Source organism: Phacochoerus africanus, chromosome 3 (genome assembly GCF_016906955.1).
Source record: "Phacochoerus africanus isolate WHEZ1 chromosome 3, ROS_Pafr_v1, whole genome shotgun sequence".
NCBI classification, from domain to species: Eukaryota; Metazoa; Chordata; class Mammalia; order Artiodactyla; family Suidae; genus Phacochoerus; species Phacochoerus africanus.
In genome coordinates this window covers 103,188,017-103,259,688 of record NC_062546.1, presented here as the reverse complement: position 1 = coordinate 103,259,688, position 71,672 = coordinate 103,188,017, and the positions used below count along the sequence as shown (strand labels likewise).

General features: G+C 42.0%; 3 protein-coding genes and 1 long non-coding RNA gene across 4 annotated transcripts; 1 reads left to right on the top strand and 3 right to left on the bottom strand.

Annotated features, from left to right (window-relative positions):
* Window positions 1-12,481: 12,481 nt before the first annotated feature.
* Window positions 12,482-13,960, bottom strand: LOC125122170 (beta-defensin 103A). Its single transcript, XM_047770408.1, has 2 exons — window positions 13,798-13,960; window positions 12,482-12,872 (listed from the first exon to the last, which is right to left on the bottom strand). The coding sequence occupies exons 1-2, from the start codon at window positions 13,853-13,855 to the stop codon at window positions 12,727-12,729; spliced, it is 204 nt and encodes a 67-aa protein (XP_047626364.1). The 5' UTR covers window positions 13,856-13,960; the 3' UTR covers window positions 12,482-12,726.
* Window positions 13,961-40,077: 26,117 nt separating this feature from the next.
* Window positions 40,078-41,871, bottom strand: LOC125122168 (sperm-associated antigen 11A-like). The gene is made up of 2 exons (XM_047770407.1): window positions 41,817-41,871; window positions 40,078-40,278 (listed from the first exon to the last, which is right to left on the bottom strand). Exons 1-2 carry the CDS (start codon window positions 41,869-41,871, stop codon window positions 40,121-40,123), a joined length of 213 nt encoding a protein of 70 aa, XP_047626363.1. The 3' UTR covers window positions 40,078-40,120.
* An 8,655-nt stretch (window positions 41,872-50,526) lies between these two features.
* LOC125122169 (uncharacterized) lies at window positions 50,527-55,138 on the top strand. Its single transcript, XR_007133718.1, has 3 exons — window positions 50,527-50,554; window positions 54,598-54,692; window positions 54,910-55,138. It is a non-coding gene; the product is annotated as an uncharacterized LOC125122169 (long non-coding RNA).
* A 1,629-nt stretch (window positions 55,139-56,767) lies between these two features.
* Window positions 56,768-64,432, bottom strand: LOC125122167 (sperm-associated antigen 11B-like). The gene is made up of 3 exons (XM_047770406.1): window positions 64,293-64,432; window positions 63,234-63,383; window positions 56,768-57,193 (listed from the first exon to the last, which is right to left on the bottom strand). Exons 1-3 carry the CDS (start codon window positions 64,345-64,347, stop codon window positions 57,060-57,062), a joined length of 339 nt encoding a protein of 112 aa, XP_047626362.1. The 5' UTR covers window positions 64,348-64,432; the 3' UTR covers window positions 56,768-57,059.
* Between the last annotated feature and the right edge of the window lie 7,240 nt (window positions 64,433-71,672).

The window sequence follows — 71,672 nt, the reverse complement described above, 5'->3', positions numbered from 1 at the left end:
ACTCAATCTCACCATTCCATTGATGATGATTTATGCAGCAATGTCTCCCCTCAGTGGGCAGCACATAAGTGAATAGGACAAAGCCCCTACTCATGAGGATCTTAGAGCCCAACAGAGAATCAGAAGCTTTTCCACATATGCACGAGGCACGAGTGAGTAAGAAGCATAAACGGAAAGGAAGTGAGGACTTGGGGGGACAGAGGAGGATCAGTGGTGGTACCTGAGGAAGGTAGTGGTCCAGTGGGACTGGACCAATGGGGTGGGGGTGTTTGGGGAGTAATGGGGGCAGGTAAGGACTTGCTGAGCAGGAAGCAAGTAGAATAAACATAAGTTATAGGACAGCACAGGGAAGAACTGGGGACCAGAAAGCAGGAAGAACAGGGGTGTCCCCTAGTGGGGTCCCTGCTGGCTAGTATGGGAACCTAAAAAAAGCACCTTTGAGGATCAGACACCACACAATGACCAAATTACCAGAGGGCAAGTGTCTTTGCCTTGAACAAAGATTTAATCTAGTTTAAATTTTATATGCTTTTCCAAGGGAGCAGCTTCTGAGCTATATCTGTGGGGTTGTTTCTTCACTTTCTTTTTACTTCCTTTTGCAGCATTTGACTTGGGGCATGCCACAGATGCCGATCTGTTTCATCTTTGGAGCACACTTGCCCGGCATACACACGCCTTTATTCCTTAAGCAGCTAACAGAATTTCCTATGTTTTTTAGTAGACCTAAAAAGAAAATGAAGAAGGCAACAGAGTGTCAGAAATAAAACACCATCTCAGAAAGGCAAACTGTGTTCCCTTTAAGTGGATCCCAGGGGGCTTCTCTCCCAAGCCTGTGGTTATGCCATCACGATGAAACACAAGTCTGGGATGACCAGGGTCCAGCTTTCAGACAGAGACTGGCTTTGCCAAGGTGTCCCTGGATCCTCATGTTGCTAGAACCAAAAGATTGAAGGTGTGTGGCTGAGGGACTGGGGTGTGATGAAGGTTCTGTGTATGGTCAGCTCCACTAGGACAGCAGAGACCCCCTCAAAACAATGCTGCACCAATTTTCACAACATGCCAGCAGTCTCAGAATCAGACATAGTCAGCAGATGTCTGTTTTTAGCATTATATTTTCCAACTCATTTTATGGATCAAGTCTTTGAGCTGAGATGGAGGGAAAAGATGCAGCTGAAAGTATAAAAATTGCTTAAAAAGAATTTAATATCAAAGTAACTTATAATAAAAAATAATAATGGTTAAGAAAAAAAGACTTTTGTAGTATTGTCTTGAATATCTCAGAATTCTCTCAGCTCTGGTCTGGATGTCAGAGCCCCTCTCCCTTCCTGATTTCCTTCTTACGTTCCTTACACTCCTGTCTTCCTGAATCATTTTCCTCCCCATCCCTCCCTGCTTCTGTTCTAAGTATTGGATTATAGCCATTAAAACATTGATGAAGAAAGGGCTTTTTAATACAAAGTCTAACATCTAATCAGTTATCTCAGGTCTCAGCCTCCCATTCCCTCTCTCCCTCCCTCTCTCCTTCCTTCCTCCTTTTATCCTATTTCCATAAAGACCAAGGATAAAATGAAAACAAGGCATCCAATATTTTTTTCTTTTTAGGATTTCACCTAAAAAGTTCCCAGGCTAGGGGTCAAATCTAGAGCTGCAGCTTCCAGCCTACACCACAGCCACAGCAACGCAGGATCCAAGCCTCGTCTGCGACCTATACCACAGCTCACAACACCAGATCCTTAACCCACTGAACGAGGCCACAGCCTCATGGATACAAGTCGGATACTAGTCAGTTACATGGATACTTCATAACCCACTAAGCCACAACAGGAGCTCCAAGGCGTCCAATTTTGAAGACTGCTTTGGAACAGCTGCCTCCCAGCTGTGGAGCTGAAGGACTTGTAACACAATGTTCTGCACTTCTGTCCTTGGACAAAATCAAATTTCTCGTCTTTATTAAGAAGAAGAGTGGCCTAACAGAGGCTTCCTCTGTTCTACCTCAGCCTCCACATGAGAAACAGTGAGGAGACATGCTGTCGGCCCCATCTGAGGGGCTGAGGAAGGGCTATGGATTGTGCAGTAAAGTTCTTAGACTCTTTCCAGGCTTAGGGTGCACTGCTGGGTTCTCAGAAGCAATTCACACAGTTTATTTCATTTGATTGCATGCAGACAAGAGAAGGGGGACAGACAAAGGGAGAGATAGGAGAGAGAGGCTGTCCTACCCTTTTCACCTGTTTGACCTCCTGCTTCCAGGGATGGACTTACCTGGCACAGGTAACAGGACCATGAGGAGGAATACAAGGAGGAGGCTGTGGAGTCTCATGCTGGTGGCTGGCAAGATTTACCACAGTGGAGACTGGAGAGGACTTTATAAAGTTTCCATGTCCCTGGGAGAACTCAGTACTGGCTGCAGCTTTGGGAATTACAGAGCCACTGACTGAGCCTCTTCCCTCCCTGTGTGTCATGGAAACGGTCTTTCAAACACAAAGCATGCTTAGTCACCCCTGTGCTAATCAGAGCGTGGAAAACCCCAGAAAATCTCTCCTCCTGCCCTTGGTGCCAGAAACTTCTTCCTGTCACTCAGCTCAGCTGATGGGGCAGGGGTGGGGTGAGGGGCAGGACCTGTCTCCACGGGGACAGCCTTTTTTGTGCTCCTTTGCCTGCCCCTGGAACTGGAATCTTCCCAATGTTGATTTTCCCTGAGAGTTTGGGATTGTCTCAGGCCACACTCCGGACCAATCCATCCTGAGAAATTCATCCCTGAGTGTGAAACAGGGCTTGCAGAAACCCAGCATCTCTAGAGACAGTCACTTTCTCCCCGGTCCGGGGGGCTTTAGAGCACTGAGGGGAGAGAGAAAGGGTGGGCCCGACCCCCCCATCTAAGTTGTCACAGGATAGAACACTCAGGTGAAAGTCTCCTCAGGTTACATTGTCTCAATGGGCAGATGCTGAGGCAGACAGGTGCTCCATGTCCTTTCATCCGACAAAGAATGGGAGGGTGATGAGACTGGACGCATGTCCTCAGTCTTGTATTGACCCCGCCCAACTCAGGTTGGCACTTGAGCCCACGGGCTGGGACTCTAACACAGACAAATCCCAGATTGGGCCTTGGACCCATTGTCTTTTAATTAGAGTCACACCTGGTTTCAGGACTTAACTGAAGTTCAGTGTCGTTATGTCTCAGAGCAGAGGGAATTCAGCAAACAGCAAAGTGATAGTTAAGAAGTAGATTTATTGAGAGAGACAGAGTGTGGGCCATCTCAGGAGAGAGAGAAAGAGGGCGGGGGGGGGGTGGGCTGGAAGATACACATTACATGGATAGAATGCCATCCATCTGAAAAGGCAAGACAGTGGCCCAGAAACATGGGATTGTGAGTTTTTATGAGCTGGGCAATTTCATAGGCTAATGAATGGGAGGATTATTTTAACTATATCAGGTAAGGGATGGAGATTTCCAGAAATTGGGCCACTGCCCACTTTTTGGCCTTTTACAGTCAGCCTTGGTGTGTCATGGCCCCTGTGGGCATGTCACTTAGATGCTGATTTATCATAATGAGGCTCTAGTTCCCCTGGAAGTAGCACCTTTCACCACCTTGGGCCTAATGGATTTTAACCAATTTTTATCACATCCTCAAGGGCCATGTCATTTTTTAAAGGTTTTCCCTCCTGTTTCAGTGTCACAAAGCAAGGGCAGTGTATAGTATCACTTTGACCGAGTTATCCAGACCCCTCACTAAGTTACTTGGATGTTTGAGAGCTAGTGCCCTGTCCCTTTCCAGAAATGCCAAATTCAGCATTGAACTTGCCACTTGGATATTGTATTGAAGCTCTGGATGGAACTCCAAGTCCTCTATGCTCTTGGTGACCCAGTCAAGGGACCCATGGAGCTTAAGGCTCATTCAAGGACCCCACTTTGTCCCAGAGCTTCAGCAAGGCTGGCAGGGCCACTGGCAGTGGACAACGCCCATGTCCGGCACCCAGGGTGGGGTTTTTCTACGGGAAAATAAGTTTCATTAACCATGATTCCTCCCTCTTTAGCTCTAAATGCTGTTTGAGAGAACTGGACATCTACTTACATATAATTATCTAAAAATAATATATTATCGATTTATAGACTTTGGAGACAAAATCTATAACATGGGGTCAATTTTGATAAGGGCTATGATACAACACTGCAGAAAGAAGTAAAATTTAATGATGGTCTATGGCCTCTCTTCATTGAAAATGCCACGTTTGAAAGATTCATGGCTTGCAGCGCAACAGAGATTTTTTTTTAAGGAAGCTGGTGGCGCTGTTTTGTGGGAAAGATGAAGCATGGTTTTCCACAGCAGGAAGTTTCTGATGGGATGTGAAAAAGAGGGCTTGGCAGGATTATGTAGGGAGTTCTAAAGGAGTCCCTGTCCAAGGCTCCATTGTAGTCACCAGCAAGTCACAGCCCTTGTCAGGAATTCTTCCAATAGCAGCTGCTTCTTTTGCCTTGGCAAGGTCTCAGGTTGACTCCTTTGCAGCTATGTTTATCCTGGAGATAAAGCCTTCAGGCACCTGTGTCCATCAAAGGTGGGGCCATTTTTCTTTAGCAAGGAGATCACACCCAGTGAAACTATGAGGCTCCTCACCAGAAACCAGAGATGTGGTTATTATAGGATTTGGGGAAGGGTTGATGGGTAAAACCTAAATGAACTATTAGTGTTCACAGGCTCAAAGCAAAACAAGCTGTGTGGGAAATGGTTATTCTCATGCCTGGGCTGGCAGGTAGACACATAGTCCCATGCTTTAAATGGACAATAAAAGCTGTGTCCCCAAATCTTTCACTTGTAACTGAGTAGGCAAATGATGCAGGGTCTTTCTGGCAAAGTGACTTTGTCTGCCAAGCAAGAAGGGGTGTTCCAATCATACAGGTATGCTTTTGAACAGCAAGGTCATTCAATTTTACAAACACAAGTCTCCTCAGCACAGAGCCCTTTATGTTAATTAACAAAAGCAATGTTCTGTGGCTCCCATTGCTTGTGGCCAGGGCTGGCTTTATGGCTTGTGACAGGCAGGCAGAGACCTGTCCTCAGAAAGCGACCCATGCTGGGTTTGATACCCCACTGCACCACTGACATTCTTAATAGGTTTTTCTTTGAACTTGTCCTACTGAGCCTTTCTTAGTAGCCAGCCCTCATTAGGGCCATATGTATTCAAGTTTTTTCATTTAATTCTCATAAACAAATCATCCAGGTGGGTATTACCCAATTTTATATAAGATTGTCTTGAGGCCTAGAAAGACACGTCCAAGGCCACAGGCTACTAAGCCAATTAAAAGCCAGTGAAAATTGGCTACAAAGCCAATTAAAAGACATGTCCAAGGCCACCAACTATCAAGTGAAAGAGATGCAACCTGGAGCAAAATCAACTTCTCTTCAAAGCCCATGTCCCTAACTACCCCATAGAGTTACCACAGGGTTCTGAGAACCTTGACAAGACATTCTCCTTCAACCCCAAAGCTAGAATAATGCTCTGTCAAGTGCCAGCCTTCTGTGGTGCTCCTGTCATCATCTCCAGCCTTGGAGATCACTGGAAGGGTAAAAGAGAATGGTCCTTGCAATATGTTCATATTTTCCTTTGCTGCACAGAGGCTTTTCATTTGGATGTGTCCCACTGTTTATCTTTGCTTCTGTTGCTCATGCTTTTGGAATCAAACCCAAAATAATCCTTGTCAAGACCCATGTCCAAGAGCTTTTCTCCTATGTTTTCTTTTTTGGGTTTTGTGGTTTCAGGCCTTATGTTTAAGTCTTTAACCCATTTTGGGTTGATTTTTGTGTCTGATGTAAGAAAAGGATCCAATTTCATTCTTTTGTAGGTGGCCATTCTGTTTTCTCAACACCCTTTATTGAAGAGACTATCCTTTTCCCATTTGTGTTTTCTTGTCAAGGGTCATTTGACAATATATGCATTTTATTTCTTTTCATAAAGCCATATAAGGTTTACTTCTGGGCTTTCAATACTGTTCCATTATCTATGTGTCTGTTTTTATGCCAATACCTTATTGTTCTCATTACTGTAGCTTTGTAATATAATATGAAAGGAGGAAGTGTGATACCTCCAGCCTTGTTCTTCTGGCTCAAGATTGCTTTGGCTATCTTTCAAGATTCCACACAGAAAATAGAATTTATTTTTCTATGTCTGAGAAAAACAACACTAGATTTTTGAGACAATTATTTTAAGTTTAATTCATGTTTTTCATATGAAAAGAAATAATAACTTTATTGGAGCCAACTAAATTCCTTATTAACATTCACTTGATAAAGTTGAACCTAAAAATGTACATTAAATTGATCATAAAAGCACTCCTTAAAGCTTCAGAAGATACTTTTCAGTAAGCTTGGAAATGTGCATTTACTAACACTGCTTCATAGTGCTTAATTTATTCTTTTAATATTTTTAAATAAAAATTATAGATATTTAAGGCATGATGATAATTTTTTATCATTTAATGGAAATTTATTTAACAATCATTATCCAGATATCAAATATTATAAATATAAGGTTCTAAGTTTTTGATGAACTATGTTTATAGTACATAAGATGATATCATTTAGTTGACTATTGCATACAGGTATTCGATGAAATCTAAATTTTCTCAACTTTAAAAAAATTATTATAGTTGATTTATATTGTTCTGTCAGCTTCTGCTGTACAGCAAAGTAACTCAGTTATACATGTATACACACTTTCTTTCTCACATTATCTTTCATCATATTCCATCACAGGTGATTGGATATAGTTCCCTGTGCTATACAACAGGAACTCATTGCTTATCCATTCTTTTTTTTTGAATTAAACTTTTTTTATTCAATGAATTTATCACATCTGTAGTTGTATAATGATCATGACAATCCAATTTCACAGGATTTCCATCCCATAACCCAAGCACATCCCTCCACCCCCCCAAACTGTCTCCTCCGGAAACCATAAGTTTTTCAATGTCTGTGAGCCAGCATCTGTTCTGCAAAGAAGTTCAGTCTGTCCTTTTCTCAGATTCCACATGTCAGTGAAAGCATTTGATGCTGGTGTCTCATTGTATGGCTGACTTCACTTAGCATGATAATTTCGAGGTCCATCCATGTTGCTAAAAATGCCGGTATTTCATTCCTTTTAATCGCTGAGTAATATTCCATTGTGTATATGTTCCACATCTTCTTGAACCACTCCTCTGTCGATGGACATTTAGGTTGTTTCCATGTCTTGGCTATTGCAAATAGTGCTGCAATGAACATCAGAGTACATGTGTCTTTGGGAGTCGTGGTTTTCTCTGGATAGATGCCCAGGAGTGGGATTTCTGGATCAAATGGGAGTTCTATTTTGAGTTTTCTCAGGCATCTCCATCCTGCTTTCCACAGTGGTTGCACCAACTTCCAATCCCACCAACAGTGTACAAGGGTTCCTTTTTCTCCACACCCTCTCCAGCACTTCTTGTTTGTAGACTTTTGGATGATGGCCATTCTGGCTGGTGTAAGGTGGTACCTCATTGTGGTTTTGATTTGCATTTCTCTAACAGTGAGTGATGTTGAACATCTTTTCATGTGTTTTTTGGCCATCTGTGTGTCTTCTTTGGAGAACTGTCTGTTTAGATCTTCTGCCCATTTTTGGATGGGGTTGTTTGTGTTTTTGGCATGGAGCTGCAGAAGGTGTTTATAAACTTTGGAGATTAATCCCTTGTCAGTCGATTCACTTGCAAAGATTTTTCTCTCTTTCTGTGGGTTGTCTTTTCATGTTGTTTAGGGTTGTCTTTGCTGTGCAGAAACCTTGAAGTTTGATTAGGTCCCATGTGTTTATTTTTGTTTTTATTGTCAATACTCTTAAGAGGTGGATCTGAGAAGATGTTGCTGTCGTTTATGTCTGAGAGTGTTTGGCCTATGGTTTCCTCTGAGAGTTTGATAGTGTCTGGTCTTCTATCTAGGTCTTGAATCCATTTGGAGTTTATGTTTGTGTATGGTGTTAGGGAGTGTTCTAATTTCATTCTTTTCCATGTGGCTGTCCAGTTTTTCCCAGCACCACTTATTGAACAAGCTGTCCTTTCTCCATTGTATATTTTTGCCTCCTTTGTCATAGATGAGTTGGCTGTAGGTGTGTGGGTTGAATTCTGGGCTTTCTGTCCTGTTCCACTGATCTATATTTCTGTCTTTGTGCTAGTACCATGTGGTTTTGATGATTGTTGCTTTGTAGTATAGTCTGAAGTCTGGGAGCCTGATTCCTCCAACTCCATTTTTCTTTTTCAGCCAAATGTCTTTGGCTATTCTGGGTCTTTTGTGCTTCCAAACCAACTTTAAAATATTTTGTTCAAGTTCTGTGAAAAATGTCCTTGGCAATTTGACAGGGATTGCATTGAATTTATAGATTGCCTTAGGTAGTATAGTCATTTTGATAATATTAACTCTTCCAATCAAAGAGCATGGTAAGGCATGATGATAATTGAATATACATAGGCACAGTGAGATTACTGCAGCTGAGCTAATTAATATATCTTCTCACATATGAACATTTTGTTTGTGTGTGTATGTGTCTGTCTGTGTGTGTGTGTGTGTGTGTGTGTGTAATGAGAGCACCTGAAATCTACTCTCTTAGCAAAATATCAGTGTTCAACACAGTATTATTAGCTGTAGTCATCATGCTATACATCAGGTCTCTATACTTATTCATCTTTCTTAACTGCAACTTTGTTCCCTTTGACCAATATCTCCCTGTTTACCCCAACTCCCAGCCCCTGGTAACCACCATTCCACTCTCTGATTCCATGTATTCAAGTTTTTAAGATTCTTCACATAAGTGAGAGAATGTCTTTTTTTTTCTTTTATGTCAGACTTATTTTATGTCCTCCAGGTTCATCCATGTTGTCACAAACCATACACACATACATTTTATAATATATATATATATATATATATATATAGGAATATATGTGTTTATATATCTCATTTTCCTTATCAATTCATCTATTAATGGGCATTTACATTGTTTCCGTATTTTGGATGTTGTGAATAATACTGTAGTGAAGATAAGGGCACGAATACCTTTTGAAGATCCTGATTTTTTTTTTGTCTTTTTGCCATTTCTTGGGCCACTCCCAAGCTAGGGGAGCAGCATATGGAGGTTTCCAGGCTAGGAGTCTAATCGGAGCTGTAGCTGCCAGCCTACACCAGAGCCACAGCAACAAGGGATCTGAGCCACGTCTGCAACCTACACCATAGCTCACGGCAACGCCAGATCCTTAACCCACTGAGCAAGGGCAGGGACCGAACCCGCAACCTCATGGTTCCTAGTCAGAGTCGTTAACCACTGTGCCACGATAGGAACTCCTGAAGATCCTGATTTTATTTCCTTTGGGTATATACTGAGAAGAGGGATTTTGCTGGATTATATATTCACTATGACCCTATGATATACAAATGACCATATTCAATTCATTATGACCAACACTTTCTATAAAAGAATAATACTTGATTTGATCAAATTGTATTGTTTCTACAATCTATACTTTAGGTTATAAAATGACTTGTGGACATTAAACTGCCAGCTTGTACCTAAAAAAAAATATGACCATGTGATATATGAATATATCATATATTGTATATTTAGTTTTTTAGGGAAACTCCATACAATTTTCCATAATGGCTTTATCAATTTACATTCCCCTTCAACAGTGTACAAGTGTTCCCTTTTCTCCACATCCTTGCCAATATCATTTTTTTTGATAGCAGCCAAACTTACAGATGTGAGGTGATATTGTGGGTTGTTTTTGTTTGTTTGTTCACTTTTTTTCCTGCACTCGTGGCAGGCAGAAGTTCTCCAGCCAGTGATCAAACCATAGCAACCCAAGCCACTACAGTGACAACACTGGATCCTTAACCCACTGTGCCACAAGGGAACTCCTATTGTGGTTTTGTCTTGCCTTTTCCTGATGATTAGCAACATTGAGCATCTTCTCATATACCTGTTGGCTATGCACAGCAAGGGAAACAATCACTAAAATTAAAAACCTACCTGTAGAATGAGAGAAAGTACTTGCAAATCATATATCTTACAAGAGGTTGGTATACAAAATATATAAGGAACTCATACAGCTCAATAGCCAAATGACAACCTGATTTAAAAAGTGGGCAAAGGAACTAAATAGACATATTTCTAAAGAAACAACAAATGATCATTGGACTTTTGATAGAGATTCCATTGTATGGTGATGCAGCTTTAAAAAAAAAAAAAAAAGAGCTTGACATTGTAGGAGATGATGAATGAGGGTGTAAATTACTGCCACCTGTGCAGCTGTGGCACTTCTTGTTTATGTCATGTAAGATGCTGAAATGTTCTCATTTTCCTACTTACCTGAGGGTGGGCATATACCTGAGGCATCTTGTAATTTCCTTTTTTATTCTCTATGAACCTAGCGAGAGCTCTAACACTTGTGTTGATCCTCCATAAGAGTCATATTTTTTAAAAAAGTTTCTAGTGTTGTTCAGGTCTTCTATATCTGATATTTTGTCTGCTCTTTGTTTTCATGACAAGCAGAAAAGTGCTACAATATACAATTGTAATAGTTAATTTGTCTGTTTCTTCTTGCTTTCTTAAGTTTTTCTTTAAGAATTTTAAAATTCTGTTGCTAGGTTCATACTGTTCATGATGAATTAAACACTTTTCTCATTAGGAAAAATATCCTTTCTTTATCTCTGGTCATATTTGTTGCCCTAAAAGCTATTTGACTTATATTCAATTAATCAATATAGCCTACTCTGTTTTCTTTAACGTTTCTGTAGCCTATCTATTTCTATCCTTTCATTTTTAACCTATCTTTGCCTTTAGATTTGATAGCTCAAGTGGGTTTTTTACATAGAGCATGTGTCTGGGTCTTACTTTACTGAAATGACCATCTCTCCTCTTAACATAGAGTGTCTAGAATCTTAACATCACACTTGATTCCATCAATGGAAAGTCAAATTTCCACCTGGCATCATTCACCTTCTGCCTGAATAGTTTTTCTTTGGAGGCGGGGGCACACCATTGGAACATGGAAGTTCCCAGGCTAGGAGTCAAATCAGAGCTGCAGCTGCTGGCCTACACCACAGCCACAGCAATGCCCAATCTGAGCTATGCCTGCAACCTATACCACAGTCCTGTAGCTTGCAGCAATGCCAGATCCTTAACTCACTGAGTGAGGTCAGGGATCAAACCTTCATCCTCATGGGTACTAGTCAGGTTCTTAACCTACTGAGCCACAACAGGAACTCCTGAATAATTTTTTTCTAATATAGCACAAGTTTGCTGTTGAGGAATTTTCTTAGCATTTTGTTGTTTTTCTTTTTAAAGTTTTTACCTTATTTTTTACAAAATAGACTTTACTTTTTAGAGCAGTTTGGGAATTGAATGAACAGTACATAGATTTCCCATATCCTCCCAGGAGTTCCACCCCCATCCCAGTGTCCCCTTCTGGTTTTCTGTCCTGAAAATGGGGATGTCTTGTGCTGTCTGAACTTTGACCCCAGCCTCTTCGACTCAGAAGGATGTGCCTGGAATTGGTCTCCAGTAGAGGCATCATAAGTCTCATCTTACTTGTTTTCATCTCTCCTCAATCATGGTCCTGCACTGCCCATGCCTGACATCTGAAATGGCTATTTCACACCTTTTATCTGGTTCCTTAGTTGGATACTGTAGGAGGGCAGTTCCTAGAGCAATTAAAAATTTTTTTTTTCTGATGAGTCGTGGGGTCCAGGCTCTTGCCTTTGGGTGTCTGATCCCCTCTTTCTGAGAGCCCTGTGCCTTGATTGGAGGTTGGAGAGTTAGGGATGATGGGTCTGCCACTCCACTTGCTAGTATTGGTCCACATCAACCTCGAGAGACCACTAAATAAACTGTAACAACTGCAGTCCTCCACATCATTGGCATGGACTTCAATAAACACAGCTTTTGTGTCCAGGCACTTAAGCCAGAAGTGATTAAGACAAGTGCCTTGTCCTTCAAAATACCGCCACCAAATATGGAGACTGGAAATATGCCAATGTGTACAATGCAAAAATCAACCAACACTCATGGATGGCGCACTCAAATCTGGCCCCGTGATGAATCAAAGGAAAGATTTTATTTGTTTGGGGTATCAGCTGTGTTTCCAAGAAGGAGGTCGAATTTGAGATGGCCCCTGAGAGATGGTGGGTTGGAGCTTGGAGGCAAAGCTGGAGGAGGCAAAAGGTCAGCCAGAGCAGAGGCAAGGGTGAGAGGGAAGCCAGGAACAGCTGATGCTTGTTCCATTTCCCTTTCTTCAGAAGGACTTGGGAGGACCCCTGGGGGATGCATCAAAGTTCCAGAGATGGAATTGATGGGGAGATGCTGCAGCCGATAGAGGAACTGGAAAGCTCAAGATAATGGGTGATAAGAAAGCAAAGGAAGTATTTCAGGAAGAAATACCAGTGTCACTGATGCAAATTTCACAAAGGAGGAATAAAACCTGACAACTGTTGGAACATCGGTTTAGAACCTCTTGTGGATTCCTCTAGAGATTATGCTTTATTTGAATTACAGGCGAGTCATTAACACTTTCTAAGTTGTCTGTTTGGTAACAAATAGCACCATAAACAGAATTTTGAAAAATAATAATAATAACCAAGCTTTTAATTTTTCAAAAAAAAATTAATCTGATTTGGCTTCTGTAGACTTCAAGGAGACATTTTCACAAGTTGAAGCTTTCTCATCGTGTTTCTGGATTTTTCATTTCCTCTTTCGGCAGCATTTTCGGCCACTCAGAGAACAGCTACCTATCTGTTCCTCTTTTGGAAGGCAGCCAAGCACAGCACAGCGGCCGCGTCTTATTTTGCAATAATACCTTTGTAATGTATTTATGATTCTTCCATTACCTGAAATGAAGAAACAGAACACACAGGGAGATTTTAGGAAGGCTGAAGTCCAAAGTCTTTCAGAATTTCTCAAATAGGGAATTCCCGTCACGGCGCAGCAGAAACATAACTGACTAGGAACCTTGAGGTTGTGGATTCGATCCCTGGCCTCGCTCAGTGGGTTAAGGATCTGGCGTTGCTGTGAGCTGTCATGTAGGTCACAGACGCAGCTCAGATCTGGCATTGCTATGGCTCTGACATAGACTGGCAGCTGTAGCTTCAACTAGACCCCTAGCCTGGAAACCTCCATGTGCCACAAGTGCGGACCTAAAAAGCAAAAATAAAATAAAATAAAATAAATCTCAAATAACTAATCTGTTGCCTTTCTTCCATTCTTTTATTTTTTTTTTCCCTTCTTCTATACCATCAGGAGTAAAGTAGAAGGGAGGACCAAGGACACATTAACGAAGTGTCTGAGGGCTCAGCTCAGGCGTAAACGACCATGACGCTGAGGAAGTTTTGTGACCATTGGCAGCTCCCTCCCGAGGTGACCCCTGGGCCTCTCAAGCCACCCCAAAGATGCTCCCTCCAGCCAGTAAAAGGTAACCAAATGAGAGTTTCTGCTTCTGTTCTCAGCTTATATCATTTTTCCCGTCAGCATTAAAGTTTGACATCACTTTCTTCATGTCTCCTTAACAGGTCTAACAGTCTTCCCACAAAGAGGTGGTGTTTTTTACCTAGTTAGTCTCTTAAGAGTGAATCAGAAGAGACTGGGAAACCTGCTTTAAAGGTCTTGATGATCCTTGTCAGAAAAAAGGAAATTGGTGATGTCTGGTTTCTGGACAACATAGGTAGCTCTTTGGTCTAAAACTCCCTGAAGAGTGGAGAGGGCTGACTCTGAGTTTATATTCTCAGTTCTTCAAGCCTAACTTCTAGCCCATCTTACCTGGAAGAGGCATCAGGAACAAGAAGAGCAAGGCAAAGAGAAGGTAGTGGATCCTCATGGCTGGTGGCTTCGCAGCACACTGAGACTGGATAGGAAGGCGTGCTTGGTCACTTTATAAAGGTTCCAGGTCCACAGCCACAGGAAGATGTACTCAACAGCTTCCATTCCTGTAATATCACAGTGATGACCATATGCCATATTCCCGGTGCCTCATGCCAACAGCTCTTACGAAACAGACCACGCCCACTCACCCAGGGGCTTAATTACAAACCTCAAGGGGAAGCAGAGCTTGATGTGAGCACTGGGCATCCCAAGGCCTCTAGGCTCTGGGTGTTTCTGTGGATCTGCTCAGGTCTGGCTGTAGGCACAGGTGGGAAACATCCACCTGCTGGTAGAAAAAAAGTCCTAGGGTGGGTAGCTGGGAGGTTTTGCCTTCTTCCTAAATCCTGAGGAAGTCTGAGGGCCACCGGAACCACATCAGTCACGTCCAAGGCTGGTGTGTTCAGAAGCTAGATGTAAACTGGGGCTGGCCAACCCGAGAGCCTGCGTGGATATGCCTAAAGTTGCAGTGAAATGGGGTCATCTTTTAAGTTGTGTGGGAAGGTAGGAAAATTGGACTATGTTTCAGGGACTCTGCCCTTAAGTCTCTTGGCCTGGACAGGGTGCTGCATTGGGGTGAAAAACAGCTTGTACTTAATCATCTGAAAACTACCAAATTCATGAGTCAGGAAGATATCTCATTTTCCTCCATCAGAGAAAGACAATGTTGGCATGATATATTTGATGGACTGGCATCTCCACACTGTTGGTGACACTCCTGATACAAATGAAGGCCCTGGGAAGATACATTCAAGGTCTCTGGTTACTCTGGGCTCATGAGCATTCAAGGAAGTGCAGGGGCTAGGGATGGCCACTGGGTATAGATTCAGTGCTTCTTAAAAAATAATTAAGCTTACATGTTAAGGAATCCAATCAGTGTTTTATACTTGATAGATTATGTTCTTGGGAGCTGGAAGCATCGTGATGTTAGTTGGCTGTTGCACCATGTGAACGCAATTGCAAAAGGCCCACCAGGATTTGGGGGTATGTTAGATCTAAGACTGTGTTCAGGATCCTGGTGCACTGATCAGATTCTGTGAGCAAACTCCCAACACCTACTCTAGCTGGAGAGAAGTACCATGTGCTTGGGGGAGGGGAGGGGAGGGGATGGAAAAGGTGAGATGCAAAGAGGGGCAGTTCAGCTTCTTCTCTTGGGGAATGCCCATGTTGGGCATACAGTCAAATAAACTGCAAAGAGTGGATTTTAATAAGTGTCATAATAAGGGCATACAGTCAAATAAACTGCAAAGAGTGGATTTTAATAAGTGTCATAATAAGGGCTGTGGAAATGTAGAAGAAAGGTAATTCACACTGGAAGGCAAGCTTAAATAGCAGATTTAAGAAGAATTTGGAGTTGTAGACTCTTCATTTAAAAAAAAATCTCACTTTCCTTATCAGTTCAGGGTTTGAGAGAAAAAGCAGACATTTTTACTTTATTTATTTATTGAAGCATATATGTTTCGGGTCTACAATATATTGGTTCACACTTTTTACAGGTTATACTCCAGTTATAGTCAATATAAAATATAGTCTGTATTTCTATTCCCAGTATCGTACAATGCATCCTTGTATCTTACTTTATACCTAATAGTTTGTACCTCTTAGGTAAGTTTGTACTTACTCCCCCACCCTAATATTGCCCCTTCCCCTTCCCTGTCCCCACAGGTAACCACTAGTTTTGTTCTCTATATCTGTGAGTCTGCTTCTTTTTTGATATGTTCACTAGTTAGCTGTATTTTTTTTTGATTCCACATATCAGTGATAACATATATTTGTCTTTGACCTTTTCCATTTAGCTTAATGGCCTCAAAGTCCATCCATGTTGCTGCAAAGGCAAAATTTGTTCTTCTCTATGGTCGAGTAGTAGCCCATCTTACCTGGAAGAGGCATCAGGAACAAGATGTGTCATGTACCGCATCTTACTTTTCCATTCATCTGCTGATGGACGCTTGCTTCTATATCTTGACAATTGTAAATAAAGCTGCTATGAACATTGGGGTGCCTGTATCTTTTCAAATTAGTGGTTTTGTTTTTAAATATATACCCAGGAGTGGAATTTCTGGGTCATAAGGTAGTTCTGTGTTTAGTATTTTAAGGAACTTCCATAGAGCTTTCTACAGTCCTGCACCAATTTGCCTTCCCCAAAGCAATCATGTTTAAATGGGGAAGGAGGTGAATGTGGGTGAGGAGGCCAGGGCTGACTGTAGAGTCTCTCTCAGTGGCACAGGGGATAAAGGAGAGGGTGGGCAAGGTGTCCTAGAGAGTTAGACTTGGCTCCCAGCCCAGGCGCAGGGCTGGAGTCATCAGAGCTCTGGTGGCTGGGGATTACTGACTTTTCCACTTGGAGATCAGACCTCCTCAGTGAACCCTGGCCTAACATGTTCCTTCAAAGACCAGGAGGCAGTTCTCAGGCAGCTCCACCACTGGGAAGCTCTTGGGAGTGAAAGCGAGTTTGTCTTGTCAGCTAATTTGGACGCTGGGGACTGGGGAGTGGGCTATGGAAGTGGTATCTTCCCACCCACAAAAGGAGTTTTGAGGAGCATTTCTGCATTTTAAGATGTTTATAAAAGTTATACTTGCTGGGATTTCTCTGGTGGCACAGATTTGATCCCTAGCCTGGGAACTTCTGCATGCTGCAGGTATAGCCAAAAAAAAAAAAAAAAAAAAACTTATACTTGTAAAAATTCAAACAATAAAAGAGTGAGACTCTTCTTCACTTCTTCTCTACCCTGGGGAATCATCTGTAATTCTGGTTTGCCTGCTTTTTGACTTATGCTTTTTTTGTTATGTCACAAATACTTTTGGCTTCCCAGGTAAGAGCAGTGACACGTTTACTATCGAATAATGAACATGTGCCTTGGAGTCTGACAGCACTGACAAGAGCTGGGGCCACTCCCCAGGCTGAGGGCCTTGAGTCACAGGCTTCCGTAAGGCAGGCCCTGCCAACAATTGTGCCAGACAGGCTGGGTTCTCTCCCAAAACTGAGTCAGCAATTTTTTTTTTTTTAGGTTGGGAGAAGAGAGATGAGTTACTCAACTATTCTTGCTCATGTTGATCTTTGTTCTAATCTCCTCTAATCCTTTCTTTAAAAATTCCGTTTTTAAAATATGGAGCAAAGACTTGGTTGAACAAAGTTTTCAGTATGGGGCAGCACTATGTGGAAGGCAGAACAGCAGGCTGGAGTGAGATGTTACCATTTAACTCTTGCTCTATCATTTATCATTTGGGTTTACTTGAATCAATCCCTTAAGCTCTTTGAGCGTCTGTATCTCAGCAATAAAGCACAGAGAGTAGTAAATGTTCAGTTCCGAGTGAAAGCCCTATGAGTCAATGATGCAAAATTGATTCATAAACTGCAAATTACCATGTGATCCATGGGTCACCCACATGATCCATGGGTCACCCATGTGACCCTGGGAAAGATAACCAATGAGGGCTGGTTAGCAATATCAAGATAGCTTAGAGATTATGGCCTGGGCTCCCTGCCAGGAAACCCAGGATTTCCACTCTTCTTTATCTTCACATAGTCTAAGGGTGGCTCAGCTGTTCTCCTTTGCAGCCATTTACATCTTGTCAGGACCACTATTATTTAAGCTAAATAGGCAAAGATAGACCTTATCTCAGTGCTACAGATCAGAGTGACTTTCTGAGAGGTTGAGTGACTTTCCCTGGGCTGCCAAGCTAGTAAATGGCAGTGCCCTGTAGGGAACCATATGCATTTCCCAGGCGGCCCTGCCCCCCAGGCACCATGTAGATTTGACAAAAGGTAGAAGATGAGAGAGCAGGGATTGGTAGAAGCCAAGATATTTATCTTCCTGTACTTCAGAAGGCATATTCTCTGTGCCTCCAATTTCAACCAGGAAGCTACTTCATCCATGGGCCTGGCTTCCACCAGGCAGGTCCACCATGGCCTGACTTATGTTGGGTGGTCCATACCCTAGGCTTTAGGAACGTTACCTTCTGCCTCCCTCTGCCCCTGTAGCTCTAGGAATAGTGGTGTCTTTTTGCTGTTGCAAATTCTGAGATGACTCACCATACATTTGCTTTCTCTTCTCTTTTATCACCGCTATAACCAATTGTCTATATTAACAACACCCCCCCCCCATTTGAGAAGCTTAAATTTACTTCAGTTTCCTTTGTTGGATTTCGACTGACTTCCAAGTCCATGCTCTAAGTCATCACAATATTAATGTTCCGTTAATTCTTCCCCTTGTGGTGACAATATATTGTTACCAGCTAGAGTAATACTTTGCCACACACAGCCCTCGAGTCTATTCTATCAACATCTTACAATTTAGCATAACACAAGAACTTTGAGATGATGGTCTCGAGCTGCCAGCTGCTACCAACTTGTTTTGGCCCTTGTTACACATTCTCACAATTATGTGCTTCCCCTTGTAGGTATCTATGTGAGGCAGTTTCTAGAATCCAAATTTATTACTATTATTTAAGCTTAATTATTTTTCTCTGAGTGATTGTAAGCAAGAAAGTGGAAGAAATAGGAGTTCCCATTGTGGCTCAGTGTGAATGAACCTAATTAGTATCCATGAAGATGAAGGTTTGATCCCTGGCCTCACTCAGTGGGTTAAGGATCTGGTGTTGCCATGAGCTGTGGTGTAGGTCACAGATGTGGCCTGGATCCTGCATTGCTGTGGCTGTGGCGTAGGCCAGCAGCTGTGGCTCCAATTTGACCTCTAGCCTGGGAACTTCCATATGCCACAGGTGCAGACTTATAAAGAAAAAAAAAAAAGGAGTTGGTTCAGGAGAAAAAAAAACCTTGCCTTCAGTATGTAGCCATAGACTATTTTTCTCTGGAAGGGTAGAAAACTGCACCCTTCCTTTAGTCTGAAACCATCTATAGAGGTATTTTGTTTTGTCAGTGTATTAGGCCTTGATGGTGGTTTAAAAACCACCTTAGCACTTAGTCTTATTTCCCCTGCTTAATGCATTTATATATTTATATATAAATTATTATTTATATATTTGCATATCTCCTGAAGGCATCTGAGCTGCTACTCCTGCCTTAAAAGGTATTGTCTTCTAACCCAAGTCAGAGAGCTACATCTCAACATGAGGAAGTGGACCGGGAAGCACACAGCCTTCATTTCGCACAAGGTGACTGAGCTGTCTTCTTCACCAAACCCCCTGGGTGTGGGCTAATGCTTTCTATTATCTTAGGAGAAAGGATTCTTGCCATTTTTGCATCTTCCAGACATAGAGAAACATTGTGGACCCACTTGCTTCTTGAAAATATTCTTAAATGTGAACATTTTATTGGATATTTTGCTCCATCCTGTGTACAAATGAATAGAAGAAATGTCAATAGAAAGGTGAAGGGAGGCAACATGAGGAAGAGACAAGAGTGGACGTAAGCATGGCTGGCTCACTGTGAGTCACAGGACTCCTGATCTGGTTGATCTAGGTGGCACAGAGTCAGAGACACAACTGTTCTCCATGGCAGCCAGAGTACAAAGGTGGCCAAACCCAGAGCACATCCGGGAACAGTGAATAGTCTGGCCAAAGCCCAGCAGACAAGCATGGGGACAAGCTTGCATTAATTTTGTAGGCAAATGGGGCCATAACAAGAATTCATGAAAAATTAGACCTAAGATTTAAATTATCTAAAATGCTGACACCACCAACACTCTTTTTTTTTAGGGACGCACTCACGCCATGTGGAGGTTACCAGGCTAGAAGTCTAATAGGAGCCATAGCTGCCGGCCTGCACCACAGCCACAGCAATGCCACATCCAAGCCTTGTCTGCGACCTACACCACAGCTCATGGCAACGCCAGATCCTTAACCCACTGAGTGAGACAAGGAATTGAACTGGCAACCTCATGGTTCCTAGTCGGATTCATTTCTGCTGAGCCACGACGGGAACTCCTACCAACACGCTTTCAATAAGGCTGAGGAGGAAGGCTGAGAAAGCTGTGCTTACAACATGGGCAATGAATCTGGTGATAACACTTTCAAAAACGGTTTTAGGAGTTCCTGTCATGGCTCAGTGGTTAATGAATCCGACTAGTATCCATGAGGATGCAGGTTCCATCCCCTGGGTTAAGAATCTGGCGTTGCTGTGAGCTGTGGTGTAGGTCACAGATGCAAATCGGATTCTGAGTTGCTGTGGCTGTGGCTGTGGCCAGCAGCTGCAGCTCCAGTTGGATCTCTAGCCTGAGAACCTCCATATGCTGCAAATACAGCCCTAAAAAAGGTTTTTTTAATAAATAAATGAATAAAATAATAAAATAAAAAGGCAAAACAAAGCAAAAAATGGTTTTAAAGATCATTTTTATAATCTGCCTCCAAGTGATGTCTATCAGTGACTCCAGGAGCTTGGCCAGTGGGAGACAAACCATGATGCCAGACACACTGCCCAACACTTCTACACCTCAGCAGCAACGTGGCCCTGAGAACAACTAGACATAGCTGCCAGCCTGAACCACAGCCACAGCAACGCCAGATCCGAACCACGTCTGCAACCTATGCTGCAGCTCACAGTATTGCCAGATCCTTAACCCACTGAGCGAGGCCAGGGATCAAACCCACATCCTCTTGGATCTCGTTGGCTTCATAATGAGCTGAGCCACAATGGCAACTCTGACATTGTCATTTCTACTCCTCATTTCTTTCTGTGAAAAATCAATTAATTTGACGAGATGGTGCCCAAGGTCCTCTTTGGCTAAATTGCAAATGCTTTGCACCCACCATGTCCTACCTGCCTACAGTCACTCCCCACTCCTCTGAAAGTGGACAACTCCAATCCAGCGAGACTCACTGATTCCCCACCACTGCCACTGAGGACAGACTTCATGGAGCTCACAGATACAGAGATACTTCTAAGCTTTGGGAAAGGAAGAATAAACTGGCAAAGTGATTCCCTGCCCCTATTTTGCAACAACTCTGCAGAGAGCCTCTTAGGTGATGCTTTGGTCACAAGTCCAGATCCTCTCAAACTACCCTCTTTGACTTTGCTTCAAGTGAGGACCATACTTCCTTGATGTTGCCTAAGAATATTACACAAAGAACAAGAAAAAATGAGAGCCATTGCACAGGGAACAGAACCTCTCAGGAGAGAAGAGTCAGAAGATTTTGCTTCCTCCAGTGGTGAACCCTTGGGCAGTGCCTACTCTGTGTTCGCTGGAAGGGAATTACACAAAAGACCTTGGCTTCATTGAATGAACATTCATATTATACCCTCACTGGGGCTTAAAGGGTGGATATACTTACACTGGGGCTTTATTAAAGGGTGGATTCTTCCACTTGTGGACACACCCAGTTTGACTTTTGCCAGGGGAAAAAATAATGTCTCCTTCATTAATACAGCTTTAAAAAATTTTTGACTATTCCCTATTTTTCTCTTTGTAGCTTAGACACCTTAATGATCTTTCTTTTTCTTTTTTTCTCTTTCTTTCTTTCTTTCTTCCTTTCTTCCTTCCTTCCTGTCTTCCTTCCTTCCTTTCTTCCTTTCTTCCTTTCCTCTTTTCGTCCTTTCTTTCCTTCCTTCCTTCCTTCTTTCTTTCTGCTACACCCCAAGGCATGCAGAGGTACCTGGGCCAGGGACTGAACCCAAGCCACAGCAGTGACCCAAGCTGCTGCAGTGACAGTACCAGATTCTTAACCCACTACAACACAAGGGAATTCTGATGATATCTTTTTTTTAATAAGAAGATACCCTAATGGTTTAGAATGTGCTTTTTTTTTTCTTTTTCAGCCACGTCCATGGCATATGGAAATTCCCAGGTTGGTCAGGGATTAAATCGGAGCCACGGTTGTGACCTATGCCATAACTATGGCAACGCCAGATCCTTAACCCGCTGTGCTACCTTGGGACTCCTAGAATGCACAAATTTAAACAAAGATATAAGAGACATATAGGGCACCAAAAATTAATTCTTTCTCTTACCAAGTATTTTTAACTTTTGTGAATAGACGGCACAGGAACCAACTCTCCCCAGTGAATCTCCACATTCCAGACTCTCCCTCAAATTTGTACGTTTTTACCTATTCTTGCTTCTTCCCTTCTCTTCTTTTTTTCTTTTTATGGCCACACCTATGGCATAGGGAAGGTCCCAGGCTAAGGGTTAAATCAGAGCTGTAGCTGCAAGCCTATACCACAGCCACAGCAATGCAAGATCTGAGCTGCATCTGTAACCTGAGCTGCAGCTTGCAGCAACACCAGATCCTTAACCCACTGAGGGAGGCCAGGGATCAAACATACATCCTCATAGATACCAATTGGGTTCTTAACCCAGTGAGCAACAATGGGAACTTCCCCTTCTTGTTTTAGAGGAAGCTTTTCTCTTTTCCTAGGCTCTTCTCTCTATACCTAGAATCAGTCTCTTTTTACCACATACCATTCCTTATCCTCTTTCTCTATCATACCACTTTCTTACCTTCTCTTTCTCCACTAGTTCTTTGGTTCTGGCCCACAACTGCACTTAATTCTATACTTAAAAAACAATCTCTCCTTGACTCCTTTCTTCCCCTCAAACCATTACATCACTCTCTTTACTCATTCATTATCAAATTTCTCAAGAGTGGTCTATACTACCATATATTCCTTCAACCCAGTGCTCCTAAATTTGCTTCCCAATATCTGTCTTAAGAAATACATAAAAGGAGTTCCCGTCATGGCTCAGTGGTTAACGAATCTGACTAGGAACCATGAGGTTGCAGGTTCAATCCCTGGCCTTGCTCAGTGGGTTAAGGATCTGGCATTGCCATGAGCTGTGGTGTGGGTCGCAGACATGGCTTGGATCCCACATTTCTGTGTCTTTGGCATGGGCTGGCAGCTACAGCTCTGATTAGACCCTAGCCTAGGAACCTCCATATGCCGCAGGAGCGGCCCTAGAAAAGGCAAAAAGACAAAAAGACAAAAAAAAAGAAAAAAGAAATACATAAAAGGTACTCTCTTGTAGCTCAAAAATGACTTTTACCTCTCCAATCCAATGGCTGCTTTGTCCACAATCATCTGATTTGGTCTCTTTGTGACATCAGACTAGTGGGCTAATTTCAATCTTGAAATGTGTCTCTCTGCTTGAATTCCATGTCCAGAAGACTCTGTGGTCAGCTACTCTATATTAGGGCTTTGGGATCTGATGCTTTACTTTTTAATTTTTTATCTTCTTAGGGTCACACTCACGGCATATGGAAGTTCTCAGGCTAGGGGTCCAATTGGAGTTGCAGCTGCCAGCCCATACCACAGCCACAGCAACTCGGCATCTGAGCTGTGTCTACACCCTGCACCACAGCTCACGCAATGCCAAATCCTTGACCCACTGAGAGAGGCTAGGAATCAAACCACATCCTCATGGCTAGTCGGTTTCATTACCTCTGTGCCACAATGAGAACTCTGGGGACCCGATCTTTAAAAGATACAAAAATAAACAATATTTGGTCTCTGGGCTCTGTGCCCTTCACTATTTCTCTGTATAATGGTGGAAAGACATAATATAAAAATCATATGCTTTCCAATTTCCTCCTCTGATTTGACTGTTGTCTTTGATTCACAATGGAATTTTTCTTCCTTCTGTTCCCTAAGCTGATATTTGTTGAGCACATACTCCATGCCGGACACTGCACAGGGCAATGTATCTGCATTTATTTCATTTGAATCATGAAATAATTCAATAAGGTTGATACAATTATCTACATTTCACAGATGAAGAAGCCAAGACCTAGAGAGGTAGATAAGGTACCCTATGGTCTTTATCTATTCAATTCTTACCCCTGACCCTCTCATGGCCCCACATAATCCTTGGGATATGGGTTATCTATGCCTCTATCAGATGAATTTCATCTTTATTATAGGTCTGGGTCCCTTTCCCAAATTTCCTGACTGATCTTTACATCCATTTGGAGAGAATTACCATCTAGCGTCTTACCCTCACCTCAGCATGTAATCTTCCATCACCTTCACCTTCCAATTTCTTGGTAACAGAAGGTAGAAATTAAATTCTTTCTGATTCTTGTCTTTTCCTAATGACTCAAATGCAGTCACTCACTGTATCCAGTCAATTCATGCCACACAATTGTGTCGCACAATCTGCAGAGCCCAGCCCAAATACCAACTCCTTCTGCTCCTGATGACTCTGGTTGAAAGTGACTGCTCCCTACTCTGCATTTATGCAGGGCCTGTTTTGTGCAACACTTGGAATTATTGCCAAACTCCATAGTAAATACCATATACTATCAACATTTGTGGACAATTCTTATCACCTTTAATAGATGGTGTCTTCTTATTTGTGTCCTTGTGTCAATGAGAAAAGAGATACTCATGTCCCACATTACTTTCATCCTTTGAATAACAGATGGTATATACAAGTAAGAAACATGGAAGAAATATCATATGGGAGAAATAATATCAGAACATCAGCAGGCAATGCAAAGTCAACAAAGGATTTTACAAAGGACAACAGTTTGAACAAATTTATGTTTTAGAAAAAGTTTACAGCAAATATATGTAGGATGGGTTAGAGGATTATGAAGCTAAAGGCCAAGAGACTAAGAGCTGAACTAAGGGCTGTTTAGTCCCAACAACAATGGGATAAAGAGACAGACTTGAGAGCTGGAGCCACCTAAACAGTAGAATCAAAAAGCGATAATCTTGAGCATGAGAGTGAGAGGAAGCAGGCTAAAAAGACTGCCAGTGTTCTGATCAGGGGACAGGTCAATGGCGGTATCATTAATGGGGAGAGACCAAGGTGGTGTCATCCAGCAGGCAGGAAGGGAGACATGCTCTGGAGAGAGCCAGGCTGGATATATGGCACCTTTCAACAGGCTCAAACTCATCCAGGAATTTGAAGCCTTAGCAGTGATGTGATGCTGTATGCCTTTCCCCAGAGTCTAAAATCACACCCAACAAGGTTGGGCTTCTCTCCTACCACCTGAGGGCAAAATCAAGGATAGTACATCAAAAATATGTGTAAGGCTACCCTAAAGACGGCCTCCTACTCATCTGACAGAGACGTTTTCATTCCAAGTAAAACAAAGTGCGCATGATGCCTTACTTTCTGTTTACACTCTAATATTTGACTACATTTCATGCACAGCCCACTGAAAATTCACCAGACAGCAACTCTTAATACTAGCCTACCTGGTCTGCTGTCTGCTTCCTTGAGGAGGAATCTTAGGGTATAGGTGGCTCTTAGAAAGCAATCATTAGGGTATAGGTGGCTCTTAGAAAGCAATCATGAATTAAACTCATCAGAGGGCTAAGGGCTTGGGTGGAAGAAGTGATGTATTCAAAGGCAAGAGGTGGGACCACAGGGAAAATTTTTGAAAGCATCATGTTTTTGTCATTACTACATAATCAGAAATAATACCTGACACGAACCTATTGGCCGTTGCTGAATGAGAAATAGGAAACCATCAAATGTTTTACACGTAATGACTGACATCTACTGAGCTATTACGTACCTAGTATTGTAATTGATGCTATAATCACTTTTCCGACAAAAACGTGTGAAATCCAGTATTATAATCTGAATTTTTAAATGATTATTATTACTATTTTTTATTTTTTATTATGGTTGATTTACAAAGTTCTGTCAATTTCTGCTGTAGAGCATAGTGACCCTGTCACACACATATATACATTTTCTTTCTTATATTATCTTCTGTCATGTTCTATCCCAAATGACTGGATATAGTTCCCTGTGCTGTACAGTAGGACCTCATTGCTTGTCCATTCTAAATGTAATAGCTTGCATCTACTAACCCCAAACTCCCCATCAATCCTACTCCTTCCCCTTCCCCCTTGGGAACTACAAGTCTGCTCTCTATGTCCCTAAGTTTGTTTCTGTTCTGAAGATAGGTTCGTTTGTGCCATATTTTAGATTCCACATATAAGTGATATCATATGGTATTTGTCTTTCTCTTTCTGACTTACTTCACTTAGTATGAGAATCTCCAATTCTGTCCATGTGGCTGCAAATGGCATTATTTTGTTCTTTTTTTTGGCTGAGTAGTATTCCATTGTGTATATATACATCTTCTTAATCCATTCATCTGTTGATGGACATTTAGGTTGTTTCCATGTCTTGGCTATTGTGAATAGCGCTGCAATGAACATACAGGTGCACATATCTTTTTCAATGAAAGTTTTGTCTGGATATATGCCCAAGAGTGGGATTTTTGGATCATATGGTAGTTCTATACTTAGCTTTCTGAGATATCTCCATAGTGTTTTCCATAGTGGTTGTACCAATTTATATTCTCACCAACAGCATAAGAGGGTTCCCTTTTCTCCACACCCTCTCCAGCATTTGTTATTTGTAGACTTATTAATGATGGCCATTCTGACAGGTGTGAGGTGGTACTTCACTGTAGTTTGATTTGCATTTCTCTAATAATTAGTGATGTTTGGATTTTAAGGATAAGGAAATTGAAGCTAAAAAAATGAAATAAGTTGGTAAAATTCAAGTTAGAGTCAAGGTTCATCAGGCTCACAGATAATGCTAAATATCCACTCTATGACTTGAGATCATTATAATTATGTCTTATATACATATATTCATCAAAAATTTCAAGAGTGGGGTTTCCCAATGGAAAGACAAATGACCACATATTGTGAAGAATGAGCAGAAGAAAATTTAGGGAATTGGGAGATCCCATCGTGGCTCAGAGGAAATGAATCTGACTAGCATCCATGCAACGCAGATTCCATCCCTGGCATCGCTCAGTGGGTTAAGGATCTGGGGTTGCTGTGAGCTGCAGTGTAGGGTTCCGAATTGCTGTGGCTGTGGTGTAGGCTGGTGGCTATAGCTCCAATTCAAACTCTGACCTGGGAACTTCTATAAGATGTGGGTGTGACCCTAAAAAGATGAAAAAAAGAAAAAGAGACAGAAAGAAAAAGAAAAGAAAATTCAGGGAATTGAAGCTATACCTCACTCACTCCACCCAGCCCATAGAACTGTTTTGAGATTTCCCAGGTAATTATCTTATGGAAGTACCACTATGGCCTTCACACTGCCAGAGCACCAAGAGGTACTCAATCAGATGATGAATCTGGTATCTCCATCTCAATCCTCCATATTAAAAAAAAAAAGTTGTGTTTACACACATCAGAAACCAGAAAACCTTTACTGAAATAAAACTAGATAATACAATAATATATGGCTTTGCTGGCCATAGGCTTTCTGTTGCAATTATTCAACTCGCAGTGGTAGTGCAAAAGCAGTCATTAGCATAGGCATGACTTTGTTCCAATAAAACTTTATTTACAAAAACAAGTGACAACTGGATTTAGCCAGTGGACCATGGCTTGCTGGCCCTGGCATTTATGTGTAAGATAATGAGTATGTAGGCAGCCTCTAAGATGGCTTCAGACCTACCTACTTGGATTCAAGCTCTTGTGTAACCCCTCCTTTTGCTTGTGGGCTGGCCTCACTGACTCTTTTCTTTCTTATTTTTGTATCTTTTAATCTTTTTTTTTTTGTCTTTTGTCTTTGTTGTTGTTGTTGTTGTTGCTATTTCTTGGGCCGCTCCCATGGCATATGGAGGTTCCCAGGCTAGGGGTTGAATCGGAGCTGTAGCCACCGGCCTACGCCAGAGCCACAGCAACGCAGGATCCGAGCCGCGTCTGCAACCTACACCACAGCCCAAGGCAACGCCGGATCGTTAACCCACTGAGCAAGGGCAGGGACCGAACCCGCAACCTCATGGTTCCTAGTCGGATTCGTTAACCACTGCGCCACGACGGGAACTCCTGTATCTTTTAATCTTTATATTTTCAACAGTGACTAGGAAAGTGCTTTTTTCCTAAAGGATTTTGAGTAAATATTTTTTGACTCTATGAATAAAAACATTTAATAATGATGTTTCTCTTGAATTGTAAGACCAAAGCTTCCGTAAAAAGTCTTTTTAATGAAAAAAAAGAAGAATGTACATATATGTATGATTGGGTCACTTTGCTGTACAACAAATTGAAAGAACACTGTAAATCAACTTTAATAAAAACAAAACAAAAAAACAGGTACAAGTAAAGATCTTATCACTGACTTTTTTCTAATAAATAGAATGTAGCAGAAGTGATGGATGCCATTTCTGAGACCAGGCTATAAATAGAGTATGGGCTCAATTTGGGGTGCTTGCTTCCTCTCTTACTGGCTGACTCTGGGGGAAGCCAGGTACCATGTTTTGAGCTGAACTATGGAAAGGCCCATGTGGCAAGGAGCTGAGGAAAACCTTTGGCCAATGGCCAGGGAGGAAGTCAGACCCTTAATCTAATTATCTCCAGGGCACCATCTCCTGCCAGCAACCACCTGAGTGAGCTTAGAGAAGTGAATCCTTCCCCCTGAGGTTCCTGGTGGAATCACTGCCCTGGCAATGGGCTGGCTACAACTTCATGAGAGCCTTGGGCCAGAAGCACTCAACTAAGCCATGATGGTTTTTACAATGCATAAAAATTGTGAGATCATCAATGATTATTTCAGCCATTACATTTTGGGGTAATTTGTTACATAGTAATGAGTAGCTACTGTTGTGAGGTATGGTACAAACAATGCACTACACAAGATTTGGAAACAAAGATTTTCAGTCTCCGAGTTTCTGACAAATTCACTGTGAGTTGACGTTGCTGCTGACCTAGTCTGGGCCTTCCACTTCCTGTCTGTCTGCCAAAGGAACAGTAATAATGCATTTCTGACATGGTTACAGTTCTAAATCTTCCTATTTCATTTAATCAAGTCAAACTGATCCTGCCTCTGAACCAGAGTTGTGAATTGGCATTCTGTGGCTGAAAGATCACCCACCAAATTATTTTGATATCATTGCCAACATTGAAAGGACTAAAGGTTCTGCAGAAAAATCCAGAATTCTGGCATCTTCAGAAAAATGTGATGATTTAATCCACATTCTCACATTGTAACATCAAGGTGCATCCAAAGACCTCTTGACCCCTTACACAGAATGCAAGCCCCATGCCTTATCCATTTCTCAAGGCCTGGCTCTGAATGGATAAATGCCTTATCCATTTCTTAATGCCTGGCTTGAAATCACACTCCATCTTGCTTAGAGGTTCCCTAAAACAGATCAAATGTGTTTTCTTATCTACCAATTATGCCTTGAGTCCAGGACATTGACCATTTTATGGCTCAACTGCCCTTTGTGAAATTCAGCTGTCATAAAATCTGCGACCACCTGTTCTCCTATGCCGCCCCAGGGAGGCCCCTGCTGGGAACCTGGGCAGGGTGTACATGTGGTCCAGGGCAGTTCCTGTGCGTTTCCCTCTCTCTGGATAGATCAAGAAGATCTCTCATCCCTCCCACGACCTTTCCATGGAAACACATACTCGCGCTACACTGCACTCACATGCAAAGAGACACATGTATGCATGTACACGCACACACTAACACAGACGCATGTACACATGCATGCGTGTGCACAGAATTACAGCACTCGCTCTAGCTCCCATGGGACCTATGTTTGTCTCATATTCCCTCTGCTCCTGATCCAGAAGAGCCTGAAAAAACTTCCCTTTGTCCCACCTCTTGCAGGTCCTCACTGTCCCTCTTACATGATGCCATTTATCCTTTAACAGTCTTTGAATCTTCTCTTTCTTTTTCCCATTCTTTCTCCTTCCACTTCTTTGCTCTGCACCACCCCCCACTTTACAGTATTATACATTTTTCTATTTACCTATGTTGTTTGCATTTGTATTCTCATTCTTTTGAGTGCTAGGCATTGGCTCATAAAAAATATGGACTATATATATTTATCTGTACCTACGTATTTAAATTACTGTGACTTAAAATTTGTTTTGTTTTGAGGATATTTTTGTGTTTTGTTATAAGCATTTCACAAGACATGTAAGTTTCAGGAAACACCCTGGCCCAGGGCCAAGTCTCAGTTTTAGCACATACTAAAAACAGCTTACACCTGTCTGGACTTGCACACTCAGCTAAGGAACTTGTCTACTGACAACAAGCTACAAAAACAGGGGGAAAATTCATAAAATATCTAGATGTTTTCAGGCATTGTACACATTTTCAAAAAGTAACTGGTAATGGCCTGGACTTTATTCTCCCCAAGGTTGGTATTTTGAGTCACCAGGCTGTCATGTATTGTTGTGAATGCCATGGTTCACTGAGCAAGAGATGCATGGGGTGGCGAGGGGCGCGGACACACAGCTTTCCAGATTTACCTCTTTGTAGCTGGTTCTCTGTAGCCTCTTCAGAGCTGGATTTTATTCCAGAAGATGGTGCTCAGTGTCACAGGCTGCCTTTGCTCGGTTGACGGATGTTTCTATTTAAATCTTACTTCAGGAACCCTTTTGATGTGTGCTTCTTACTGGGGAGACATGGAAGCTTTAGGTGTGAGCCTGCAGACCCCCTGAACAGCTACACCAATTTACTCAAAAAAAGGTGAACATAATGTGTACCAAATTTTTTCTTCATTTCTGTCTCCCTTGAGTGATCTGTCTTCTTCTATGACTACTCCTTAATACCTGTGTCTTTTCCCAATCTTTTACCCCATTTTTATGGAATAAAGCCACCCCTTCTCTCTGTCTTGCTCTTGCTTTCTATCTGCCTCTCTTCTTCTGTCTCTGTTCTTATGTCTGTCATTGTCTCCTAACTCCCCCTCTGTTTCTGTCACTCTATGTGTGTGCTTCCACTGGTGGTCTCTCTACCTCTGCTTTTGAAGGGAATGCCATGGCCTCTAGGTCGCTTCACATCAGAAGTCTCCTCCAGACAGGCCACAGTGTGTCTAGTTCTTAGGACCACCTTCTCCAGCCAGCTGAGGGAATTTCCTGTTTGGGAATCCTTCCTCCCCGGGCCATGCAGATGCCTCTGGGTTATTCTGGGAAAGCATGACCAGAACACATAGTCTTGCTTCTGTCAACAAAGCTCAGTGATGACACATATCGTGAGTTCACAGGGAATGAGGTAACAGAGATATGAATCAATCCTCATTTTCTGTGGGGAGAACAGCTCCAGGAGGGTTTCATGTCTCATCTAGAATCAACCATTCTCAAATCCCAGTGAGGCAGGCATAGGGCAGGTAGGAAATACGACCAAGCTGAACTGGTCAAAGCCATGCTCTCTAGGCAACTTTATTCATTTAAAAAAAAATTTTTTTCTAGCTCTGTTCTTTAAAAAAAAAAAAAAAAATTACTGGATTAGAGTTGACTTACAATGTTGTGTAAGTTTCAGGTATACAGGAAAGTAACTCAGTTATACATATATCTGTATCCATTCTTTTTCAGATTCTTTTCCCATATAGGTTATTACAGAGGATTAAGTAGCTATCCCTGTGCTTATATAATAGATCCTTGTCAGTTACATTTATTGCTGTTGTTGTTGTTTGTCTTTTTAGGACCAAACCCTCAGCATATGGAAGTTCCCAGGCTAGGGGTTGAATCAGAGCTGCAGATGCCAGTTTACACCACGGCCACAGCAATACCAGATCCAATCTGCATCTGAGACCTACCCCACAGCTTGCGGCAATGCCAGATCCTTAACCCACTGAGTGAGGCCAGGGATTGAACCTGCAAACGCACAGATAATAGGTTCTTAACCTGGTGAGCCACAATGGGAATTCCTAGTTATTTATTTTATATATAGTAGTGTGTATATGTTAATCCCAACCTCCTAATTTATCCCTCACCCCACATTTCCCCTCTGGTAAACATAAGTTTGATTTTGAACTCAGCCATTAAAAAAGAACAAAATAATGTCATTTGCAGCAGCATAGATGGACCTAGAGATGATCATACTAAGTGAAGGCAGAAGAGAAAGATAAATACCATATGATATAACTTACATGTGGAAAAAAATTTTTAAATGATACAAAAGAACCTATTTACAAAAGAGAAACAGACTCAAAGATTTCTAGCTCTGTTCTTAACAGCAACAAAATTTCAAGGTTTGAAAGGATGGTCAAGGTCATGTAATAAAATGTTTTATGTGATGTTGAATCCTACCTCTTTTTGAACACTTCCAATGTTGGCGAACTCACTGTTTCCAAAAGGATCCCATTATCTTTTCAGTTGCTATGACTAGTATTTTACTTTCTCCTTATTGAGGCAAAATATGCTCCCCTAAAATTTGTCTCATTGTTCCTGTTTGGTTCCTGGTTCTCAAAAACCTCTCTCTTCCTTTGTTTTTTCCTTTCTTTTTAAAAATAGATTATGTCCTTTTCATTATATTTGACTTTTTGATTTTTAAATTTGAATATAAACTACAAATAAAATTATAAGATATTTGAAGTGTACATCATGATTCAGAATACTTGTACATTTTGAAAGGATTCTCCCTTATGTAGTTAATTAAAACATTCATCTCACACCTTTCTCTTTTTTTTCTGCCTCCTCTTCTTCTCCTTCTTCCTCTTTTTTTTTTTTTTTTTCTGTCATCTTAGGGCTGCACCCACAGCATACAGAGGTTCCCAGGCTAGGGGTCAAATTGGAGCTGTAGCCGTCAGCCTACACCACAGTTCACAGCAACGCTGGATCCTTTACCCACTGAGCAAGGCCAGGGATGGAACCTGGATCCTCATGAATACTAGCCGTGTTTGTTAACGACTGAGCCACAAAAGAAACTCTTCTTCTTCCTTTTCTTCTTCTTCTTCAGTGATAACCTTCTTCCTTTTTTTTTCTCTCTAACCTTAAACACAAATTTCAAACTTGACTAGAGTGGAAGTTACCCAGGACCAGCTGCTCAGACACATGGTGATTCTGGGAAGAAGTGAGATTGGGCTGTGCTTCTTTCTTTCCCCAAGAATTTTCACCTCCAGCGCAACAGCTCTTTTGCATCCAGATTAAAGATGTCTACTGTTTTCCTGAAAGCTTCTTGAGGAGACTGTAGTCTCGAGTGAGTAATTAGAGTTTATGGAGGTCCTAAGAAGTCTACAGGAAGCAGATTCCAAATTTCAGGCACGCAGAAACTGCTAACATTTAGTCAATATCCACCTATTAGCAGGGGACTGAGTATTGGGAGGAGGTGGCAGGAGAGTTTCTTGGGAGATAATCCTAAACTGGGGTTTTCCACTATCCCTGTTTTCACTCTCCTTGCCTCCACTCAGGCCATCAAATGTAAAATGCATTATTTTAATGCATTAATAAAAAATGTTAAACTATGAACTGTGTGTATCTTTTCACATGGAATTTTAATTTTACATTTATTGAATGAGCTCTTTGAAACATATTTAGACATGATTACTTATTTCATTTATGCTTTTGCATAAATGGAAAAAAATAATTTCCCATATTAAGAACATTATTAATGAAGCAATTCTTACAAGAGTGTTTGACTTGGACTCTTTTTCCAAGTCTGACACCAATTATGCAAATTTTGATGATTTTTTTTTTAGTTTTAAAGAAGGTATCAACAGAAAGTTTCCAGTCAAAAACCAGAGCTTATGTTCTTTTCTCAAATGACACTTACATAGTTGGTTGGATAGAGAACTGAAGAGCTGCTCCTGAGGTAGGGGTTGAGGAGGCTTGGAGGGAAGCATCAGTTGTATGGCCCGGTAGGGTCAGAAAAGTGAAGGGAGGACCAATTACCAAAGAGACCCACACCCTCCAGGGGTGGTCAGAGTGGGCATTAGCACCTGAGAGGGAACTTGCTGAAGCGGCAGAAATTCTAGAACGAGCCTTCCGGCCATCACTGTGTTTCTCATTCTTCTTCCTTTAATGCAGAGCTGTCTCTCTAAAATACCTTTCCCAAGACTCAGGGTGTCCTCCCTCCATGTGAAGAGAGCACTGTGGATGCCAGAAAGGCTGAGAGAAAAGAGGAAGAACAGCTCAGACAGCAGCAGTGCAGATTCACATGGTGAGCCAGAGCAGGGCTCCATCCTTTCCCAGCAGACTCACGCCTGGAATGAGCCAGCCGAGGGCTCCCTGGAATTCACATCCGCCTGACCAGCTGATAGCAAGAGTCATGGTGACTCAGGAACAGGATGTTCAGGTGTGATGTATGATGCTAGGTGTGGGGCAAGGCCAGGTGAGTACCACAAACTGGAAAAGCTGCACATTTCACTTTATTGTTGCCACTGTGCTGCTACAGAGAGGATCATGGGGGAGCAAAAACAGGACCAGCTACCAGTCAAGGGTATATGTTTAAGCCAGGTCAGTGTCCTCACCCTTAAGAAATCATCTCCTTTAGCCCTGTGGTTCTCAATGCCACTTTGGCAGTAGTTAAGAATTACATATTGTGGAAGTTCCCATTGTGGCTCAGTAAGTTAAGAGCCCAGCAGAGTCTCCATGAGGATGCAGGTTCAATCCCTGGCCTCACTCAGTTGGTTAAGGATCAGACATTGCTGCAAGCCAAGGTATAGGTCATAGATGTGGCTCAGGTCCACAGTTGCTATGACTGTGGCATAGGCCTGCAGCTGCAGATCTGATTTGACCCCTAACCTGGGAACTTCCATATACCAAAGGTGTGGCTATAAAAAGAAAAAAAAATTATATATTGTGCCCAATGAACCACATAGGGACCTGATTGTCTAGGATGGGTCTTTAAGCTGTTTTTGTAAAGACACTTGAGCAAAACTACTATGCACCCAGAGTTGAGACCCATTGCCGCAGGTGGCAGCTCATGGTGTTTCAGTGGTCTCCAGAGGTTCCACGACCTTTCCCCAGCACCACAGGTATGCAGCAGCTCTCAGTCTTCAGCCACAGTCACATCCACTCACAACAGTATGAGGTTCTCCAGAGAACCTCAGAGAAGGGAACCTTGAGAAGACATCATTTCACCACACAATCCTCAGACACATTAAAAACTAGAAGGAAGCCTTGCCCTCCTACTCGGAAAGAGAAGCGCCACTCAGTGAAGAAACATCAAATGATGGTCTCCACTCCAACAGAGATGCAGCGTCTGTGAAAAGTCTCACATTACTGGCTCTCATTAATAGGCAGAGAGACAGAGCTCAAAGAGAAGACGTGCCAGATGGGCAGCTCTCATATCCAGATAAAGACACCATCCTCTGAGGAGAAATGGCGGAAGTTTGGCCTTGACCTGAGAGAGACAGACAGTGTCCTTTAAAGAGAATGCCTATGACCTGCCTTCTTTTGCAAAGACACAGATCACACTGAAAGAAACACCAAGAGCTGCAGCCTTTCTTTCAAAAAGAAAGATCTCTGAAAGGAGCAATGCCCGATGGCAGCCCTTTGTCACACACAGGGATACAGGGCCCTCTGAAGAGAAAGGCCAAGGTGAGAAACCTTCCCTTTAGTCAGAGATAGCACCCTCTGAGGAGACCTCAGGATGACCAGTTCCCTTCCTCAGATGCAGAGACAGAGCTCAAAGACGAGAAAGGTCCCATGGCCATTCTCCACTTCAGCCAGAGAAATGGCTCTTTGTGAGAAGAAATCATGAGTGACTGGCCTTCTTTTTCAGACAGAGAAAGTGCTCTGAGAGAGAAAGACAGCAGCCATCCAGCTCTTTTTTTCAGACAGGGAGACAGCTCTCTTTAAGGTGAGATAATAGAGGGTCAGCCCTCCTCCTTCGACAGAGAGATAGCTCAACTAGGAGAAATGTTGCTGGCTGCTGTGCTTCCTCAGGCAAAAAGCCAGCCCTCTCTGAGCAGAAATGTTTCCAGGTCCAAGTTTGCTCTCGTTACACGACAGGCCAATAAGTCGAGATGAGTTCTGGGCCGAGAAATAGCGGCTTTAAGCAAAAAAACAGCAGACTGAGAAGATGGCAGACTGGTGACTCAGAGAACCATCTCCTCTCAGTCAGAATTCAGGCTTCTTTTATACAAGAAAGGGGAGGGCAGGGAATGGAGGTGTGGTTAGTTGTTGCAAACTTCTTGGTGCAGAATTCCTTTGTTCTTATAACTGTTCACATAGGTCACGATGTTCCTGTAAACCTCCAGCAAGAGAAATATTTTCCTCTGTTCTGCAACTTTTTAATCTAAAAATGTAATACCCTTAAAGGTCATAACCTTGGGAATAGACTCTCCTGTATATTTCAGGCTATAGGCAGCATATGCAAAAGGTGCAGAGCCAGGATGGCTAAGAACAAGTGATAGAGGACAAAAGTTAAAGGAACAGATCTCATATGGAGTCAGATTTGTTCTTCCCTATTACAGAAATGCTCCGTGACAGACAATCAGCATCTCAGACAGGTACAGAGCTCCATGAGGAGAAATGCCGGAAAACCAGTTCTTCCATCAGGAGAAAGCAGAGCCCTCTCCTCACAAAGGAGAACTGCCTCAGGGCCAGCTCTCATTTTTGGACAAAGAGACAGCAAGCCCTCTAGGAAGAGGAAGACTGGATGGAAGCCTCCACTGCACAGAGAAGGAGAATGTTCTGCACAGACACAGGCCTGAGAGCCAGTTTTCCTGCTCGGACAGTCAGCATCTTTGAGGGGGAAATGGCAATCGACTGGCCTCCACCTCACAGAGAGACAACGCTCTGAGGATAAACACTGGGTGGTTGGGTCTCACCTCAGAAAGAGACACAGGGTCTCAGAGGAGACAGGCCAGATAGCCAGTGCTGCAGCCAAGAGAGACACAGAGACAGAGAAAGACAGAGAGACAGAGAGAGAAACAGAGAGAGGGAAGGAGACATTTGGCTAGGAGGGGAAATGCCAAGGCCAACCTCCTCCAACACAGACACGGTGCTCTGTGAAAGGAAATAGAGGAAAGTCAGTTCTCCTTTAACAGAGAGACAGCTCTGTGGGGAGGTCAGCTGGATCACCAGGCCTTGTCCTCGGAGAGAGGGACAGCACTGTGTGACAGGAAATGCTGGCCCTGGGTGTCCAGTACCATTGTCCTGTAGATCTGGGGGCCCATGGTAACCAGCAAGCCCTCAATGGCCTGTGTGGGGCAGTTCTCCATGTGAACTCATACGCCCACACTTCTCTGCAGTGAGACCTGTGACTTTCTCCTAGGTAGTCAACTGTGGAATAAGCTGCAGGTGAGGGGTAAGCACTTGGTATCCCATTGATAGGAAACCTGGAAACCACAGGCCATCTGGCCTTCAGCTACTCTGAGGACAGTGGGAACTGCAGATGTGCTGTTATCAGTCTCTGAGTTTGGTGGAGGCTTACTTACTTCACCCCCAAGTGAGGGATGTAGGCAAGGGCCATGGGTGGATTTCTGAGCTTCCAGCCCTGGTTTCTGACTCCTAATTATATGATTGTGCCCAACTAGGTTCTTTCTGAGAAGATGGCATTAACTGTGCTTCATGGAGGAGGATCCCAAAGGCATTTCCAAAAGAGGAATTGTAACACGCTGAGCCACTATACCATGATTGTTAATGTATATGGCTTGGGGCCTCACAGAAGAACTATCTTGAAAGATTTTCTTGTGTGTTTTGTTAAAATTCCATCTCATTCTTTGATTGCTGTGTTGCCTCCAAAGGCAGCATGATTTTCAGATGGCAGATAGCTACTCTGTGAGAGCACTGATGCCTGACCATGCTCAGTGTGAGGAGGTAGCATTTGGCCTGAAAGATTTTTAATGATATTAGCAAGGTAGTCTCCCCAGGACAGTGTTGTCACAGGTAGGATCTGGTGGCAATAACCAACTTTGGAGGCAGGTGATGGCACAAGCTTATCACCTTTCTCTGCAGCTTATCTGTGTTCAAAGATTCCACGATCTGAAGAATTGCCTTCATCTGAAGAGTCCAGGTGATTCTCCATAAAGTGAAAGACACTGAACTCAGGTGAGTGATGGCTTCATCTAAAAGTGGCTTAAAAGTTCACTTAGGCTATAGTTGTACAGGGAAAAGACCTTGTGTACATGTGTCTATATTTTGATCACTAAATTACTCCACCCACAGGTATTCAAATGTGTTGTGTACTATTTCCACACTGAAAAGCAGTCTCAAACCACTCTTACTATGTCTTCTTTGAATCAAGAAGACTCAGACATTAAATAACAGATCACCCATATCCCCAATACAACATCAGTCACAAGGAATCTGAAATAAGCAGATTCAAATATATGCCCAAATGACCAGTGAGGAGCTGGACAGGGATGACAGATCCAAGACTAGAACCCAGGGGTTTTGATTCCTTGTTCAAGAGTCTTTCTATGACACTGTGCTGCCTATCAGGGCAGATGGTTTTGTTAAATGACTTCTTGGTCTAAGAGTTTTTTTGTTCTAGGATTTTGTGACTGAGGAATATGTGTTAGCAGGCAAATGTTTGTTGTGGAGACTCAGGTTCCAGGGGGACTCTTCATGGTATCTTCTTCTTCTTTTTTAATTGTATTGAAGTACAGTTGACTTAAATATTGTCTTAGTTTCAGGTGTATAGCAAAGTGAATCAGTTATACAGATATAAATATATACATATATATACACACACACACACACACATATATATCCATTTTTCCCCAAATAAGTTATTACAGAATATTGAGTAGATTTCCCAGTATTATACAGTAGGTCCTTATTGGTTATCCATTTTATTTATTCCTCATGGCTTCTTCCACCCTTGCTCCTCTAGTTCTGCTGCTCACAGTCGGGAGCAGTGAACCCCTGAAAATGAATGGACTGCATGCTCAGCTGTGAGGCAATGTAATACAGAAGAGCTAGTAAGGGCTTTGTCCCACTTTCTGGCCAGTTGTGAGAGAAATGATGGGAGTGCAGGCTTTAGGCTATGACAGGGATGTGGCAATAGTTACAGTAGGGTGTCCCTGGTCCTCCGATGGCCACTATGTCCTGTCCTTGGGTCAAAAGGGACAGCAGTGATGGATGAAGAAGATCTCTGTTTGATGCTTGGCTTAATTTATTCATTCCTTCACCTGTTTCACATTGACTATGCTTGGCTGGTCATTAGCATTACACATAGTGGTAAGACCCAGACCAGTCCTGAGGATTTCAAAGTCTAGCAGTAGACACGTTAATAAATAATGGCAGCACAGTGACTGACCCTAGACTGATGTATTGGACATAGAAGTCTTGCAGGGTACGTGTCTGCCTGTCCTGGAGCATGAAGACTTCTTGTGTTTCACTTGGGAACAAAGCTAAGCCTGTGTCACAGCACTTCCCAGGCAGGTGTTCACGCCAGGCCCGGAACTAGTTTTCAGCCCTTAGAAGGGATGACAAAAGGGCTCCACAGAGATGCCTGTGATTAAGAGAGGCTCCATTCCAACCCCACAAGTCTGTCTGATTATATTTAGAAAACAACCAAGAGTGAGTTTAGGAGATCCCGGAGAGAGGCCAAGGCATTAGGCCACATGTTTATTGAAACTTGATCTAGGAATCAAAACAGGAACCTAGAAGCAGATTTTCTCGGTGATTCTTAAAGTTCAGCTTACTTGTGAGCAAGCTGGACTCACGCAGTGAATCGAAATACTGAGAGAAGATATCTGATCAAGCAATGTAACTAGTCTTAGAAAAAGCTCAGCACAAGGTCTCATACACCAGGACATTTGCTTTTAGTACTCTTTTATGTTTCGTACCTGTAATTAATATTTATTGCTTTTGGACAATTGGCTCAAAGATATGGTGATAAATTTCACTAATATTCAGAGAGAGAAAAGTAAAGGACCACTGGTTATGAGTGTCAAGGAATCTTCATGAACAAGAGCCCGACCTTGCTTTATTTGCTCAGAAATATCTTCTTTCGAGGCAACATAAAACAATGAGCACTTGATTGATTAGGCAAGCCCAGAATCTGCTTATGATTTCTTCACCTAGGGAAGTTCACTTAACCTTCTGATTTTTATTTTCTTTCCAGCCCTAAAATAGAACTTCTTTAACTTTATTACATATGCCCATAAGATTACATGTTAATCAACTGAGATAACCTAAGATTAAAGGTTTGAAAATTTTTTTAAATCCTATTTACATGTGACCTACTGTCATTATTGCTTGAGGAGGCTATGGCAAGGGGACAAGGCGTGTTGTCGTCTGAGAATAAGTAGGATGAGGCCTGGGTTGCGTTAGATGAGAAGAAAGATCTTATTCTGTGGAAGAGAAGGGAGTACATTGGCCACATTTCTGTCTCCCTAAAGATGACAGCAGTTTGCAGTTCAGTTTGGGTTTTGGTCTACCCCATCTGTGGGTAAGTAAGAGCTGTTCTCTGTAAAAGGGGAAGGAGGTGGATAGTATAAAATTCTGAGAGTCTTTAAAAGAAAAAAACAGAAACAGGTGAAGTAGGCAAGCTTTTAGGAAAAATCTTCTATCAGACCTTCATCCTTGGTGCTGGATTCATTCAACACATATTTATTGGGTTACACATTCTTCTAAACCCTTAGGGTACTTCAAGACCCCACCTGCCTTCTGCCTGCTTAGGTTTTAGGTGCTAGAACCACCATTCATCGTTTAACTTCTTTTTTCTTCCTCTGTATTTGGTACACAGCACCTATTCCAGGGGTCAGAGCAGATTTCAGACTTTTTCTCACCAGAATGGCAGAAAAACAGCCTGCAGGTTCCATGTTGCATAAGGCAGATAACATCTCTAATTCCAGGTGGAATGTCTCCTATTGATACAATGGAACAGAGTTGATATTTACTTCCTGTAACAAAAGAACAATGGATGACCCCAGCCCACAGGACTCCACATGTTTACCGTATTCTTAAAAATTTTAGTATCTGGACAGGTTCCAGTTTAACTGGGCTTCAGTTTCTTAGCTTTAAGACAGGGACAATAATCTATACCTCAGAGTATGGTCAGGAGGATACATATAATACATATAATATTTGTATATGTTGTATTATATCAGGCTTCTCAGCCTTCCTGGTGACAGCTGTAAATTAATGCGATAACAAAAAAAAAGAGGGAGTTTTGGAGAACAGAGTAGAATGATTGGAGGGGTTGGTCTTGGTCTCTATGACAATGGGAAATAGTTCTGATTCTTAGTTTGTAGACTAATTTTCAGTTTCGTAGTCTACAGCAACAAAAAGAAAAGAAAACCTTTCTCCTCACCATGACTTGTGATCTTGTAGGTCAAAGAGGGCTACCCAGTATTCCCATAAGGAAAGAATTTTCTACTTGTCACAAGAAAAAAAAAACTTTAACTATGTGTGGCGATGGATGTTGACTAGACTTACTGTGATTATGTTGTAATATATACAAATATAGAATCATTATATTGTATACCTGGAACAAATATTATATGTCAATTACACCTCAATTAAAAAAAAAGAAAGCATTTCCTCTTTGGGAATGAGATGACTGAAAGAAAAGTCTTAAGTCAGGTCTGCAAATGCCATCCATCATAACTGTAAAAAAACAAAAAACAAACCTTCCCACAGTGTTGGTCCTGCATGATTTAAAACAACCTTGTACAATGTCTCAGCTCCAAATGGGGTGCACTCTATGCTCCCAGGTCATTTCTGCTCTTCATGGCTAGGAGAGGAGAGCCAAGTGAAGAGATGGCTCCATCTCTGATGGAAGTAAAAGAACCACAGCCTTGGGATCTGGAGATCTGGGCTGGTCTCCTTCTTCCCATAACAAATTCTTTCTCCTTGGATAGTTAATTTCACTGGCTATGCCTCAGTTTTAATTTGTAAAATAGGCTTTCTGTGAAAGCCCAAGGAATACATTTATCAGAATGCATAACTGCTATGACTGTACTTGTAAACTGCCCAGCAGGACAGCATCCTTCCTCAGGAGCTTGCTTCCTCTCTCCGAAAAGTGTGGGATTTCCACTGAAGATCACGCATTCCCTTCCAACTCTGAAATCTGTATGACTGTCATTTCCATCCACAAAGTTTTCTCAGACTATAGTGAATGCATTCTATTTGTGTCGGAGCAAAGATGTCCTGAAAACTCACACTGAAAACTCACACTTAGCTTTTTAAAACCTCTTCATAAGAAAGATCAAAATAGTCCAGAGATGAGCCCCAGAGGGGTCCACCTACACCCACTAAGAAATACAGACACATCCCTAGGCAGCACCCCCCAACTCCACCAAGGATACATACATCAGTGGAATTCCTGCACTTCCTTTCCCAGTCTTTCCCACTTCACATCTGCTGGCTGTGAGCAGATGTGACCTGACCAGGAGATATTTACCTGAATTCAATGGGACCAAGCAGAAGAGAAGAGTGAACAGAAAGATGACCTTCATGTTTTAAGATTCCCTCAGGGCTCCCTGTCCTCCAGTGCAGAAAAGCAAATCTGATGAAAGAGCCAAGTGGAGTGGAGAGAAACAGGCACAAAAATGGGACATTTATAGGTTTTAGGGAACACTAATCAGGAATGAGCACATTTATCTGGTCTACTGACTAAGGATGTGGGCAGAAGTCACTGAATACTCTTCCTTTCTGCCTAAAAATAGACAGGCTTCTTGGTATCCAGGGAAGCAGGGCTTGACCAATAATTTGGTGGTTTGAGGCTGAAGCGGAAAGAGAACAACAGGGCTGATGGTTACTTAGCACCAGGTGCTGGGCTGAGTGATAGGGATAGAGATGCACAAAGACATGGTGCCTGCCTTCAAGCGGCTTCCAGCTCTGCAGGATCTACTGAATTGAACACGTGGATGCAGTCCCAGGTGTACACACAGCAGGCTTGGGCCCGCGTGCACCAAAAACAGGTACAAGAATATTCATCCTTCATTACAGCTGTCAACAGAACACAACTCAAACGCTGTATCACAACACAGTGACAGCATGCATACAACATGGATGTACTACAGAAACATTCTGAATGAAAAAGGAGAGAGAGAAAGAGGGGAAAAAAGCTGGACACAGCATAGAGTATAATTTTTTAAATCTGACAAATCTATATGATGATGTAGTAAAAGTCAGGAAGTGGTCTACTTTGGGGGAAGAGGGCAGACACTCTTCTCACTTGGCAAAGTTCTCTTGATTGAGGAGGGAGTCAGGGAGCCTGGATCTGAAGATTGAGTTGACCTGTGCTGGTTGAGGGCAGGGCACAGGGGTGCAGGATGCAGCCCCACCTGAGAAGTGGACACAGGCAATTTTTCATAGGGAGGATGGTGTCAGGGCCAGGTCCAAAAAGATAGCCTCCCACATAGGCTTATAGAATGGATGATGCTAAAATGCTTGGTGATGCAGCTACACATTTTGCCCCTACTTTATTTTAGACTCAGCATCACCTAGATTTATTTCTCTTGAAATCCACTCACTAATAAGTTAAAAGCCAGTCTTTTTTCCATCCTGTCCCCCAGGCCTTCACAAGGCGATTACTAGTTTCTTATTAATCCTTCCAGAGGTTTTCTGTGTAAATATAAGCACATATGAATCTAAACTTCTCTTTTTGTACAAATGATAACAGATTATACATCCTATTCTAGACTTGGCTTTTTTTTATTTGATGTTTTCTAGAGACTTTTGAAATAGGGGCATGAAGAACTTCATTCTTTATAACAGCTGCACAATAGCTACAAGACCCCTTGGAGAAGGTCTCCTGTCTTATTTAACCAACTTACAACAAATGTACTTGATCACGAGTCTTACCTACAAAATGGATTTTGACAGAGAGATGGCAGGTAGCAGATCCAGTCTCCTGCAGGTGAGCAGTGTGGGCACTCAGAAGCCAGATGGGCCAGGCATTCATTTTGGAGACTTCAGGTCTAGAAAGATTAAGCAAAGGAAGTGGGTTCTAACAAAGGATATCGTAACCTGCTGACCTTTCTGGATTTTGTAAAAACACCTGTAAAAATAGGACTTAAGGGGAAATTATTTGGGAAATTTCCTTTCTTTGCCAATAAAAAGGTCCATCTTGTGCTTGGTAATTATAAAGCAGGTATTAAGATGTGTGTGTATGTTATTCAAACGTAAATGAATCTTAAAATTTGAAATTCTTTTTCTGTGAAGTATTTGTCCTGAACACATCTCTGAAATCACCTATTGTAAAAAAGTATCAGCAGATTGGTTTGACCTTGAGAAAACTGGCTTCCCTACCTAAAAACACATCCTAAAAGCTCAAGGGTTCTAGTGAATAATTATAATTCTGAATGAAGCTCTGTGAATGGAGGAAGTGTAGCTATAAGACACAAGAATTACTGTTTGATTAAAAACACTAGAGTGTATATACTCAAATGTATGGGTCCTTTTTCAAAAGTCAACTTGGTAGAGGAAACAATAAAAAAGTATGTTTTATACTTTGTATTCATTCTTGCTATTTATACTGACCTGATTTAGAAAAGATTTAAGGTAAAGGTGGATGGTATATTTTTTTTCAGTAGGAAAGTTCAAACAGTTGTGAAAATATAGTTTGGAAATTGCTTTCTTGCAGTTTGGAAATTCTATGAGCTATGTTGGAAAACTGGCTCTTTTGGGGGAAGAAATAAATCAATAGCATTGGTATTTATCGCCCACATTTTCCTCTACACTAGAATCTATTTCCAAATCACAGACTTAGAATGCAACCGCTAAGGAAGAATTTCATAGTTTGGAGAATCAGGCAGGCCATTTCAAAGGAAGACAAACTAGAAATTCAAGCTCACTGAGTGATCTCATTAATCTGGTCATAGGTTCATAGATTTGTATAATTACAGGGTTGAAAGAAACTGAAGCTCAATTTGTTTCAACACAGAAGATAATTATTCCAGTGTGTATTACACTCATGAATAGAATAAAACAATAAGGAGAGATGAAAGATATATTTGGGTTTGAAAACATTTGAAAATAGCAAAGCATTATGATATATTAAAAGAAAACCTGGAGTGTCCATCATGGCTCAGCGATAATAAACCCAACTAGTATCCATGAAGACACAGGTTCGATCTCTGGCCTCAGTCAGTGGGTTAAGGACCTGGCGTTGCCACAAGCTGTGGTGCAGGACACAAATGCAACTTGGATCCCACTTTCCTGTGGCTATAGTGTAGGTTGGCAGCTACAGCTCCAACTGGACCCCTAGCCTGGGAACTTCCATATGCCATAGGTGTCGACCTAAAAAAGACAAAAAAAAAAAACCTTTGGGAGTTCCCATTGTGGCTCTGTGGGTTAAGAACCAGACTAGTACCCATGATGATGCAGGTTCGATCCTTGGCCTCACTCGGTGGTTTAAGGATCTGGTGTTGCTACAAGCTGTGGTGTAGGTCACATATGTGGCTTGGATCTGGCATTGCTGTGGCTGTGCATAGGCCAGTAGTTGCAGCTCCGATATGATCCCTAGCCCAGGAATTTCCATATGCTGCAGGTGTGCCCCCCGCAAAAGAAAATCTTGATACAATTCAACAACGATTAGACAACCCAATTAAAAACTGGGCAAAGAACCTGAATAGACATTTCTCCAGAGAAGAAATACAAATGGCCAACAAGCACATGAATAGATGCTCAACATCATTAATCATTAGGGTATACAATCAAAACCACAGAGACATAGCACTTTGCATTAAAAAATAATAATAATAACAACAACCATGTAGTGGAAAATAGAAAGTACCGATAAGGGTATGGAGAAATCAGAACCCTCATACACTGCTGGTAGGCATGCAAAATAGTGCAGCTGTTGTATAAATGTCTGATGATTCCTCAAGAAGTTAAACTGAGTTATTATATGACCTAGAAAATAAAACTTGTTCATGAATACCTAGCATAACTATTCACAATAGCCAAAAACTAGAAATAACCCAAATGTCCATCAACTGATGAATGGAAAAACAAATTGTAGTGGAGCCATATAAAGGACAATTATTCAGTAATGAAAAGGAGTGAAGTACTGATACATGCTCCCACAAGGATGAATCTGGAAAACATTGTTAACTGAAATAAGCCACACAAAGGGCCACATGGCATATGATTCCATTTATATGAAACAAGAACCGTCAAATCCATATGGACAGCAAGTAGATTAGTGGTTGCCAGGGGCCAGGAAGGGTGGGGATGGGGAGTGTCTACTTAATGGGTATGGTGTTTCCTTTTGGGTGATGAAAATGTTCTGGAACTAGGTAGTGATGATGGTAGCCCAACATTGTGACTGTATTTAATGCCACTGAATTGTATACTTTAAGATGGTTAAAGTAGTAAACCTTGCATCATGCATATTTTATTATGGCAAAATAAAGAGAAAATCTTGAGGACCTTTGAAATCATGTATCAGTACAGAAAGGAACCATTAATGATTGTGTTGTTGGAGTTCCCGTCGTGGAGCAGTGGTTAACGAATCCGACTAGGAACCATGAGGTTGCTGCTTCGGTCCCTGCCCTTGCTCAGTGGGTTAACGATCTGGCGTTGCCGTGAGCTGTGGTATAGGTTGCAGATGTGGCTCGGATCCCGCGTTGCTGTGGCTCTGGCGTAGGCCGGTGGCTACAGCTCCGATTCGACCCCTAGCCTGGGAACCTCCATATGCCATGGGAGCGGCCCAAGAAATAACAAAAAGACCAAAAAAAAAAAATGATTGTGTTGTTAAAAATTCCTCTCATTTTAGAGAAAATGACTCACCTGAAGACACAAGGATGGTGTACTTTGGTTCCAGGAACCAGATCTTTGAAAGGTCAGAAGGTGTTTCTTTTACCAATGTGATGAATTGTAATGCTAAGTACACATACATATGCACACACAAACTACTCTACACTCCCCCCAACCATATAAAATAGAATACATTCTGATCTTATTTGTGAAATCTAAAGCGAAACTTTTAGTTCCACCTTTATGTCTATAGGCAATCTGTGATGCTTTTGGATCTGAGGACAAATGACTTCCTGAGAAAATTCTTTAAAAATCCATAAAGAGAAAAGAACTTTTTATGGATTCATGTTCAGCCACATTATTTGTAGAATTCATTCCTTATAGGATGTTCATCCACAATATTTTCAAACAAAATGAAAAATATTTCACTAATCTTATAAAATTGAGAATGTATCATCAACAGTGCAATAGTTTAAAATCTTAATAAAACTTCTGTGGTTCTCAGGGTAGAATCTTCACCCCTCTATCTGTAGAATGAAGCATTGTAGTTTTTCAGTACCTTACAGTATGAAAGTTATGCAATTCTTTGGTTCTATCTTTAAAATTCAATAACACAATAAATAATAATAAAATCCTGTTCCATAGAACATCATAATGAAATTGTACTATGGACCCCAAAATGGTGTATATTTCCATGATATTTCTATACTTCTTATTTGGCCTTATGTGAAATATGAAGCAACAGAATTTAGAAGTTAGATGATCAAGTTGAAAAATCTGTATTTGTTATTTTATAGAATTATATATCATAATGTCTTGCTTTTCTGCCCTTTTTATAGTTAGAAATTGATTTTCAGAAGCTTTGGCTCTTCAAAAATTCCATTATCTAGACAGGGGAGTTATCAGTATTCCAGTTTTAATAGTCAAGAAACAGAAATATAGGGGATATAAGGTTACAAATGCTGTAAAACCATAAGTTTACAGCATGGGAATCTTTTGGTTCCTTGTGCAATATTCTTTGTCTCCACATACTTGGTCATAATTTAAAATCTATCTTCTTCCTTTATATGTGTTCATCATGCATTGTCATAGCTTTGTTATCTTAAGTTGTCACTTAACTAACAAAAACCAAACACTAATTTGGCCATTGGCTATCAGCTGGGTTTCCTTATATGAGTAAGAGAAACAATTAAGAATTTCCCCAAGGGATTATCTGGGGACTATAAATAAGTCAAGTAAAACTCAAAGGAACATGTTTACAGTAGGTGTATTTGAGAAATGACAGCCATCTGCTGAGGACAGCCTGGTGAACTGGAACCCCACAACAGTCTCCTGAAAGAATATACTGTTACTCTTCTGACTGACTTGGACACCAAGGTACTGGAGCCCCTAGGCACCAAAATTGCAGCATTCTGTGACACAAGGAGGGAAAATGTCTTTCCCCCTTTCCATAAGGTTCTGAGAATCACAAGACTGTGCTGTTTCTGCCCAGCGTTTTATGGAGTTTTTACTTCCAATTTCAGTCTAACAATTTCACTAAATGTGTGACTGGATACAATGAGAATGGGGCTGGGAATTCCACCCACCTGCCATCATTTTTAGTACAGTGCTTATCATGTAACAGGTACTCAATAACTTCTGAATTAATTCATGTTTGCCAACAGAGACAGAATTCAAATGAATACATGGTGTATGTGAAAAATGCTACCAAATAAAGGTAAGGGTATATTACTGGGAAGAAAAGAACCATCCTGTGAAAAAGAGCCACCACAGGCATCAGAAGACAATTCTGTCTCTAGCATTTTTTGGAAGAAAAAAAAAACATAGCATCTACTAATTACATCAACTGTCTGTAAGGACAAAGCAAAGTGGAATAAAATAGTAGGCTAAGATGAGAAAAATGAATTGGAAGAGTAAAAAAAACTCTGTGGCACGAAGGAAAAGTTGACACTTTGAAAGCTGAATTAATGATGTGAAGATTAAACTGAGCTGGCATTCCAGATCGAGGAGGAAAAAGAGAGACAGAAGCTACTAGAGAAGGAGAGGCACAAAAGTCAGAAGAAAGAGAGTTAGTCTAAAGGCTATGGTATTCCTGGGAAGAAAACAGAAAAGTTTCAAAAAAAATAAAATGCTGAAGAGCAGTTACCAGGAGCTGGAATAAGAGGGAACAGGGAATTATTCATCAACAGGTACAAAGTTTCAATTAGGTAAGATGAACAAGCTCTAGAGATCTGCTGTACTACACTGCCTGTAGACAATGATGATGTATTGTACACTTAACATTTGTTAATGTGATAGATAACATGGTAAGTGCTTTTGTGGTAATAAAATTATGAAAAAGAAGTAGTGTTAAAATATAATTTAAAAATAGTTTATGAAGTAGAGAATTACTAAAATGAGCCACTTTATAGGACTTACCATTCAGATAAAACCAACTAAATTAGAATTATAGTTAAATATGCCTTAATTAAATATTTAAAGCACAAACAAAAAGAAATAAAAGCCTACAAAAATCAGGCGTCCTATAAAAAAAATACCTACAAAAGCAGACTTGCCTTACACATCTCTCACAACTACACTAAAAACTAGATGGGTAACAACATCCATGAGATCTTAAGTGGAAAATTGTGTTGCAAGGATTTCATTCCCTGACTGATTATCACTCATGGGTAAAAAAGAAAATCATTCTGAAATATTCAAGGAATCAGAAAATACTTCATCAAAATGCTATTCTGGAAAATATTACAAAATTTACACTTGTTTCTATATTACATTGCCTCTTTTTTGTTTGTTTTATTTTGTTTTGGGGGGGATTTTTTCAGGGAGAGGAATGCCTGATGCTATTTTCTGCCTTTAGATCTATTTTCATATATCCTTGTTACAAAGGTTAAAGACTCGTCATGAGGCCCGAAAGCATGACCACGTCTGTCAATGTTAAAACTGTATGGCTTTGCCATTTTCTTGGTTCCAGAAGCCACATCTACTAGTGAAAAGCATTAGTGATGGCTAAATTCTTCTTCCCCTCTCAATGTCATACTTACGTTCATACTTACATTTCCTCTGTCCAAACTGGCTCTTTACTCACCTTATGTCTGTTTCACCACATATAGTGTTTCATGTCCTCATTTTTATTTCTAAAGAAATAAACAGGATTTTCAGCCTTCATTATCCCAATGGGATTATGTCACACTTCCCTAAAAGCCATAGGGAAGTGTCTGGATTATCTATAACAAGATAATTTCTCTAGTTGTCAGAGGCTTCCTTCAAGTCCTTGGTTCCCAGGCACATGAACTGCATTAACACAGCCCTTGGGTTTAGACCAAGTGAAATAATAAACTGGGTCCCTGCCACCTGACTTTGGCTGTGGGGAGATGTTATATTTCTGGCTAAGGAGTCTTACCACAATATCTGCTTGAAATGGTCTTCCCACTGACTTCCTCTCAGCCTAGATTCCTCCTGTCTTTCATGTTTATTCCTGTAGCTTCAAATAAAGACAAGGGTGAATAGTCAGCATAACCAGCCTCCTTTCTTCCTAACCCTGAAACTCCTTTGGGGCTTTATTTCCACCATTCTGTCTCAGTTCTTTAGTTACTTCCTATAATCCTCCATTTTACACCCCCTTGTACAGCTAATAGTCATTCACCCGACCCTTGGGTAAGCCGGGGAAAAGGCTGGGACAATTATTTATCATTTTCCTAAAGTCCTACACGAAATTCTTGTCCCATTTGTCTCATGGGTCTTTTCTTTTCCAGGCTCAACAAAGTTCACAGTATGAGAGCACGCCAAGATCCTGCTGCCACCTTTCCTGTGTCCACTGAGGTACTTGCCTAACTAATAAACATAAGACAATGCTGAAGTGCACTGCAGTAGGGCACTTGTGTCTGTTGAATTGTCTTCACCAGCTGTAGTCATGCTACCTATTTTCCAAGGTGGATTACTCATTCATACAAATACAGATCATTGACTATCTCAAAGAGCTAGGGTTTAGGACATTTTTGTCCACTGTGCTCTCAAGAGTTACACAAAGAATCAACACAATTATTACTGGAGTTGAGACTAGAAACCACGTAGCTGTCATTCCCAGAAGGTGCCTCTTCCTCTGCTCACACATATAGTCCTCTGGGACTCACAGACACAAGTGCCCTCCTGCAGGGAAAGACCTGTCTCCAGGGCTTGTGGAGAAGCTTGCCCTGGCCAGTGCTGCCAGGAAACTTCCTGAGAAAGAAATGGGTGTTGTCTTAGAAACATCAGTGTTATGTGAGGCAAAAAAGAGCCCATCCATTGAGTCTTCTGGCTCAAAGTGAGCTGGATTAGGGTTCTAGGCATGTCATCTGATCGCCACCTGATCTAGGTTGGCTCACTTAACTCTGTCCTTAATTTGTCCTACAGTGAAACAGACTTAATAACGGACACTTGGGAGCCTCGGAAAGACAGGTAGGACGTGACAACTGGGTTTCTCTAAGGAGCTCTCAGGGCAAGAAGGAGCAGAATGCAGGCAAATCAGAGAAGGAGCCATAGGGAGCTGATGGAAGGGATAAAACAGGTTCTCCGATGCTTTCCCACTCTCGTGAAAGTGTAAAGGGCCAGCCACATGCTCTACCACACTGATGCCTATAGACCTATCAGAGCTTTTTAATCAGATCAAGGGAAGCACCCTCCGCTCCCTAGTGGGGCTTGATGTCATTCCCCAAAGCAGAGTCCATTCCCATCCTGTTGTCCTCATAGGTAATGCTACCTATCATCTGACTCCAGGAAGTGTTTCTTGTCCATCAAGAAAGGGACTGTGGTAATGAGCCCAGCTTCCCTTCATTTGGACATACTAATTTTTTTTTTGTCTTTTGTCTTTCTAGGGTCAAACCAACGGCATATGGAGGTTCCCAGGCCAGGGGTTGAATCAGAGCTGTAGTCACTGGCCTTTGCCACAGCCATAGCAACACCAGATCTGAGCCGTGTCTGAGACCTACACCACAGCTCATGGCAATGCTGGACCCTTAACCTACTGAGTGAGGCCAGGGATTGAATCTGATGGACACACTAATTTTAATTTTGTTCTTATCGCTATGAGACTTCTGGTCCAGTAAGGATATTCCCTATGACACAGAAGACAAAGGTAAGCCAGTTCAGAATAAGCCAAGGCTGCAGGGCTGTGGGGACCACCACATGGGTGGACAGGAAAAAAGGCGTATGCGTGGCCATTATTCACCAGAGGAAGCCAAACAGGGCTCTGGCTGACCAAGCCTGTCCACTCTGCCCACCCTAGCTGACCTTGCACTCTGAGGAGGAAGGAGACTTCCTGATGACAGGGAGCCCTGGGGGAAGGACAGCTGCTACACGGATCAAAGTCCCCCAGTAAGGCTTTCAGGGGTGCAGTGGGCGGGCAGGACACGGAGAGTGGATGGTGCAGGAGGAGAGCAGACAGCAGGGCGGTCAGGCATGTTACAACTGGCTCTGTAATGACCTGGAGCAACCTGCTGCCTGAAGGGTCTCTTCCCACGGGGCACAGCGAGTGTCCATGAAGTCTGGTCAGGGCTCAGACCCTGCACTCAGTGGACTCCCGTTGAAAGAACACGCGGGATGAACAATAGAGCTACTGGCTCAGAACTGACCCTGAGAAGCCAGACTTCTCACCCCCTTGTCTCCAGGCAGAACTGCAAAAACGTACACAGAATGGCAGGAAAAAAATCAGCTTTCACCTGTTCCTTATGAATCACCAAGTACATTCCAAAATCTCTCTGTATAACATGCTTGAATATCTTACAATCTTAATAGCCAGGTAGTTTTTTCTTAGGTTAAATTCATGACTTTTTGGAGGCAACTTAAGTTTGCTCTTGACTGTCTTTGCCTAAGATCATAGTATTCTTGGTCTATGAATACATACATATTTATCCTTGGCACATCAGTTTTGTCTCTTTAAAAGTATATTTAAAATTGAAGAGTTACAAACAACTTATACAACTAAACAGCAAAAATAATAACAACAACAACCCAATTGAAAAATGGGCAGAAAATCTGAATAGACATTTCTCCAAAGAAGATATACGGAGGGCCAACAGACACATGAAAAAAAAGATGTTCAACATCACTAATTATTAGAGAAATGCAAAATAAAACTACAATGAGGTACCACCTCATACCAGTCAGAATGGCCATCATTAATAAGTCCATAAATAACAAATGCTGGAGAGGGTGTGGAGAAAAGGGAACCTTCCTACACTGTTGGTGGGAATGTAAACTGGTACAGCCACTATGGAAAACAGTATGGAGATATCTCAGAAAACTCAATAGAATTACGTTATGACCCAGCAATCCAACTCCTGGGCATATATCCAGACACAACTTTCCTTAAAAAAGATACATGCTCCTATATGTTCATTGCAGCACTATTCACAATAGCCAAGACATGGAAACAACCTAAATGTCCATCAATAGATGAATGGATTAAGAAGATGTGTTATATGTAGACAATGGAATATTACTCAGCCATAAAAAGAACAAAATAATGCCATTTGTAGCAACATGGATGAGACTAGAGACTCCCATACTAAGCAAAGTAAGTCAGAAAGAGAAAGACAAATACCATATGATATCACTTATATCTGAAATCTAATATATGTCATAAATGAACCTATCTACAGAAAAGAAAGAAATTCATGGACTTGGAGAACAGACTTGTGGTTGCCAAGGGGGAGGGGGAGGGACTATGAGTTTGGGGTTGGTAGATGCAAACTATTGCACATGGGGTGGATGAGGAATGAGATCCTGCTGTATAGCATGGGGGAAATACATCTAGTCACTTGTGACGGAAGAGTATGATGGAGGATGATATGAGAAAAAGAATGTATGTGTGTGTGCGTGTGTGTGTGTGTGTGTGTGTGACTGGGTCACTTTGCTGTATAGCAGAAATTGACAGAATATTGTAAGTCATCCATAAGAGAAAAAGTAAAAATCTTTAAAAAATAAATAAAATTGAAGAGTAATACAATAACTTGACAGAGTATTTTTAAAGATAAAATCATTTAAGATCACCAACAGGGAGTTCCCACTGTGGCTCAGTGGGTTAAGAAACTGACTAGTATCCATGAGGATGGGGGTTCGATCCCTTGCCTTGCTCAGTGAATTAAGGATTCTGCATTGCTGTGAGCTGTGGTGTAGGTCACAGACAGGGCTCAGATCTGGCATTGCTGTGGCTGTGGTGTAGACTGGCAGCCGCAGCTCCAATTCGACCCCTAGCCTGGGAACTATCATAAGCCTCAGGTGTGGCCCTAAAAAGCAAAAAATAAAATAAAATCACCAATAATCTTAACATTGGATACTAAAATCATTTTTTTTGCTTTTGGACATATTTTTCACAATTAATTTTCCATCAAATATATACAAATTGTATCCTATAATTTCTAAGACAGAAAATTACCTTAAGTTTTTTTATTTTATGCACTATATGGTTTTTATTTGCTTTTGTTTATTATACCTAAAGGACATAGAATATCCTTTTAAACAACAGAGTTTGCTAATATACAGCTCTATTTTGAACACAATTTTTTTTTCAAAAAGCTTCTCAAAACATTTTTGTTATTTCTTGAGGATAATTTCTTATTCTTTCTTTAATTAAAAAAAAGCAAGACAACATGAGATTTACCCTCTTAAGAAAATTTTAAATGCACATTACAGTATGTTAACTGTGAACACAGTGTTGTATCACAGATCTCTAGAACTTATTTCATTTGAATAACTGTTACTTTACACCCATTGGAGAGTAATTTCTGAGAAGCAGAATAATGAGTCAGCAAGTACAGTATTTTACATCTTACACACATATTTTAAAAATTGCATCACAAAGAGGTTATATAAAGTGTCAGTGCTTCTGATTTGTAAGTACTGGTTTTATCACATCTTCACTCTTCCTAAGTATCAGCCTCATGTGAGTGTGCCTCTGTGTGAATTAAGTACAGAACGCGCTTAATCAGAAAGAAGCCTGGAAAGGGAGCATTTGGTAAAGAGGCCTGCACATCTGGGTTTGTAACTCTGAGCTCTGGAATCCTGACTGCAACCCAGATACCCACAATAACAACATCAGAAAGGAATCTTAACTCATAAGAACTAAAGAAAGATGTAGAGGGAAGGAGTTACAGTTTACTAACAATTAACTCAAGCCTAAAATAGTCACGACTTACAATTTTTTTCTTTTCTTTTTAGGGCCACACCTGTGGCATACAGAAATTCCTGGGCTAGGGGTCAAATCTGAGCTGCACCTGTAGGCCTATGTCACAGCCACAACAACAGGGAATCCAAGCTGCATCTACGACGTACACCACAGCTCGCTCACGGCAACACCAGGTCCTTAACCCACTGAGTGAGGCCAGGGATTGAACCCACATCCTCACGAATACAATGTCAGGTTCTTAACCCACTGAGCCACATGGGAACTTCTTATAAGTATTTTATATCAGGTTTATGCAAATTCCACTATTTCTTCACAGTGGATCTACTAAGATGTCCTTGAGTCTTCTTTTGAAGAAGTACCAAGGTCTGGAAGAGGCAGGAGATGGAAACTCCCTCAGTCCTGACTATCCAGGTTAGAATCACCCATGAGGACCATGAGTCCTGGAAGCCCAGCCCACGGGGAGAATGAGGAGCAAGTCTGCACTCGCCTGAAGATGCTTCCCCAAGGACTTCTCTTGGGTTTGGGGAGGCTTAGAGGAAGGGAAGGAGAGGAAAGGGCCTGGAGACCCTTCCTCAAGCTCCCCCTGACCCAAGGCCTCTTCTATCTTCATTCTTTCATTTGATCACAGATACTTACTGGACAAAGACAATACAGAAGAGGTGCTGGGCTCTGCAACGTGCCCTCTGCACTCAAGAAGGGCTCCCGTAGCATGAAGTTAGATGTCTGACCATCCTGCCCTTACCTAACTGCACTTTGACCAGAACCATGAGAGCAAAAACAGGGCCTGCCCAGTCTTGGGGACAGAGGACCTGGCATGCGACTCTTTCAGATTCAAGGACATTTAATCTCTTTCTGAAGATGAGCAGATCAAAAGAAGATTATTTCCATGTCTTCATCACTTTCTAATATACCATTTATCTTATTATACACATGAGGGGCATTTTGTTCATTACTGGATCTCTTGTATCTAGAATAGTTCCTGGGGCATGGTGGATGCCTCCTAGATATTTGTTGAATGAACTGGAACAGGGGCATCATTTAAGGAGATTTAAGGAGAATGGTGACATATTTAGATGTGCTTTTTGCAGGGAGGGCTCTTGTTTTCTCCATCTCCTTCTTAGTCATTTCAACTTTATGCTTCCTTTAAAGTCTTCTCACACACACCTTCCCCCCACTTTGCTCTCACACTTAATTACTAAATTAACTCTTACACTAAAAAAAAACACAAAAAACAAAGAGCTGCCTTGAATACATTTTTGTTCTTGCCACTTAGAAGGAGAGAGTGACATCTTTGGCTCTATGGCTAACAGAACTCTACCAAGGACCCAGGTGCCCTATCTCTCTTTGCAGCTGAGAAAACATGGGGACACAGGCATCCTCGCCTTTCTCCTAGTGTGTCTGCCTGTTGTCTCAGCATCACTCTCCTTCCTGGACTGCTTTCTCCCTCCCAGGCTTGTAGACCTGTCTCCATCGCTCTCATTTTTTCTCTGCCTCACACAAATATCAGCTTTGTTCCTCTGCTCCCCCAAAAAGCTGTCCCTCAGTAACCAACTATAAGACTTTCAAGATTTCAGTTTCTACCCACAAGTGAATGATTTTGACTCTTTTATATCTTGCCTCCTCCTCTCTCTTGGAACCCATGTAAGTTCACCAATGTCTCTGCTGGACACTGAAGCCTTGGGCTTCTGATACAATGTCCCCCAAGCTGATCTGACCCTCACCTTGGTCCTCCTGCTCTTCATCTCCACCCTGTCCTGGGATTTGTTTTGTTCATCCCATGCTCTCCCTTCTTCTCCATCACCAAACTTGTTAACTCAATATCTTTAGAACCCCCTTGATTGTTCCTGTGTCACAGCCATTATCTGCACCTTAGCCGCTAACAGATGTCCTCGGACTTCACTGCTGCGACCATCTATTACCTTCCTGCCTCTGGTCTCCCATGTTTCCAGCCCATCCCAAGTTCTTTTGTTAGAAATAAACACTCTAACATTGAAATACATTTGTGTTCACTCCCCTGGAGTACCTAGCAACCCTCTCTTGTTCAGCAGTCGAAGGTCTTCAGCATAATGTTGGTTTTCTTTGACAACATCCCATCATTTTCCCGCACCCTCATCTGCTACTTGTAATCAGTCCCTCTCTTTTGACTTTACAAAAGAAGCTACTCCTCATTCTCATTCTTTTGTGTCTCTATGACTTCCTACAAATTGCACCCTTTGTCTGAATATCTCAGCTTTCCTCTTTCACTTGAACTCCTAATTATCTTTCAAAATCCTGTTCAAGTTTCTCCAGGAATCCTTTCTTAATTCTGTTATATTTATCTTCCCCACATATTGGACATGTCCACAATATAGCATGTTGTTGTTTTTACTTATTGAGATGGTTTTCTCCCCATATATTCATGTTTCCAATTCATTATGTTTTTCAGTACCTAAAACAAAAGGAGGTACTTAAAAATATTTTTAAAATAAAAGAACGAATGACTTGAATGCTTTCTCATGAAAATTTATTCATTGACATCTACAAGTAAAAAGTGTGTGTGATTCAGAACTCACTGTTCGTCACAAGCTCAGTCATTTTCTCTAAGGTCATGTCAAACAATGACATTTAGCCAGTTTCTGTCTTTTATTTTTCTACAATAAAATGTTTAAACTATCTGGCACAGATGACAAAGCCTCAGCTCCTCTCTTTTTCAGCCTCTTTTTCCAAAACATCTGTATCTGGCTTGTCGGCTCTGGAGAACAAGCAGTGGACAAAGCTTTGGCTCCCAGGTCAACAGCCTCAGTTCTGAGGTAAACAGCAGGGATCTTTGTTTTTAGAGCAGTAGCCAATTTGCATTTCCATATAATTACAAAAGTTTTGACATCTGCCTTCACTTCTCTTGCAGTTGATAACTTTGAAATTTGGTTCAGGTTCTGTATGAAGAAATATCAACATTAGTCTCAAGATTATCTCAAGAATCAGACACTTGTTATCTTAGCTCAAAGGGATATGGTGGAGGATGGAAACGGATGGGAAACAGATTTCATTATATATGATCTATCATATATCCATGTGGCCATTTTGACAGTATCAAACTCAGATCCCTAATTGTGGCTTAAAAGTCACCTTCACTCTCCCTAAAAAAATTGAACTGTCGATTCAGAGGCAACTGGGAAGAGAAAAGGTGAGCAATACGTTACAATACGAATGTTGTACTTTAAATCATTTAGAATGTTGTGTCAGGGTACAATAAGGACTCTCTGAGGCAAACTGAAGGGACACTGCCCCATCAACCATGTACTAAAGCACAATGGTCCCTGAGGAAAGTGAGTTGAGGAACTAGGCCAGGCAAACAGGGGTGGCAGAAGGTAGAGTTTTAAAGAGTTGAGATTTATTTTCTTCCCCTTGCTATGAGGGAGAGCCTGGAAGACAATCTGATCCCTTAAACATGTGTCAAGTTACTTTAGTAATGTGAAATTGATATCTCACTCTACAGGTCAAGTATTAAAATGATTTAACATTAATTTTTATCTTAAATAATATATAATGATGACAAGTGATGGAAAAGAGCAAGGGGCAAGGGTTAAAAAAGAGAAAAAATTGATGAACATGATGAAAGCAGAGGCACAACATCAAAGAATTGACAGTATGTCTCCGGCTAGGGAAGACTGAATGGACAGATGCCGAAGCTGCTCTGATTGTCCGAGGCTCTGCCACCAATTGGGGTTCTGACCTTCTGACAAATTAAATGTGAAAAGATGTGACCTTCTTCCTCTCCTAATTCTTTCATCAGTATGCATTACAATTATTTGGCCAGATGAATGAGTTGATTGGTCAATCAATTAAAATTATTTTCTTATCACCTCAATTTCAGATCAACAGTCTTTTTTTTAATCTGTAAAAGCCTGCACATAATGCATGTATACAATTTGATGAGTTTAGACATATGCATACCCCCATGATACCATCACCATGGTCAGGGTAATAAACATATTTATCATCTCCAAAAGTTTCCTTGTATCTCTTTTTGTTTTGTTTTGTTTTGTTTTTGTTTTTCTGGTGGTACAAACATAAGATCTCCCTCTTAACTTTTTCAATGTAGTCTGCATCGTTCACTAGAGGCACCACGATATGTACAGCATAACTCTGGAATTTAATCATTGAGCATAACTGAAACTTTATCCTATTAAACAATAACTCCATTTATTTCTCTACCCCCATCCTCTGGAAACACCATTCTATTGTCTACATCTCTACCTTTGATTATTTCAAGTACGCCATATGGTTCATAGGTTCAAGCTCAAAACCATAAAATCAACCCCAGGTATATAGCTCTGCTTCTGCCAAGAGAGATTTACTTCCTCAGACCTATTATCCATCTAGTTAAGTCCCAATACAATCCAGGGATTACTTCCAGTCTGGCATCGATGGCACTGTGAGAAGCATCTCAACACTGTGAGAACTTTCACATTTTTTAGGGCATCCTATGTCAAAGCCACAGAGCAATGATGGTTAGGAATCCCTTTCTTGTGGAAACTCAGAACTCCTTCTCTATAATGTTCACTCTCTGGCTTGTTCAGTCTTCTGATCTACTCCAAAAAAATCCTGTTTTAAGGGAGTTATGGTGTCCCTCCAAGTTTTCTAGTCTCATGATGACATATGTCACTTGTTACGAAGTTATTTTTTTCTAATCTCACATATTTACTACTTTATTGATATATCATTCATATACCATGCAATTCAGCCAATTGAAGTGTACAACTCAATGGATTTTAGTAGATTCTCAGATATGTGCACCATCACCACAGTAAATTTTAGAACATTTTTATCACCGCAAAAACAAACAAACCCTATACCATTTAGCCATTGTCCACCATTTCCCAACCCCCAGCCCTAAGAAACCATTAACCTACTTTCTATTTCTATAGATTTCCTTGTTTGGGAATTTAATATGAATAGAAATGAAGTCTTTTTAAAAACAGACCTTTGTACTTTCTGCATGTCCTCTGTCATGGTAAAGCCTCTTCCAGTGGGAAACAGAAATAGCATACACCTTTCACCAATCTGACAAGATCATTCTTACTGATACTACACACAGTCCAAACCAGCATTCACCATCCAGCCCCAATTTAACCTGTATCTCTAGTCACCAAAGTTAATACTCAGAAATTAATAAAACTAGTAATCCTGAATTGAAACAAGAGAGGATAATATTATAGGCTCTAGAAGAAGATAGTTCTGAATTCACACAACTTTCTGCTATTTAGGATGTGGGAGTTTGAGAAATTTACTCTTCAAGGAGCTTAGATTTCCTTGACCATCAGATGAAGATGATTAAAACCTATCCTCCAGTTTGTATGAGTTCTGGCAAATTGTCCAGCACATAGTAGATGCTTATTATATACAAATTATTATTAGTACTCATTTAGTCAAGTGGGAAATGCTTTGCTCCCAGAAGTCCCTGGCCTAGAATCTTCAAACAAGTCAGCAAGAGAAATAAGAGGAAAGATGGCACAGTCTTTACAGACTGTTTGGCTGCCCAGCTATTAACAGCTCTATCATCACCTGGGGAAGGCCTATGGGGCTTGTTCTTCTGTTTACCCATTTGCAAAGTGGGGATAATAATAGTACTTCTCTCCTAAGATTACTCTGCAGATGAAATGAAGCAAGGGAAAGCAGTTGTAACAGAATCACAAAGTGAGCAGTGTATAAATGTTATTATTATTTCTCATGATAATGTCTTAGTCCTATGGATTTCCACAAGTATCTTACAAGACAAAATGAGCTAATGCTATGAATCTCATGTACAATAGATAAGTTCACAACAACATTTTGTCCACTGAGCATTTTTTTCATGAACCAAAACCAATTTACCTGATCATTCACTCAATAGACATCATTACTGAGAACCTGTAATGTACCAAGTCCTCTTCTGGGTGTTGGGTTTTGCATAGTGAGTGTGGCAGTTGGTCCCTTATTCTCTACTCAGGTTTACATTTCCCACAATTTTTCATGTGACTTTGGAGACACAGAACCTACAGAGGACATAGAACTCACATGGCCCAGAATCTCTAACAGGTAGATCACAATTAATGGACCATCTTGAGAGCATCAAAGGTCAATCTCTACTATACTACAAAGCAACAATCATCAAAAGCACATGGTACTAGCACAAAGACAGAAATATAGATCAGTGGAACAGGACAGAAAGCCCAGAATTCAACCCACACACCTACAGCCAACTCATCTATGACAAAGGAGGCAAAAATATACAATGGAGAAAGGACAGCTTGTTCAATAAGTGGTGCTGGGAAAAACTGGACAGCCACATGGAAAAGAATGAAATTAGAACACTCCCTAACACCATACACAAACATAAACTCCAAATGGATTCAAGACCTAGATAGAAGACCAGACACTATCAAACTCTCAGAGGAAACCATAGGCCAAACACTCTCGGACATAAACGACAGCAACATCTTCTCAGATCCAGCTCTTAAGAGTATTGACAATAAAAACAAAAATAAACACATGGGACCTAATCAAACTTCAAGGTTTCTGCACAGCAAAGACAACCCTAAACAACATGAAAAGACAACCCACAGAAAGAGAGAAAAATCTTTGCAAGTGAATCGACTGACAAGGGATTAATCTCCAAAGTTTATAAACACCTTCTGCAGCTCCATGCCAAAAACACAAACAACCCCATCCAAAAACGGGAAGAAGATCTAAACAGACAGTTCTCCAAAGAAGACACACAGATGGCCAAAAAACACATGAAAAGATGTTCAACATCACTCACTGTTAGAGAAATGCAAATCAAAACCACAATGAGGTACCACCTTACACCAGCCAGAATGGCCATCATCCAAAAGTCTACAAACAAGAAGTGCTGGAGAGGGTGTGGAGAAAAAGGAACCCTTGTACACTATTGGTGGGATTGGAAGTTGGTGCAACCACTGTGGAAAGCAGGATGGAGATGCCTGAGAAAACTCAAAATAGAACTCCCATTTGATCCAGAAATCCCACTCCTGGGCATCTATCCAGAGAAAACCACGACTCCCAAAGACACATGTACTCTGATGTTCATTGCAGCACTATTTGCAATAGCCAAGACATGGAAACAACCTAAATGTCCATCGACAGAGGAGTGGTTCAAGAAGATGTGGAACATATACACAATGGAATATTACTCAGTGATTAAAAGGAATGAAATACCGACATTTTTAGCAACATGGATGGACCTCGAAATTATCATGCTAAGTGAAGTCAGCCATACAATGAGACACCAGCATCAAATGCTTTCACTGACATGTGGAATCTGAGAAAAGGACAGACTGAACTTCTTTGTAGAACAGATGCTGGCTCACAGACATTGAAAAACTTATGGTTTCCGGAGGAGACAGTTTGGGGGGGTGGAGGGATGTACTTGGGCTATGGGATGGAAATCCTATGAAATTGGATTGTCATGATCATTATACAACTACAGATGCGATAAATTCATTTGAGTAATAAAAATAAATAAATAAAAATAAAAAATAAAATTTAAAAAGTATTAAGCAAAAAAAAGGTCTATCTCCAATCTCCCAGCCATTGTGTCATGCCTTCTTTGTGGCTCACACACCTCCTCCCTTCCCTGTTCTTGGTGATCCTGCCAACAGCATCCTCCTCTAGCACCAGCCTTCTCCTTCCTTCTGCTCTAAGAACCATCCCTGTCAACTAACCTCCCACCCCACAACCACACAGACAGACAGACATGCATGTGAACAATTCACTCTTCCTTAGAGAAAAGCTACATTCTTAGTGCTGGTTGACCCTGATGTTACTAAGATGCAGTGACAAAGGCCCAGGAAGACCACACAGCTTCCCTGAAATTCATCACTCAGGGCTGCCATGGACAGGGCACAGGGTGTGGTCAGCAATGGGCTCCTTTCTTTCCAGATTCTAGGTTTCTTCCCCTAGCTGAACCTGGGGTTTCTGACACTACAGAGGCTTGTAACAGAGAGGTGGACAAAGAGCATGAAGATCAGAGTTTCTTACTGATTTGTTCTCTAATGAGCTGACTTTGTGCTTTTGGAGTCAGCTGGCAGGAGAATGGGTCTACTCCAGCTCATGGCTTACTCCTTCATAGGCTCTCAGTACCTGGTGACATCTAAGGCATGTTGTTACTGATACCTGGTGTCCTCAACAGGGTTCATCTTCAACAGGACCAAAGGTGACCCCTGTGTGAGGTCTAAATCTGAACCACAGAAAACACACATATTCTCCCCACCAAATAGCTAGAATGCAGGCCCATTCCATAGCAACATCATACTCTCCTTTGCACCTGGCTCTAGGGAAGCTCACCTGAGCACCTGGCACCTATTAGATTTTGAGGTTGAAGAGACATCAGGCCCCTGTGGCCTCACGCAGCAGGGGACACATATTAAATTATCCAAGTGATTCTGCTGAAGCCCACCTCCAGTGTGTTGAGGTGCGAAAGGGGCCCCAAACCCTTCTCCTAAGGAAAAGGGTGGGCCTCTCAAGCCACCTTCAGTCCTTTCCCAAAGCTGCTTCTGAAAACTCAGATGAGTTTCCTCTTCTCTGTCCAGAACCCTTTACAGGGTAAGGATTTGAGGCTTGTCTCTCTAGCCTTTTGGCTACCTCCCTTCTGCAGAGCCATCCACTGTTCACTCACACCCCGGAGTACCTCCTCTGATACCAGCTTTGGATGAAGTCACAGCAGGCCTCAGATGCTCTCTCAATGCCCCCATAGTTCACAAGACCTTCAGGGGTCCCACCCGGGGGAGCTGTCAGACCCCATGACCTTTCTGACACACAGAACAGCCTTCACCATCCACATAGTATCTTCTAAACACAGCCCCTACTCTCTGCTGCCGCTCAGACCCACCCCACCCACCCAGTCAGCTTCCCATGTATTCTTCCACTAAAAGCTTCTGGGGCAATGACCCTGTCCCGTGCTTTGTTACTCACCCTGGAAAGGGGGAGTGCGTGGCAAGAGGTAGCGTTTTACTTGGTGGCGTAACAGGTGAGACTTGTTTGTTTCTTGTCCAGGGTATTCTCCCTTTAGTTCTCTGGGACCCTTGGTACCTTGGTAATTAGCATACGTGGCTCTGGAAAATCCTGTTTAAGAATAATCACACAGCACAGAACATTCAGAGCCCTCCATTCACAGACCCATGAGATGAGATGCGTACATTCCAAGGGATGATTGACAGTGGAAGGGGAGGAGGGGAGGATTGTTGCTCAATGGGTATAAAGTTCCAGGCATGCAAGAGGAGTACGTCCCAGACCTGCTGTCCTGCTGAGGCCTCTAGGTAAGAACAGAGCATTGAGTGCTTCTAAATTTGCTGGGAGGGTAGATCTCATGTTAGATGTTCTTATCCCAGGAAAACAAGAGCACACACAAAGGGACACAGAAACTTTGGGAGGTACTGGTGTCCATCCTCTTGTCTGTGCTGATGGTACCATCAGGTTGTGTGTATTATTTAAGTAGATGCAGTGCCTTGTGTAATAACTATACCTCAATAAAGCTGTAAAAAAAAGAGAGGGTGGAGGATGGATGAAGTAGGTTGGAAGAAGGACAAATGTTATATGTGTGAGAGAGAGAGACAGAGACAGAGAGACAGGGACAGAGACAAATGAAGGCTGTCTGAAAAGGGTGAGTGGTAGAGCCTGAGTGCCCCATGGAAGCCAAGCTCAGCATCCCCTTAGGCTGTCACCAAGGTAGTTGTTGAGACCCCCCTAAAATTTAAGGTCCTTCCTGACACACACTGTCCTTCATTGTCAGGGGAGGGGGATGGTAAAAGGATGAGAAAGTGGAGTCAGGGTTGGGACCCTATCTCCTGGGAAGCTATGCCATCCTCACAAAGTGTCATTCACAAACCCAGGCAGAAGACTCCTGCCTAAATCCCACCAGGAAGGGGGCTTCCCAGGGCTTAGCTTCTCACTGCCCAGCCTGGGCTCCCATCCCAGAAACAACCATGGCACAGAAACACTGGCCCCCAGGCCCGGGTCCTAGTTCTGCTTTACCTGGAAACAGCAGGACCACAAGGAGAAGGGTCAACGGAGGGAGGAGTCGCTCCATGTCGCCAAGAGGACCGCAGCTGGGACGTCCAGAGTGGGCTGCAGGCGGGCAGTAGGGAGGGCTTCCTTTATAGCTGGGCTGGGGGAAGAGCTGCATTCCAGAATTACTTACTGCTCACCAAGGACACAGGGAGAGGCGTTATCGTCCCACTGCTAGTGGAACAAACAATGGGCCACTTTTCTCAGGAAGTAAATCATATGCCTGAATGCCTGGACTGGGCTTGGTGACCAGAAAGGTCAGGGGAAGAGAGGAGCAGCATGAACAGGAAAGAGAGAGATGAGATAAATGCCATTAACATAAAACCATCAATTTCTGGTTAAAGCACCACTATTTGTTAAAATGGTGATATAAATAAAGCTGTCACGGTGCTTCTATCCTGTCTACTGAACGTAATGTATATATTTTAGTAATTAAAATCATGCAGAAAGATACAGAACATTTCAGGTATAATCTGACTTTCAAGATCATAATTTCCTGAGGTTATATAGGTGGTTCCAAAGCCACTCCAAATTGTCACCCTGTTCTTTCTCCCCTGAATCCTTCATCTCTTTCCCTGCCCTTTGACTGTAATTTATCTGTCTTGTCTTCCATTTTCTCCTCTTTCTCTTCTCCTCTTTTCCCCAGACACCTGACCGTCATTCATGCCACTGGGTCCAACTCAACATTGTTTTAAGAATAAGTTCTGGAGAGTTCCCTAGAGGCCTACTGGTTAAGGATCTGGCATTGTCACTACTCTGGTGACAGTTCACTCCCTGGCCTGGGAACTTCCACACACCATGGACACAGCCAAGAAAAATTAAAAACAAAAATAAGTTCTGTAATTGAGCCTCCACTCTCCTTCATCATCTTCTTAGAGGGTGTGGGGCTTCATTTTGCTGCTTTACCACAGGCTTGCACAACACAGGAAGCCTATTCTGGACTCATCTGGATGTTAAAACCATCTAATGTCCAATATAATGTCAGTGACTCTGGGAGGGGTTGTGTTTCTCCCATGTGTCCTTTATGTGCACATTCCAGCCCATAGAAAAAAGGTCTTAGATTATCTGTGTAGATGAAACTACCTGCAATCTACCTGGAGAAAGGTGGAAGGGGATGGAGAAGTGGCAGCAGGTACAACAGAGACTTGGCACCCAGGGAAGCCCCACAGAGGCAGAGGAGGTTTGGAGCTACTTGGATGCTCACGGCAGGTGTCCCAGAATCGCCACCTCAGGTCTTGGGATCGCGGAGGTTCTAGATAGAGGTAGTGTTAAGATCATTCAATCCTTTTATTTTTAGGCACTAGGAGATCTTCCAATTCAGGAGGACACAGGGTCTCTGGAAGGGAGGGGAGACAACTGGCCCATGATAAGGGTCTTTAAACACTGAGGCCACCATATGCTGACAATGGGGTGTCTTAAGAAAGTAGATGGTCCAGAAAGGAAGTGAAAAGCTGTGTTACCTCAACTCTGAATGAAGACCTCTCTCTTCCCTCACCCGCACACTCTCTTCTCTTTTATATTCTATCTAGAAGCTATCTCTTACAGTTGTACTTATACTTACTTAAGTGTAGAATCGGGATCTTTTAGAAGAATGATGCAAATTTTGCAGTATATAGGCAACTTATTTATACAGATATGTGTTTTTCCTATAAAAAGAAGAAAAAGAAAGCCCATTCTAATATTCACACATTAATAGCAATGAATCATGGATGAAAACACAACAGTATTTTGATAACCACTGCTCAGCTAAAGGAATGCTCTAATTCATTCAAATCATTTGATCTAATTAGATAAAGAAATTGAGCCCCAAATAGTCACATATCACTTCCTCCATCTAAGTCTTAAGATAAAATAAGCCCTCCCCATTATTTCTGAAAAGAGCAACCTCGAGAAGAAGGAACCAGTGGAAAGCTAGTTCTACTTTTTGATAGACAAAGGTTGACAAAGTAGTTATAAAGGCAGCTGGTGTTACAGAGGTCCAAACAGAACAAAGTTCTGAGTCATCTCCAGCATTCTGGAAAAACCATAACACACCTTACCTGGTAAAAGCCACATCCGCCCTGAGGGGGAGGAGAGCAAAACCCCTTACAGGACATTCAGATCACTAGCTGCAGCTCAGGTTTTTTGTCCATACAACTAATAGCTAGGATTCTTTTTTAAACTGTTTAGTATATGAGATCTGGATGCATCTGAAGCAAGCAGGTGGGCAAAGTGGCACAGGCTGCTGGCTCTGCCTGAGAGGACCACCCTACATGTCCCTGCATGCCCCACAGCCTCGCTTTCCAGAATTTGACAGGTTGCCCCTTGGGAGGCAAGAAAGAGGAAGAGTGTGCCAATTCTGTTCACCCCCGCCCCCCACAGCACCACCTGTCTCCTCTTTTGAATAAGAAGGAGGACGGCAGAGCTGCTCACCCATGTGTTTGTTTCATCACTCTTCCAATCTTCTCTCCTCTCCCCTTCTCTCTGTCTCTCTCAACTTTAAAAAATACTAAATGTGGAGTTCCCGTCGTGGCGAAGTGGTTAACGAACCCGACTAGGAACCATGAGGTTGCGGGTTCGGTCCTTGCCCTTGCTCAGTGGGTTAACGATCCGGCGTTGCCGTGAGCGGTGGTGTAGGTTGCAGACGCGGCTCGGATCCAGCGTTGCTGTGGCTCGGCGTAGGCTGGTGGCTACAGCTCCGATTCAACCCCTAGCCTGGGAACCTCCATATGCCGTGAGAGCGGCCCAAGAAAATGGTAAAAAGACAAAAAAAAATACTAAATGTATAAATTATAAAGTAACAAATGCCCAAACTCAATTCTTCTTTCTGTTGATTTCCACTAGGCTAACGTCAGTGATTGGCCTTCCATCTTCAACTTCAGCCTTCAGAGAAAAAAGGAAAAAGGAGCAATATTACTGACTTTCTGAGTGTGTATGCAGCGCATCATTTATTTCCTGCTAATTCTGAAAAGAGTAGCAGGAAAGACACGAAATTAAAATAGTGTGACTTTAATTCCCTCCAGTGCCAAGAGTAACACTTTATTAATAGGACTCGAATCATACTTGGGGAGGGGCTATTTTAGAAGCCAGATCTTTAGAAAGTAAAAGGACGGGACACCAGGAGAACAAGCAAAACCCGGGGTTCCTTGGAGCAAACCAGGATGTAAGGCTGCTCTAAATTTTTTTTGGTAATGAGGTAGTTTTTCTCTCTGCTTGTTATCATCACCCCACCATTACTTCTGGCGGGCTGATTAAAGTTTGGAGAAATCCCTTTCTTTTCTTTATCATCATATTAGGAAGTGCATCATGGCCTCTCTCTTGGCAAAACATTAAATTGAAAATAAGAAATGAGATTAAAAAGTCATTGTAGAATGGGGCCAGGAGTCCTGTGATTGTATTATCTGAATGGTGATCTTGCAGATGGGAAAATCAAGGATTAAGCTTGTCAGGTTTTCTGCTAAGTGGTGGAGTTAGGATTCCAGCACAACATGCTATGCTACCTCTGATTTGGACCAGGGATATATGGGTTTTTACCCAGTTCTGCCTGATATCCTGACTGACCTGGGAAAGCCTCTGTCTCTTGGAGCCTTCATTTTCACATCTAAAAGGGCAGGATGATGTCACTTCTCAGGTCTCATTCAAGAGCTTATCGTGAGGATCAAAAGGGATTATGCACATGAAAGTACTCTGCAAAATGCCAAGTATGAGAACAATGAAGAGGGACACCAACCCAGTTCGAGGAACAACTTGGATTCAATGTTACATTGCACATTCTGGAGGCTCCACTTGGAGGGTTGCACCCTGGGGGCTGTTTAACAGATTACTATGTCCCCTGCAACTGATGTGGTAAGATCCAGAGGCTTGCTCAGATTCCCATTTCATTTTCAACAGAATATTTTTTGCAAGTAGAACAGCAAGTACACAACACCATCTAAATGAGAAACTGGAAGCTTGAGGACCCCATTACAAGAAACCTACTCCCAGGAGTTCCCGTCGTGGCTCAGTGGTTAACGAATGCAACTAGGAACCATGAGGTTGCCGGTTCGATCCCTGGCCTCACTCAGCGGGTTAAGGATCTGGCGTGGCCATGAGCCATGGTGTAGGTCGCAGACGTGGCTTGGATCTGGCGTTGCTGTGGCTCTGGCATAGGCCAATGGCTACAGCTCCAATTAGACCCCTAGCCTGGGAACCTCCATGTGCCATGGGTACAGCCCTAGAAAAGACAAGAAAGACAAAAAAAAAAAAAAAAAAAAAAGAAAAGAAAAAAGAAACCTATTCTGACTAAAGCACTCATGCAACAACCAGAGTCATTTGAACTCTGATTGGCTATTACATCGTATTAAGGGATTAGTGCTGAATTTTTCCAAGTATGGTAATAACACTGTGGTTACACTTTTTAAACATTAGGGAGTTCCTGCTATGGTGCAGGGGGTTAAGAATCTGACTGGTATCCATGAAGATTTGGGTTCGATCTCTGGCCTTGCTCAGTGGGTTAAGGATCTGGCATTGCCTTGAGCTGTGGTGTAGGTCAAAGACATAGCTCGGATCTGGTGGTGCCATGAGCTGTGGTATAGGCTGGCAGCTGTAGCTCTGATTTGACCCCTAGACTGGGAACTTCCATACGCCACAGGTGTGGCCCTAAAAAGACAAAAAGAAAAAGAAAAAAAAAAAAGAATCTGATTGCAGTGGTTCAGGTTGCTGTGGTAGTATGGGTTCGATCCCTGGCCTAGCACAGTGGGATAAGGGATCCAATACTGATGCAGCGGTGGCATAGGTTGTAGTTGCACCTCAAATTCAATCCCTGGCCTGGGAACTTTCACATGCTGTGCATGAGGCCATTAAAAAAAAAAAAAAAGTTATTTTCTTTGAGTAATATATTTCAAAATATTTTCTGATAAAGTGATAGGACATCTTGAGTGTTTCAGGAAATAACCCAGGAAGGGGAGCTTATCAAAGGATGAAACAAGATGAAGCACATATTGAAGTCAGGTGTCTTATTTTTGGCCAAAAGGGCACAATCCAGCCTAACAGCTCATGGATGGTACCTCTACTAGGAGGCATATAACATCAGGTTGTTGTTCTTGTTTATTTTAGGGGCTACTGACATTGATTGGCAAGATCCTTCCTCCCCTGGGTTTTCAAAAACGTGATATTCTATCGCTCCTCCTTCATTTATTAGCTGGACTCCTCCTTGAAGTATAATTTGGGCCGGAAAGCTACTTCAAATGTTTTATTACTTCCCTTACTTTACCAGTTTTCAGATAAGGAGTCTGGATGCATCCACCCAGCGCCACCTAGTGGTATCTCGGCTCTCTGCTGCCATCTGCTGATGAGATATTTCATAGACATCCACGTGGGGCCGCCCTTCTCACACCATCTCCTTTGTATTTCTCCCGTTAAGTCTATGTTTTGAATTAGTGTGTAAGCCAATCATATTGCACTTAATATTGATTTATTCCATTTTAATTAATATAATACACATAACTGTTAAGCAGAACTTCTTACCAGAAAAGAAAATCAAGATCAATTGATATAGGCCAGGCAAAAAATAAAACAATATTCACTTAGACTTGTGGCTGGCTGGATATGTTTTTTGGCTCATTTTTTAAAGTGTTGAGACTCTCACATAACCCACACTGTTGTCCCCCCTCATCAGGCCAGGCCCTGTGCCTGTTGTATGCTCCTACTTTGGCTCAGCATTGAGTGGAAGCTCTGGGCAAGTACTCACTTCATCGGATGGATGGTTCCACTGGGGACTTTCTAGCTGAAAGGCCTTGAAAAGAGAAGGCTCAGCGTTCCAGCTGTTGGCAATTCTAGGGACCAGGTTCCTCAGGGTTTTTGTCTTTCATGGGGTTCAATGAGCTGTCTCTCCACTTTTTCAAACAGCATGGATAGGTGTTGGGGCATCTTCCAATTCTGATTTCTTGCCTTTTACAATACCTCCGGCAGCGAGAAGTCCCATAGCCACATATCCTGTCTGCATCAAGGTCATTTCTCACTAAATAATAGGATAAGTCAGTGTGATTAGCTGCACTTGAGGACCAAGAGGCAAGAGTTTGGCAGCGCTTTTTTTTTTTTTTTCCCGAGGGGTAGAGGGGATGAGTGAAATTGAGTGGAGGATGGCGGGGAGGAGTGGCGGGACTGACACAGGATGGCGCTTTTCCCAACAAGCCCACCTCCTCCATTTTGCTAGCTGATTGACTTCACCATCTGATTCTCTTCTAGTGTTATTTTCTTTTAATGTTAAAAGATTCATGCCACACCTCTTTTTAAAATACCTGCAAAAGTTTGCTATTACTTTTATTTAATCCAACCAAGCCCCTTACCATGGTCTACAAAGCTCTCATGACCTGATCCTGGGCCCTCCCTCAGACTCCTGCTGTTCCACTATGGCCCTAACTCTCCCAACAAAGCCACATGGGCCTTCCTGAAGCTACTCAACACCAGCTCTCGGCTACCTCAGTGCCCTCGCTCTCACTATTCCCCTTTCCATGAATAAGCTCTTTGGACTTTCAGCTCTTGCTCTAAATGGCAATGTCGGGGCAATCTTCCCATCCCCTTCATGTGGTTAAGTGTCCCACGACTACTGTCTTTCCTTTGCAACTTTTTTATTCTTTCATAAAACATACTCCGAACTGTAGTTCCTTTTTTATTTTTTTTTACTTTATTTTTTTATTTTTTTGTCTTTTTGCCTTTTCTAGGGCCGCTTCCCGCAGGATATGGAGGTTCCCAGGCTAGGGGTTAAATCGGAGCTGTAGCCACTGGCCTACGCCAGAGCCACAGCAACGCCGGATCCGAGCCACATCTGCAACCTACACCACAGCTCACAGCAACGCCGGATCATTAACCCACTGAGCAAGGGCAGGGATCAAACCCGCAACCTCATGGTTCCTAGTTGGATTCGTTAACCACTGCGTCACGACAGGAACTCCTGTAGTTCCTTTTTTAAAAGAGTAATTTGGGCTTCTCAACTGAATTCTAAGTTCCTGGAGTGGGAGGACCATTTGTGTTCTGTGCTCACCATTATGTACTCAGTACAGGTGCACAACGTGGGTGCTATAATTACCTATTGAGCATGTGACTGGATAGGTCGGAGGGAAATGAGGAAAGGAGAGTAGACTGGGGAAAAGGACGTAGAATCCTGATCCTCTGCCTTTGGCCTTGAGCAGTGAGCAGGAGATGAGGGTTTCCTTGGTCTCCAGGTGTGCTCTCTGCAGCTATTTAAAGCAGCTCTCATGGAAAACTGGAAGTGTCACACAGAAGGGCCAGGAGAGCCTGGAAGCCCAGGGAAAGATGGAGGGAAAGGTGGATGGTGGATTGAGAAAGACTCCCCTAAAGATCTGTGCTTGAGGTGGTTTTATAGTCAGG

What these genes read in the sequence shown, in the direction of transcription:
- LOC125122170 (XM_047770408.1), bottom strand. Translation starts at nt 13,855, where the DNA reads ATGAGGATCCACTACCTTCTCTTTGCCTTGCTCTTCTTGTTCCTGATG. An exon ending in GTTCCTGATGCCTCTTCCAG is followed by an intron (nt 12,873 to 13,797) that starts GTAAGATGGGCT and finishes TCTTCATTTCAG; the next exon opens with GTAATGGAAGAATCATAAAT.
- LOC125122168 (XM_047770407.1), bottom strand. Translation starts at nt 41,871, where the DNA reads ATGAAGGTCATCTTTCTGTTCACTCTTCTCTTCTGCTTGGTCCCATTG. An exon ending in CTTGGTCCCATTGAATTCAG is followed by an intron (nt 40,279 to 41,816) that starts GTAAATATCTCC and finishes TTGTATCAATAG; the next exon opens with GAGACATTCCACCTGGAATT.
- LOC125122167 (XM_047770406.1), bottom strand. Translation starts at nt 64,347, where the DNA reads ATGGAGCGACTCCTCCCTCCGTTGACCCTTCTCCTTGTGGTCCTGCTG. An exon ending in TGTGGTCCTGCTGTTTCCAG is followed by an intron (nt 63,384 to 64,292) that starts GTAAAGCAGAAC and finishes ATTCTTAAACAG; the next exon opens with GATTTTCCAGAGCCACGTAT. An exon ending in ACGCACTCCCCCTTTCCAGG is followed by an intron (nt 57,194 to 63,233) that starts GTGAGTAACAAA and finishes TTCTTCATACAG; the next exon opens with AACCTGAACCAAATTTCAAA.